The sequence below is a fragment of the Chinchilla lanigera genome, unplaced genomic scaffold, assembly GCF_000276665.1.
Source record: "Chinchilla lanigera isolate Chin_1 unplaced genomic scaffold, ChiLan1.0 scaffold00089, whole genome shotgun sequence".
NCBI classification, from domain to species: Eukaryota; Metazoa; Chordata; class Mammalia; order Rodentia; family Chinchillidae; genus Chinchilla; species Chinchilla lanigera.
This window is the reverse complement of record NW_004955490.1, coordinates 7813631-7885719: the sequence shown is the minus strand read 5'-3', so window position 1 is coordinate 7885719 and position 72089 is coordinate 7813631. Positions and strand designations below refer to the sequence as shown.

Sequence of the window (72089 nt, the reverse complement as noted above, 5' to 3'; positions counted from 1 at the left end):
CCTGGTCAGGTGTGATATTCTGCCCTTTCAAGAAAAGCTAGAATCCTGGAATTTATGTGAAATATTCACATTTTAAAATATTGGCCACTAAATTCAAAAAATAATTTTATAAGTCAAGCTGTACACATCTGTAGGCCGACTCTCCCCCGTTTGCCGTTCTGACTTACAGATTTCCCTCTCTACAGCAGTCCCCCCTTATACACGACTTCACTTTCTGTTGATTCAGTTACCTGTGGTCAGCAGTGCTCTAAAAATATTCAATGGATAATTCCACCAATAACAAATTCATTTTTGTTTTTGGTACCAGGTGTCAAACTCAGGACCTTGCACTTGCCAGGCAGGCACTTATGCCACTGAGCTATATCACCAGCCCCAATATATCAGCTATTTTTTTCTTTTTTTTTTTTGGTACCGGGAGTTGAACTCATGACCTCAGCCTTGCCAGGCAGGTGGTTATGCCTCTGAGCTACATCCCAGACCCAACAAATTCATATATTTTAGATAACTTCTAGTGTAGTATATTGTTATAATTATTCTATTTTATTGCTATTGTTTTTAAGGTCTTACTGTGGCTAATTTATAAATTAAACTTTATCATGGATGTGTATGTACAGGAAAAGCATAGTTTATGTAGGGTTTGATACTATTCATGGTTTCAGGCCTCTCCTGGGGCCTTGGAACACATCTTCCATGCATAAGTAGAGACTGCTCTGCTTAGAACATTCAGCAAGGCTCTCAAACTAGTGCCTCTGTTTGATCTCCAGACTTGTTTTTACCCGCATCGCTCTTACCCTGCTAGTCTGTGGCCCAACATAGTAGAGCTTTCGCTCAGATGCGCTTCTGTGTTCTTGAACATGTTCTCTCTGCTCGGAGTGCCCTTCTCCAACTCCTCACTTCATTTTTGCTCCTGACTGGCATCGCCTGTTTTTGACAGAACATTTCCTTTGAGAAGACTTCATTAATTCTTCTCCATGCTTCAAAAAACCCTGGATAGTACTTACTACACTCTATCGTGATTTCCTGTTTACTTATTTTTCTTTGCTAGAAGTCTGAGCAGAAAGCCTGAATCACAAGGGCATGCAAGAAATATTTGTTTGAAAAATGAATACATGAAAAATATACATATATATGTGTGTTATCAGTTATATTTAAACATACATCAAGGAAAATAATATAGAAATCCCCCTTTCTGACCAATCATACAAATATTTATTCAGGAAATATTCATTGAGCACCTAGTATGTGCCAGGGACTCCTGTAGGTGTTGAGGAGACAAAGACTGAACATACCAAATTCCCTGCCCTCAAAGAGCTCATATTTCAGTGCAGGAAAACTGTAGACACAATATATATTGTAATGTAAGGGAACAATACGTATTATGAAGAGAAAATTAAAGCAGGGCTAGGGGACAGAGGGTGACAGTTTGCAATTTCAGAGATGGTAGTTGGGGAAGGGATCTCTGAGGGGTTGACATTTAAGCAAAGACTTGAGAGAAGGGAAGGAGCACACTACACAGCAGGGGAAGAGCACACCAGGTAGAAGGAATAGCAAGTACAAAGGTCCTGATGTGGAAGCACGTCTGAAGAGCAGCAAGGAGGCTACAGTGAGTGAGCAAAGGAGAGTGGTGGGAAATGAGGACAGAGAGATAACAGAGGACCACACCATGGTGCTATCAACCTACTCAACCACCACTAAATGCATAGCCTTGTTGAATAACAGGCAAGGAATTTTAGCCTTGTTAGGGTGAATGGTGGCAGTTTCAGGGAGATAGGCATAGGTCAAAAGTGCTCTCCCTACAGATTACCTCCGTGCTTACCCTTAGCGTGTTCTCCTTACCCAGAATTCTTTCCATCAGCCTTTCAGATGCAAGTCCCACAGGATACCAGGCACTGTTTGCCTTGGGAGGATCATGAACTCATGGAGATTGGCCAAAGTTGTTTCCTGCTGGTTGGGGCTGGGACCAGGCTGTGCACCTCCACCCAGTTGGAAAGGACTCTGGAGCTGTTATTCATCAGATATGGTGCCGTTTAGAACAAGTCTCAAGTTTCCTACCTCTGCACGTCTCCCTCTCCCAAAAGTCACACCGGAAGTCAAGAGACCCATAACATACTCCTTGCTTTACCTCTACAAAAAGCTGTGAGACCTAGGGCAAGTTTGGCACTCAGGGAAACGGATGATTTGGACTCCGGGTTCTAGAGCTGTCAGGTCATGCCCGTGTCTTCATTCCTTCTGCGTGGTGGTCTGCCTGAGTTCTAAGCTCAGAAGTGGGCTTCTTGTGACCCTTTTCATGCTGCCCCACCCACAGGTAAGCACTGATGGATTATTTATTAAAAAACAGCATAGGTGGCAGGGTCTGAGCCCCAAGGTCTTTCCTGCCCAATATCTCCTTCCCGGGCTTCTCTCCGTCATCATGCCCTGCCATTCTCACCATTAGTCATTTCCTACAAACAAAGGTGGGTGGCTGTCCTGCATTCCCCGCCAGCTCAGACAGGACTCAGTCATCCTCCTGAAAAGCAGAAGGGAAGGACATCTCCCCTGGCAGAGGGGACTAACACAGTCTGTGAGACTGTCAGAAATCCGCTGGGAGATGCTCAGGTGGGGCTCACCACTGAGTATCAACAAGCAGTTTTAGAGACACAGAGCTAGGGCAAGCTAGGAAGCTCCCAGCCTAGGAATGCCTTAATGAATGGTGCCTGTAAAGACAAACTTGATCCATCTCACTCACAGTTTTGTTTGGGGTTAACTACTGTGTAAATCATTTCAGAACTGTAGGTTTTTCAAACCTTGAGGTACAGTTAAATCCACTAAATGAGCATAAGTAAGAGGACACAATTTTTGAAGGCCTGCCAACTCAGAGGAAGGCTGGAATTTCTTGCTTTGCTGATCTCAGCTCTGAGCTTCCCTCAAAGTTACTGATGCAAAGGATTGTGGGAACCCTAGTCCTTCCCATCAGAAGTGCTGAGCCGGGAGATATGGACAATGGAGGTGGCTTTGGGGATGGGTAGGTGCTTATGTAGCTCAGTGGCCTAGTACTTGGAGTCAGGAGGGATTCCATCTGGGAAAGGAGAACAGATACTTCCTAGTACACTTTAAAGATTAGAGCAAGCCAGGCAGGGTGGCACCTTCCTGTAATCCCAGACCTTGGGAGGCTGAGGCAGGAAGATTGCTGTGAGTTTGAGCCCAGCCTAGGCTATGCAGTGAGTTCAAGGCCAGCCTGAACTGCATAGCGAGATCCTGTCTCAAAAAACAAAAAACAAACAAACAAAAAAAAACAACCCACAAAACAAAACAAAAGATTAGAGCAGTCTCTAAACTCAGACAGAAGGCCTGAATTCCAGGCTCCAATTCCTTCCTTTGTGAGCTCTTTTTGTAAAGAAAGAAGCATAGTAGGAAAAGAGGTATTCTGCTCACTTTAAACCAAGAGTCATAAGATCAGAAGAAGTGGGCTGGCGAGAGGGTGGCAAGACTTATGTGAACCAGAGGGTACACAACCCACCTAAAGGCAGCTGCAGCTATCAGGCTGTTTTCAGTTCTTGGCAGGCTGCCATCTGCCTATACGGCCCAATCTATCGACTGTTTTTTCTTTCAAGAGAAAGATACTTGCAAAAAATATTAGAAATGTCCTCATATTTCAATATTACTAGCAAATTGCATTTATATTTATATAACAAGCATGTTGCTAACCCTCTACAGGTACTATCTTAAGCAATTTGTAAATAATAACTTACATTGTGCTTATGATAGTCTTATGAGCTAGGCCTTACACTTCATCTTTATGAATAAGGAACAGGAAGGACAAAGAAGTTAAGGTCCCTCCATCAGTCAGTAGCAGAGGCTGGGTTGAAGCTGATCTGCCTGATTGTAGAATTCATACTCTTTGTCACAGACTCCCCCCTTGCTGTGGGTCGCATTCTGTTTTTAGTACTTGTATTTATTTTTTGTGTGTTGCTTGATGCTGCCTCTCATTAGGATAAACACACAAGCAAACCTAGGACAGCAAAAACAAAGCATATGCAGGATAAAAGAGAGAGACACACAAAAAAGCAATAGATCTTTTGTTTGCTTCCTCTGCTTTAAACCAAATTCAACAGAATTTGTCAACTTTGCCATTTTCTCCCGCTTTTCTTGTCTGTTTTGTAAGCTCTTTCATGCTTAACTTTCATCTTAACTCTTTTTTCTTCTGTGTATATTCCCAACGCTAATTTCTTCCCAGTCCTTCCATATAAGCAACCTGGTCTCTTTGCCTTTCTGTCGTTCTTTCCCTCTGAAATGCTCCCTCTTTTCATCTTAGAGTCCGCTCTAGATCTTCATCCTCCAAAATCCTACTCTGATTCAATCGCTGCACATTACATAGAATTTTGAAATTACAAACTGTACCCCATCCATGTGTACAATTACTTTGTGACAATTAAATTTTTAAAAACTCCTGCTCAGATCCTGCCAGTATCCCTGTTCTCTTTTAGAAGTGATAGAGCAGGGAGTATGTAGAAGTTCGCAGACATCTCTTGCTGTGGGTCACATTCCCTTCTTTGTTCTTCTATTTTGTGTGTTGCTTGATGCAGCCTTTCATAATCATACATTCCTTAGCAGTAATCCCTGTTTTGTGTGTGTTCTTGTCCTCCGAGCAGGAACATGAGCCTAGAAAGCAGAAACTGTGTTGACTATGTATTTTTCTGTGCCTTGTCCACTGCTGGGAAGTCTTAACATATAGTAGGCAAAGGTATAGGCTTTGGAGCAGTCCCACTTGGACTCAGGTCCTGCTTCTTCCAATTACAAGCTGATTACCAATGGCAAGCCTTGTGTCTCAGTGAACTTCATTTTATTCATCCGTAAGATGAGTAGCATTAACTGATACTTCCTTCGTAGGATTGCTGTGAAATACAATGCATATAAAATACTTAACCAATAGCCTGTCACCCAGTAAGCTTTCAGCATCGGATAGCTCTTAGTATGTCACAGGTACCATTAACCAGTTTCAGCAGCTGTGAAATGCTTCAGTGTCCTCACTTCAATCCCAGTGTCTCTGGGTTTTAGGGCTAATTTCACTCTGGTATCACATTTTTAGGAAGTGTTTTCTAAGACTGGTTTAAAAAACATAGCCTTACAATAACATGTTAAGATGTGATTTTTCATAGTTCAAGTCAAGCTTGAATTATCCCTAATAGAAGGGATTGTAGGGTCTAGGAAGTCTTTGGGTTGTGTAGGGATAAGTGTACATATGTGTGTGTGTGTGTGTGTGTGCATATGTGCTACACAATTGCACACACATGATTTTTTTCAAAGCAGACATTTGTTTGTACAGTGCGTCAACACAAATTACCTAGGAGTAGGCCTTCCCAAACACTATAATGTACATAGCAGATTGAGTCACACTATCGGATAACATAGAGTTCCTGGTACTAACCCTTTCCAGCCTCCCCACTATCGCTAGGTAAGCAATCTCAGGCTACTCAACAAAAGCTGACTCATAGTTATTGTTAAAACACGACTTGTCAAAGGAGAATTTTCTGGATAGTTCCTCCCTGTAGGATAGGAAACAAAAATTTCTCAAATTCAGGTGGACAGGAATCTCCATGTACCTCCTTAAACATTCCCCTAAAATGCCCCTGCCTCTCAGCTTTATGGTGCCCTTTCTGACATTTTTCTAGAAGCCTTTGGAGGACTTCCAGTAAGACATCCAGAGAACACAGGGATTGCCTGTGTTCACATTCATGCCAGATTCATCACTGACCAAATTCTGGTCCTTATTCATAGGGATGGCAGGGGAAGGGGTACTCAATGTGCGTAACAGTATCACAGAATTCACTTGAGACTTTTGCTTTTAGAATTCCTCCTTTGTAACTTCTGACTTCTTGGTTTAGTGAAGTAGAATTATGCACAAGATAAAAATAAAATCCTTTTTATTGTCTTCAAGACAACTCAGTATTAACCTGAAATAAGAAAATGATGATGACAATGATATGATTTTAGACTTGGTTTTCAGCAAACATACAGATTATGTGCATTCAAATGAGTGCTATCCTTAAAAATACTCACTTTGAGATACCATGAACTTGAAAAAGTGAATTCATCGAATTCTCTTAAAATGTTACTAGATGCCAAGAGCCGGCCAACTCTTTACAACCATAGAAAGTTAACCAGAAGTTAAGAGTATGTGTTCTGGAGTCAGCTGACTTTGGCTGGGCTCCCGACTCAGGCCAGATTTATGTGATCTTCAAAACATTTCTCTCTGAGCCTCAGTTTTACCAAAATGGCAATTACTGGGACTAAAGCTTTGACCCACAGCAGCCATACTTGTGAGAGGGGTGACTGGCAGCCATTCCACAACAGGGAACTGGTAAAACAAGATGAAAATGGCTCTCCACTAAATGTGTGCATTAAAAGATGAAGAATGGGATCCAACAGGTACCACTCTCTGAGGGGAACAGATACCGTCTAACTGTGCATATGAAATAAGACAAGCCACACAATGGAAATATATGAGATGGGTTAAGACTGATGAGAATATGAATGAATCCTGAGCCTACTTGTTTCTATCTATGATTTGGGGGCAAATGAGGGTAATATAACTACTTTATTAGGTTATTAGTAAGATTAAGAGAGATAGTGTATAAAGCACTTAGCACACTGTTTGACCAAAACCAAGCATGTCAGTGTATATAAAGTCACCCCAAACAGTCTCTTTCTTTCTTAGGAGCTTGCAGCCTCAGTGGCATGAAGAAGGTAAGTGCATGCATGACCGATACACTCTAAGCACGATGTGAAACTGATGCTATAAGGCAAGAGCATGTCATGGAGGAATCGGTAGACAGTCCATCCAGGTGTTAGCGTCTGTGGTGAGGCTTGTAGGATGGGTAGACTTTTTGACAGTCAGGCTTGGTGAGGGTGAGTGATCTTGGAGGAGGGAATAGCCGGTGTTAGATGAACTGGGGTGGAAAAGTGAGTTATATGTTTTGGTAACAGAATTCAGCCTTGTTTGGAGACCACTTCTGCCAGCTTGCACATTCCTCGTGGTTACAAATAGCAGGAAAGTAGACAAGAAGGGCTTCGTATCAATTGAATGCCAGATAAAAATATTTATATCTAGGAGGAAGGACGATGGGAAGTCATGGAAGGTTTTTTGAGCACAAGAATGACGTGATTGAGCTTTAAGAACACTTATCTGGCAGAGTTACAGAGGGTGGATTTGAGAGGGGAGAAGAGGAGCGGCCAAGAGGTGGGCCAGAAGGCTGCCGCAACCATGGAGTGAGATGATGAGGGCTGAGCTAGGGAGGCCTAGGAGAGGGAAGAAGGTGGGCTGAGAAGCTGCTCAGCTCTCTCCAGCAGTGCTTGGTACTGGCGGGATGGCGGGGTAAGTAAAGGTAATACATCATTGGAAAGCATAGCGGGGAACCAGCGACGGGGCTTGGGAGGTAGCACATTTCTGGAGACAGAGGGTAACATATGCAAGGTGGAGTCTGAAACATCACTGGGGCTTAAAATAGGAGACGCTTTGCAGGCAGTTGGAAAAAGGAATGGAGTAGTCACCTAAAGGATTTTTGAAATGTCTTCTTTGGAATAATTCCAACAGCAATAAACTACTGCATTTAGACACAAGCACTGACTAGGGTGTGCCGATCCGTGTGTGATTAAAACATGTAAAAGTCATATAAAACCATAAAATATGCTCAAGGAAATTCAATAAACTTCAGTTTTTCCATGATGGCTGCTTTGGAGATCAAAATATATATATGCAAACATTTAGTTCCCGATCTTCCCTCCCTCATTCTTCTCTCTCTATGTGTCTGTCTCTCATGCTGATGCCACTGATGGCTTTTGGAGCCTCAGATTGCTTCCTGAGCAGCTCACAAGCTATATCAAGGTAAAAAGTGCTTTATGATTACAGCTTGTTTCTGGACTACAAAACATTACTGAACTTGGTCACCTGCCTTCCAAATAAGAATCAACCTCAAGTAACCTGTTTCTAAAGAGCAAACCTAAAAAAAAAAATAAAATAAAATAAAAATAAAAAAAAATAAAAAAAGAGCAAACCTCTTTCAAAGGGTAATGATTTGCCGTTCTTTAGGACATGTAGAGATCTTTCAAAAACATTTCACTGTTTCTCATATAATGCACAAAAATAAAATTCCAAATAGATTAAATATAGATTCATAAATTCAACCATTCAATAAATAGTTCTTGAGTGGTTATTGTGTATCAGACACTGCTGTAGGACCTTGAGATAAACAGTGAATAGAACACGCTGAAATTCCTCCCCTCTTGGAATTTACATGCTAGCTGGCTGAGAAATTGAACAAGTAAACTGTTTCTTATCCATGGGGGATATGCTCCAAAACCACCATTGGGTTACTGAAACCGTGGATAGTATGAAACCCTATATGTGGTGTTTTTCCTTATACTTAACAGATCTATGATAAAGTTTAACTTATAAGTTAGGCAAGTAAGAGGTTAGCAAAATAGCGATGAAGTAGAACAATTATAACAATACATTGTAATAAAAGTTATTTAAGACTTTTGAATTGTTTATTTCTGGAATTTTCCATTTAATGTTTTTGGGCCACAGTTGACCTTGGGTAACTGATACCATGGAAAGCAACATGGTGGATAAGGGGGGCACTATTGTACGCTAAACTTACATAAGTGCTATGAAAAAAAAGGAAAAGATATTGCAATCGGTTGAGAGACAGGCGAAGTTAAAAATTATGTGCACAACAAATACTTCAAGATGACGAGGCAGTTGGCCCTGCTGACATCTGGGGGTAAAGTTTCACAGGCAGAGTCAACCACGAGTACAATGCCCTAGAAAGTGGGAGTGTTCATGACTAGTCGGAGGTTCTACAAAGAGAACAGTGTGGCTGAAGCACAGTGACAGGGACAAGTATGGTAGAGCTGATGAGACACGTGTATGTCAGGATCTTGTATAAAATTAAAATAAACTTTTAAAAATTGTAATAATGAGTTATCTAATCCAGTGTATCTCAAATACTATCATTTCAACATGTAATCAGCCAAGAGATGATATTATATTTGACTTTTGTATTTTTGTCCTGCTACATCTTTGAAATCTGATGTGTATTTTACAGGCACAACATATTCCAACTCCAGCAACATTTTAAGAGCTCAAAAGCCCTGTGTGACTTGTGGTTTCCATACTGGACAGCACAGTTCTAAGAGAAATACAGATGTTACTAGCACTGACTTTAGTAAACTTAGGAGCTTATCATTGCCCTCCATCAACTGCCTTAATGTGTTGACTAAAACATTCAGCATATGGAGGATGAATTTTAAAAAGATTTTACTTTTTGCTCTGAAAGAAATTGGGAGTTAGTAGAAGATCTGATCAGCAGCAGACAGATGTGATTAAAAGGATCCTCTGGCTGCTCTGAAGAGAGCTGACTGAGAGGGGACAAGAGTGGAAGCAAGGAGCCCAGTGAGGAGGCTGCTGCAGTGATCCGGGCAGTTGGTGCTGGTGCCTCAGATTAGGGTGGGGGCAAGAAGGTGGAAGCAGCTGTAAAGAGTATGGGTAGCTTTTAAACACGGAGTCCAAAGAATTTGAGGATGAGTTCAATTTGATGTGTGAGAACAGAGGACTGAAAGATTATGAACTGGAAGGACAGAGTTGCGACAACAGAGATGGCAGAAGACAAAGATTACAGAAACATGAGAATATATTTTAGCTATTATTTAATAATAAAGTGGGCTGAGATTTCTATAGCAAGTTCAAACTCAACCTGGGCAACTCAGTGACAAAGCAAGACCCAATCTCAAAATTAAAAATAAAAAGGGGTTGGGCATGTGGCTCAATGTGAAAACCCTGGGTTCAGTCCCTAGTACTAAAATAAACCTCATAATTGGCTTTGTTGGTAAGACTGCTGAAATAGGCACTCTGGAACACTCTTAATGGAAGTATAGATTTATAAGGAATTTCTGGCTGGGCATGATGGTGCATACCTGTAATCCCAGCACTTGGGAAGCTGAGGCAGGAGGATCATCATGAGTTCAAGGCCAAACTAAGCTACATAGGGAGACTCCGTCTCAAAAAAAAATTCTGGTGGGCAATCTTATAGTCTACCAAAAGTTTAAATATTCAAGTCCTTTGACCCACTAATTCCATTTCTAAGGACTCAGTCTACAGAAAAAAATCACACACATGAGCAGAGATGTAAACAAAAGGGTGCCAATGGAGGCAAAAGGATTGTCATTGAATCACTGTTTATAATAGTGCAAAATTTGAAACAGTCTAAGAATTCACGAATAGGAGAATGGTTGAACAAGTTTTAGTATCTCTATGTCATGAACTACCATGAAACTTTAAAATAGATGAAGTAGATGTAGTTGGGTATAATGACAGAGATACTAGAAATCCTTCCATTAATAGACTAGATAATAGAAAACGCCCACCTTCTTGGCCCCATGGGACTCTGAGCCACCAGCACCAAGTACCTGGGTTACTTCAATAGCCTCCTAGCTGGTCTCCTGGCTTCTACATGTGTCCACTCTCAATCTACTCTCATCCCAAAAGCCAGGAGGACCCTTTTAGTATGGAAGTCAGATTATGCCTCCCCTTTTCCAGCTCTTCCACTGGCTCCCAATTTTTCTCAGCCTGAAAAGCTAGAGAAAGCAAAGCACATTATAGAACAATCTGTATACTGAGATCACTTTTACGTTAAGGACAAAAACCTGACAAAAGCATTAGGCTGGCTGTGTAGTGCAGTGGTAAAGCATTTGCCTAGCATGTGTGAGGCCCTGTGTTCCCTCCCCAGTGCTAGAAAACAAAAACTAAAGAACAAAACAAACAAAAAATGTGTGTATGCATGTGTGTAAATGCATATGAAAAGATCTGAGGAAAGTGCTTAACTTCCATTGTGAGCCTCAGCACAGAATTATACATGTGCGTCAATAAATGGGGACAAGCTGTTTTTTCTTTTGTGTACAGCACTTACTTGTTTTTATGAAATCTCTTTGCAATGAAAGTGTACTGCTTTTGTAATTTTTAAAGTAAAAACCAAGGCTAAACCAGATGTCATGTATTTCTGAACGTTTCCAGGGGCCAATCCTGGAGGCAGAAGTATTTCGGTTACATTGTAATCACACTGGGCCACTGTGCAGTGTGGTGGGCGCAGCTTCTAACACCTGCTATGTGGCCCTGAGAAAGACACAACGTTTCTGATCCTCAGTTGTCCTGTATGGGACATATAGCTAATACCTGCCCTATCTGTTTTTTTGGGTAGTCATAAAGACCAAATGGAAAAATAGTTCAAAGCACAGTAAAAATAAGAACATTAATATTTCCCGTGCCAGTTATCCACCACTTGTTTTGAGTAATAGTCAATTAACATCAAAATTCAGTTGCAAGCAAAAAAAATTTGAATGATCTCTTTGAATTTGTTTGAACAGAATTTCTTCTGTTCCAGTTAGGTTGTACTTAACAGCAGTGTAGGCATTTTACTTAAGTGTTCAAGAGTGTGTTTTATATTTGTATGGGATATGCTGGTGCTGGCGGGTTTTGGCAATACCCTTAAATCATACCCACCCTCCACTCCACCCATTTTACGGCCAACCAGCTTAGACACATTGAACTAGTCAGCAAGTTCTCCTTTGCTTAGCACCTGCATTTTGCCTCGTATTCCCCTGTGGGTAGGTGGTCAGACATCCAAGTTTGTCTAGGACTGCCCCAGTTTATGCTATCTGTCACAGTTAATTGCTAATAGTGCCCCTTTCACTCTAGGAAGTGTTCTAGTTTTAATGATCAACTGTATGATCACTTCTCTCTGGTCATTTATGGGGCGTGGAAAGAAACGCAGGGCCCCCTGCGTTAAAAATAGCAGTCTTATAAATCTCTTTCCCCATCTCACCCCTCACCACTGGGAATGCCTATTTCAGGAAACCCATTGTGAAAGCCTTGGGTCTTTTGGATACTTGGTTGCCATAGAGGTCAAGGCAGAACCAAGGCCGAGAAGAGCTGGTATCAACCTCCCTTTAGGGCCATCTTTATGTATATCTACATCCTATTCTGCAAAACTTCCTCCTGCATGCCATTTCTGCTTACTACATTGACTAGTCCTCCTGGTCAGAGATTTACTTGGAGAACAAAAGTATTCCACTTTCACTAGTGCAAACAGGTTGAAGAGTGCTCATGAAAACTGATTTTTCCCCTTCGAATGAACACGGAACTTATTTTTCCTTGTGCAGAGAATGGAAGCGTTTCTGGAACAGGGATAGAAAGCAGAAGGAAATTTTGGAACGTGGAATATTAGGGAGTCAGACTTTCCTTCATGGCAAGCTAGGGACATAAGGAGTCATGAGGGTGAGGTCCGAAGGGAAGGTAGATAGGAGAGACACGCAATACTTATTTGGGGGGAAATGTCTTGATCATAACTCTTGTCTTTAGAAAATAAAAGACTGTTCTTCTTTTGCCACCTGCTGTTCTTTCTCTTCTTCCCCTGCTCTATATGGCCCAGCACCCAGAATTGAAGCCAGTGCTGACCTGTGTGCTACCCAAGTCTGGGAGTGACACTTCCTTGCAACGTTGCTTTTCAGGAAGTGTGTGTTTTGGGTTACATTTCGAGACACATCTTTTCATAACATGGGAAATACCTGTATAAGACCTGATTCTTGCCTTGAAAAAGTTCACAGTCACTGCTTTTAGGGCAGATTCAATTACAAAACAGGAAACTACCAGAGAGCAATCAAGTGCCGGCTGTAGAGTATTGACTGACTCTAGGTAGCTAAATTAATCTGATTTTGTAAAATGTGAATCTATCATAGGGGGAGCCCAGAGAGAGGTGGTAGCTGGGTTTATAGAATTCTTTACCCAGAATAGCATGACTAAACGGCCCTAAGACTATGCTTGGGTAACAAGAGGAGGGAGGAGAGAAACCTATAGTGACAAAAGTCACCTGGAACCAAGGTTGTCATCAGACGTTAGTATGGACGGAAAACCTGAAGGAAGCAAAATGACTTTCTGAGATGTAAGGGGGAATTGATTTGCCTAAGTTAAAATGGAGTCAAGTATTTTCTGAAAATTAAAGTTCATAAAATATATCACTTGAAACTTATGCATATTTCATGTGACTAAATCATCTGAGGCAATAAATTTTGACAGGATTTTTCAGGTGGATGATTTAATGTGGCTAAAGTTCAGATATGGTGAGGACCAGATCTTGGAAGGCTGGGAACTCAGACGAAGGACTTTGGCCTTACTGAGAGTCTCTATAAGTTGTTATTAAAAGGACTTGATTAGGGTTAAAACACTGGCCTATTGTTGGTACATAAGAGGATGGAGGAAGTCGGGAAGACCATTTAGAAGGCTGCTGCGGTAGCCAGAGGTGAGGAGCTGATAATCTGGACCATAATGGAAGCAACAGACTGGAGAAGTGTAGAGCAGGAAACAACACAGCCTACAGATCATAGGGGAAGCGCCGCAGGAGCGCTTTAGATTTCTCAGGGTAATGTAAGCATGAAAGGAACTTTATTAGAAGTTCATGTGCACATGAAAGCTCCTCACTTGTGACTCTCCCATGCCTTCCTGGAGAACTTCCATTTCCAAAGAAACCCTATAGTATCTACTCAGTAAGTTAATTCTCCCAAAATTTATACCCATCTAATGAAAGTCTTGAGGCACTCATTCCTAATCTGATTTTGAAAAATTAGATTAGCAAATAAGTGCTATAAAGTGTTGAAGTTGGGAGACGTGGAATTCATTCTCTTGCCATTTATGGTGGGGGGTAGTGATAACTGCCAGTGCTTCAAAAAGGTGACCTGTCCAGAGTTTATCCACATAGATATGAATGATTTTTCACTTCATAACCCCTGTGCTCTTTCTATGAACCCATCTGCCCAGGAAACCTTAGAGCACCAATTTAATAACCTAATTTGTAAAAGGAGGTTAGTGAATCAATGCTATAAGACTTTCATGGAAATGTATGAATTTAATTATCCTTGTCAGCTTTTATTCACATGGGCTCTCTTCCAACCATATCTTCACCCCCTCAGTACAATTTTTTAAGATTGATTTTGAACAATGCAACTTAGAGAATCTGTGTACAAAGAGCTTGAAGAATTTAAATACATGGGTTTATTATTAACACAGTTGCAAATATATCAAGGAAACACCCCATGAAGTGTTTCAAAGAAACAGAAGCCTGCTCTGAGAAAGTTCTGTACCCAATAAATAAGCTCACAGAGGAAAGTTTGCTTGGTAATGCCCAGCAGATAAGCTTGGCAAACCTCTGGCTGATTGAGGAAGCCAGTTTGAGCCTCAGCCTAGTTCAGGCAAACTACTGGAACCTGCCTTTCTCGACCCCTCGACACAATGGTATTCGCATTTTGGAAGGTCTTTCTGATTCTCAACTGCCTTGCAGGTAAGGAAAGACTCTACAACTCACCAAAGATAATTGGAAATAGAATTTCCTGTTAGACTGAAATTGCAAATTCTGACATAGAATTTCCCTCTCTTGTACTTCAAAGGAATTGTGATTTGCATACTGAATAATTTTCATGACTTTTGCTAAGCAAATTTAGGAGGCCAGACTGTAGTAAAATTGTTATGGAGCTTCTGAATTGAATTTTTCTCAGAAAAAAAAATCACAGTACCTTTCTATATTTAGTTTGAAAAGTGAACAAATTTGTTTATTCAGAAATGGAGTTTGTGCTAAGCATAATTTTTTCTCTGCTTTACTTTGGCATTTCCTTTAAGCTGTGATTTACTTGCTTGGCTATAGCAGGTAGAGCCTGGGTTTGAGCCTGCCCTGGCTTACATGTACGAAGAGAAGAGATTTATTGAGTGCCTTACTGTCTAATATTTCTCATGGAGCAGCAGTTTTCCAATCCAAAGACTGTATTTTAGAAAACATATGAGTGGTTTATTATTGTGCACAGTATGAGTGATTTTAGGAATCTGAGCAGAATAAAATCATTTCTAGTGTCAAAAGTCTAGTGTTGGTTCAATGCAGTGGAGATCACTAATTCAGGAAACCCCTTGGCCAGTTCTTTTCAATACCAAATACATTTTGAATCTCTTCTTATGATATGTAGGTCCAAGGTAGATACAATAAATAGTGCTTATTAACTAAAGATGAAAATTTAAAGGCCATCAGTAATGTTAGGCAGTCATTAGAGTGAAGCTTATTAAACATATTTGAGGATACAAGAAAATGCTCAGGATAAAGTATTAAGTGAAAAAGCAAGGGGCCAGGGATGTAGCTCAGCAGCACAGCACCTGCCTGGCAAGCACGAGGCCCTGGTTCGATTCCTGGGACCGAAAAAGAAAATCAAAACAGGACATACAAATACCTTATGACTAATTACTAGAAGGTTATATACTGAAGCACTCATGGTGGTCATCTCTGAACGATAGAATTATAGATGATTCGAGTTTTACTTCCCACCTTCTGTACTTTCCGCTTTTTCTATAAACAATAATATACTTTATTTTTGGTGGTGGTGGAGCTGAGGTTTGAATCCAGAGCCTGGCACATGCAAAGCAGACACTGTGCCACTGAGCTAGAGCCCACCCAGTACACTATTCTTATCATTAGGAAAAAAGTGTTACTTTTCAGAACTATCTTGTGGTTGGTAATAATCCTTTAAATATTCATTACTAAATGTTTAAATAAAGATGTGCGGAGTAGAAAATCGGGAGACGGAAATACTGTGTTTATCCAAGATTTAAACAAGTCATAAATCTGGAAACATATGTTACTCTTTTTTGCCCCCTTAAGAATATTCATTAAAATGTAATTTTAGACAGTGGAAATGTTTGTCTCTTCCAAAGGACTTCCAACTGGGTCAAAACCGTAAGCCCTCTACACCAGCGCTGTGAGAGCGCACCTATAGTCAACTTCTACTTCCCTATGTGAGGCCTTACCCGGACCTATACTAGACATAGCATTTGGAACAGTTGCAAGAATATGTACGGATTATACACAAAATGGATGGTCATTGTAAAAAGGTTGGAAAATATAGAAATAAGAAAATAAAAATCACCTGCAATCTTACCCATTAAAATTTTGGTGATTTTTATCATTTTTTCATTGAAAAAGATATATATATATATTACAGTAAAGCTGAGACTTGCATCCTGTAAATAATTTTTCTTTTTAATTTTAGTTTATTAGCACACATATGTAGTACATATTTTCAGTCCTTGTGGGAAGCTGGTACATGTACATAACACATCTTAGTTCCTTTTTCATCCCCTTTCCCTTTCCTCCCTCCCTCCTCCATCCATCTCTTTATTCTTTTTGTTTTATTCCTTTTGGAGGGTGCATGTTTTCAGTACATAGTTTACAGTCCTTATGTGCAGCTGATACATGTACAAAGCGCATCCCAATTCCTTTTTCTCCATCCTTTATCCCTTCCCTCTGTCCCCCTCCCTCCGTGTCTCGCTCATGTTCTCCTTCGAGAACGATCTAGCTCCCTGCTTCCTGTAACCTATCTTTTATTTTGTTCTTCATTTTTACTCTGGGTTTCTCATATAAAGAAACCATGTGATATTTTAAGTTTGAGTGTCTGATTTATTTCGCTTAATGTTATAGTCTCAAGGTGCCTCCATAAATTTTCTATGTTTGAAAAATTATTTAGAATGCTGTTAGGATCTTATTTGTGGTTTTTAGAAATGACCAATAAATTCTTCAGGGTGTTTTGCTTGAATTATTATATAACTAGTTTTGTTGGGGTACAGTGTGTGCTGTATATCTATGCATATATGATCTAGCTGCACCAAGGCAAAATATGGTAGTCATTCCAATAGCTGGAATGAAAACGTGGTATTATAAATTGTCAATTGCTGTACCTCCATACATATGGAAGTCAGAGAAAGGAATATTAAGGCAATCAATATACTCCATTCACAGTGACTGAGATCACATCAGTGATTCGGCTCCATCCGTTCATCTCGATATGGCTGTGGGGTGACTGATAATGTTTCCATCAATGTACAGTTTGGTGCCCCACCTGTACTTTTTTCAAAGATAATGTTGCCTTTTGGTGTCAAGCATGGTTCCTGGCACAGAGTGGCCATATGGTAAATGTTTGTTGAGAGAAAGAATTACCTTCCCAAACCCCAAACACCCAGAAATAACTTTCATATACATGTCTAAAATAAATTTTCTGTGCAAGTAAACAGCAGATTTTATTTTATTGTTTTGTTGTTGTTGTTATTGTTGTTTTGGTTTTTTGAGACAGGGTCTCCCTGTGTAGTTCAGGCTAGCCTTGAGCTCACTATGTAGCCCAGGCTGGCCGCGAACTCATGTTGATCCTCCTGCCTCAGCCTTCCAAGGCTGCTGGATTACAGGTGTGGGCCACCACACCTGGCTGGCAGATTTTGTTTTAATCAAAATATTTTCAGTGACTTTTTAGGAGGTCTTGATTTAAATTCCAATTCAGAAAAAGTAATTTTTAAAGCTAATTTTATTGGTACATTTTTGATATACATAATGATAACATTCATTGTAGGGAATTTGTACTTGTACATAATATATTTTAATTCTTCTTTTCTTTCCCATTCACCTCCTCTCTCTTCAACCCTTCTTCCCCTCCTTACTTGTAAAGGCTTTATTTCCATTTTTTCTCTTCTATCCTTTTTTTTCCTTTTCTCTTCCTTCCCTCCCTCCTCTCCCCTCGCTTGTTTCCCTTCACGTTTGAATACTTTCTATATGGACCAGAATGGATGATAGATATTGGGGAAAAAGTAATTTTAATACAAATTTCTTCTGCAAAAAATCATGCATATCATTGGTGTAATGGCATATCATTTATGTAATGGAAAGATACGTTAAAGTTGTTTTAATTTTCTGGAGATATGTACTATGCCTTTGAAAGCATTAATATATTTTAACTGTGATTTCCGTCAAATCTAAAAAATGAGTGATCAATTGGTTATATTATTTTATAGCTCAAAAATGAAGCAATTATAGATGAAGCTGTTAGAAGCTAAATCAATTCAAGTGTACCCAGTTAAATATAGCTAATTGTGCAGTATTTTTGTTGTGGCATATTAGTAAGATTATCATCCTCCAAATGAGCAGAGTGCTTGTCCCATTGTAGGCATTAAATACATGAATGAACAGTCATTATAAAAGCACAAGTCATTTTCAAATCCTTTTAAAATGTTGATTAAGTGTACACTCTGTGGATTATTTTCCCTTAATGATAAGCACTGATTTTTAAAAGAAACTATACATATTTCAACCATATATGCATTTTTAATTCAGTCAGGTCAATAAGAGAAACTGCAGTCCTTGCTATTGTTTAAATTACATACTAGTCTTTAGATTGTTATTCATTCGTAGTCACGTTAATGTACACATTGTTTTGACTTTCTCAATTTTAAAATAATTTTTCATTTTAGAACGATTTAGTCCAAAGGAAGGGAACTGTTTTCTGTTTTGATTGTTTGTTTTGATTTTTAAAATGGGGTCTTGTTCTGTAGTTTAGGTTGAAGTTGAACTCACTATATAGCCCAGGCTAGCCTTAAACTCACAGTGATCCTCCTGCTTCAGCCTCCCAAGTGTGGAATTATAGGCATGTGCTACAATGCCTGTTCTGACAGGAACTGTTTTCTCCTAACTCAGAATAGCTTCCAGTTTAAGACTAAATTTGCGCTGTCTACTATCCACATTTGGCTATCAAAATTTAAGTTAATTCTAATTAACTGTAATTATAACATCACTTCCTTGGATTTGCTAGCCACATTTCAGTGGCTAAATAATTACATGCAGGTAGTGGCTACTGAACTGGACAGTGTGGAGATAGAACATTTCCACTGTTGCAAAAGTTCTGTTGGAGAGTGCTAGGTTAGAGACAACCTCAAAGACTTAAGTAATGCAGGCTAACCGAATGCTACATTTTTACAAAATCTAACTTTAAATTGCATAGCTCTTAGTTCTGGAGTGTATTGTCACTATATTAGGGTTGGGACAGTGTCTGAAAGCCATCTTTTCTTCTGAATTTAAGAATGAATTATGGTGCGGAGGACTGGGAATCCGGGCAATACGGTGGCCCAGCGGTTTGCCTTGCCCACTGTTACCTATTTACATGACAGTGTACAGTATCCTTAAAAATATAGCGTCTCATTTCAAATTTTGAAGTTACCATCCAAATTCCAGTGTGATATTGCTGAGCTTTTATAGATCTCAAATTAATTACAGAGTATTTGTCTTCTAGTTTTTAAATGTTGGAAATATTTTAATTAGATTTATAGTTCTCAAATCCTTGATGTTCGTTCACCTTCTTCCTGGTCTGTGCTATGAACGGCTTCCTGCTGCACTGACTACGTGGGATTGCGCCTGTCTTGCTCACCGCTGTTTTACTAGTGTTCGATAGGTATTCCTTGGTAGGCCTTCTGGTCTCTTCCACGGCTTACCCTGTATGAAAACTGTGTTTATTCTACCTTCACGTACTTTTGTTGTGGCCATCAAGGTTTGAGGTTTTTGTCTGTTTTGTCTTGTTCTGTTGCCTTACCTAGTCATCAGTTCTCACCACCAGTCAATCCCATAACAGATATTGGAACTCAAACCGGAGAACAAATACGATGGCCATATACTATTTCCAAAATCTCTGATTTTAGGGAAAAGATTCTGGGAACTCTAGTGGCTACCTAATCCCCAGCTGTATCCCTTTATTTTGGACACTTTAAATACATTTATGTCATCATTTAAATACAGACATGACTAACTTCCAAGAGAAAGAAAATGGGCTCTTTGTGTGCACAGAGATCTTTTCCCTCCCACGGAGGGAACCAGCTTTGTCCAGGGACGTTTATGTTGGAAAGCATAGCTACTTTCTGAAGGTCAACTTCCTTTTTAAAGGAGACATTGCGGGAACAAGGTAAGCTTGGGCAGGAAAATGTAAGGAAGAATCTGAATGAAATTAGAGGATGCTGTGCTCTTGTCTACTCTAAAGCACTTTTCTATATTCATCAATTCACTGGGTGCCACGTCAACAGCTTCCGTCAGGGTGGGTCTGACTGTGCCAGAGCATAGAGTTATTGCATCCAGGAAGCAAGGCATAATCAGTACAATGGTTTGCTTAAAAAAAAAAAAAAAACTGAAGTGTTTGTCAGCACCCCCAGTTCTTTTCTCTGACTGCTGTCATTAAGAAAGCTAAGAAGTACAGAAGTCTTTGGGTATGCAAGATTCGGAAGCTGGGCAGTAATCTACCTTGGTGTGCTATGTCTTTTGAGCCTCTCACGGTCTCTATACCCTTATCTCACACCCTCTCCATAACCCCACAGGCAGCTAAAGCTCTCAGTCCAGCCTCCTTGCAATGTAGACAGCATCTTTTGACCTTCTATTTTTTAAATTTTTAATTAATTTTATTGGTACATTTTAGATTGATCATATTCATCATAGGGAATTTGTACCTGTACATGAAATATTTTGATTTCTCTTTTTTTCCCCATCCCTCCCTCCCTTCAATCCACCTTTCCCTCCCTATTTACAAAGCTTTGTTTTCACTTTATCTTTTTTCTCTTTTCCTTTCCTGCCTTTCCCCCTTCCCTCACCCTAGTTTCTCTTTCCTTTTGAGCAATTTCTTCCCATTTCACACTATCTATTGTATATTTTGGTTCTTGCTTACTCTTTCAGGTTTTCATACCAGAGACAATGCAGTGTTCACACACATGAGTAATCCTGGAGAATTTTTAAAAATATTTTTGAGGTAGGCTTTTGCTACGTAGTTCAGGCTGGCTTTGAACTCACTATGTACCTCTGGCTGGTCTCAAACTCACAGTGATCCTCCTGTGCCAGCCTCCCAAGTGCTGGGATTACAGGTGTGCACCACCATGCTCAGCCCTAGAGAGTTTTATACTTTGATTTTGCAATGGATAATAACCAGTTAATTAGAAGAGCTAGTGCTTCATAATATTACCCAAAATATCGTCACAGGAAAATACTCATATAAAAGTTGGAATTTCAGTAGCGGCAGGCTGGATTATTTTGACAGGAGGCTTTTTGGTATTCTTCCAAATTGCATAGACAGTTCATCACTTTTGTAAAGTCAACAGGTCTCAAAATTTGTGGTCTTGCACCACTATTTACTCTTACAATTTAAAGATATTTCTGTTTCAGTACATGTGCTGTCAAAGTGAGCATGGAAAGATATTTCTGGTCTGGACAACATGGCATAGACCTGTTTCTCCTTCCTTCTCCCTGCTAATCACAAATATACACGCTAGAAATAATGCAAGACACTACCAAAAGAGAACTCTCAAAGGTGTAAAAAGAAAGCATACTACTTTGGGATGCTGGGAAGAACAGAGGATATCTCTCACTAGACAGAAGAGAAGGTCCCAATCCTGGCATTTCCTAAGCCCCAAACTGACCGCAGAGAGCAGCCCACGTAAGTTCATTCTTTCTCCAGATTGAATTGAGTCTCTAAAACATCAAGTAAGCCCAATACCGCTGGCAAGGGGGAATCATTAGAAGCCCCACCAATACCAATGGGCATAACAAGCATTCTCCTCCACGGGGCCTGAGATCCCCACTTCCATGTAGAGATGATATCCAGGTGGAAAGATGGACCAGACAAAAGGGAGAAGGCCATGGCAAGTGGCCAAGTCAGAAGGCTCTTTAGGTTTATGACTCTTCTGCCTACACGGTGACACTGGCGCAACAGGGGCACCAACAGGAACGTCCCCCACTGAGAAATATTTGGCAACCTGAGCTAGGGAAAGCTTTCTTGTTCCTTCAGGCAACACGATCAGGGACAAATGGAAGGCCCAGCCATACCAGCTCAACCAAATAGGCCACAGTAGCACTGCAGAGGCCTTGAAAACTAAAATGCCATTAGAACCACTGTTACAAAATAGTCCCAGACCTGTATGTGAGACCTAAATAAGATTACTGTAGGCTACAATAAAAGGTTGAAATAGGAGTGTTCTAAAATAGCAGACACTGTTTAAGCAAAAATTGTATGTCATGAGCTGGCCTATAATTCCAGCACTTTAGACTGAAGCAGGAGGATTGCCACAAGTTTAAGGCCAAACTGGGCTACATAATGAGTTCAAGGCCAGCCCAAACTACATAATGAACCCCTATCTGAAAAAACAAAAAAAAAAAGCAAAGAAAATCATCTGCCATATCAGGAACCAAGAATATTACAACTTGAATAAAAAAAGGCAATCAACTAATGATGACATTGATGCGAATTATATATTGGAATTATCTGACAAGGATTCCAAAGTAGCCATTGTAAAATACATCAACAATAAAAAAATTCTCTTAAAACAAGTGAAAAGCAGAAAATAGCAGAAAGGAAAAAAATTATAAAAATATAAAAAGAAGAAAATTCTGTCATATACAGCATGGATAAACCTAGAAGCCATTATGCTAAGGGAAATAAGCCTGACACAGAAGGAAAAATATTGCATGCTCTTACTCATATTTGAAATCTAAAAGAGTTAAACACAAAGAAGTAGAGAGCAGAATGGCAGCTACTAGGGCTTTGCATGAAGGGTGGGGAATGGGGAGAAGTTGATCAAAAGGTACACACTTCTAGTTAGACAGGAAGAATAAGTTAAGACCCACTGCACAGCAAGATGAACATAGTTCATAATAGGGTATTGTACACTTCAAAATTGCTAAAAGAATAAATGTTAAAAGTTCACACCACCACAAAATGGTAAATACATGAGGTGATAAATATGTTAATTAGCTGGATTTAGTTCTACTATATATCAAAACATTACATGTGACCCATAAATATACTCAAGTATTGTCATTTAAATAAAAATTTCAATAAAAACAGTAATTCAAATAGGATTCATACTTAGTAATTGTGTAGCATCTCTCTGAAGACAAATTTAATGTATAAATTCATCTTCAGTTTTCTTTTTTTGTCTTCTTTTCAGTTCTATAATTTCCGTTTAGGTTTTTAGGGGAACAGATAACATGGTTACATTCAAGAATAGAAGGGAAAGCCAGATGTGGTGGCATATCCCTGTCATCCCAGCTCTTGGAAGTCTGAGTCAGGAGGATCACTGTGAGTCTGAAGCCAGCCTGAGACCCTGTCTCAAAACACTAAAACCAAAAACACAAAACAAAACAAGAAAAGGACAAAAAAGTGTACCAGTAAATATTAGCTTTTTAAAAAAATCCTGGCATGTCTACGTCAATATCTGATAAAGTAGACTTCAGAGCAAACAAAACTACCAGAGAAGGGACAAGAAAAGAAAAAAAGAATAGAAGGAAGAAAAATGGAAACAAAGCTTTTGTAAATAACAAGGGGTAGAGGGGTTGAAGGGAGGGGAGGGGAATGGGAAAAACAGAAGTAAGATATATCATGTACAGGTACAAATTCCCTATGATGAATGCTATCATTATGTATCTCTAAAGCGTACCACATAAAATTTTAAAAATATTTTGACTTCTGGAAAAAAATAAAATAAAAATCTAATTAATGTTTAGAAAAAACCCTGGAATATGTATATCAATATCACTCCGGCAGTATAACACAGTGATTCTTAAAGTGTTCGTACTAAAACAGACTCTCAGAATAAATGAGCAAGAGCTGATAGAGCTGAAACAAGAAAGAAGCAAGTCCACAAACACAGTAGGGAACTCTGATACACCCTCTTGGAAACTGATAAATCTACTAGATAGAACATTAGCAAGGATGTGGAAGGTGCTGAATAAAATATGATCCACAAGTAGGATCTATCTTGATTTATTGATAATGTTTTAGATTGTATCTCTTGTATAGAGCATGTTACCCAACAGTAGGATAATGAACTTTTCATCCCAAATGGCTATAGGACATTCACAAAGAGAGATCGGTGTGCTTGGTTATAACACAAACCTAAACAAATTTTAAAAATTGAAATCATACAGAGCGTGTTCTCTGACCACAATGGGATCAAACTAAAAATTATTAATAGAAGGATAGAGGTGTAGCCAAGTGCTGGAGCACTTGCTTGCATGCATGAGGCCCTGGGTTTGATCTCCGGTACTACAAAGAAAGACAAAGAAAAGAGGATGGAAAAGAAAGGGATGGGTGGGCACAGAGAAGAAAAGAGAGGAGAGGAGAGGAAGGAAGGGAAGGGGAGGGAAGGGAAGGAAAGGAAAGAGAAGGGAAGGGAAGGGAAGGGAAGGGAAGAGAAGGGAAGGGAAGAGGAGAAGAGAAGAGAAAGAAGAGAAGAGAAGAGAAGAGAAGAGAAGAGAAAAATCTCTATACACATGGAAGTTACACGACATTTAAATAATCTATGGGTCAATCAAGGAGGAGCCCTGCATAATCATGACTATAGAGGAAAAAGTAAACAGGCTATTTCTGGACACTGGTGCTAGTCTCTCAGTCCTTCTTTTCATCCTGGCCTTCCTTCCAGCCATCACACCTCAGTGGAAGGAGTCACTGATGAGGAGGTTATCCACTATTTTTCACAACCCTTAGGCTGTAACTACTTGTTAGATCTTTCTTGCATATCTTTGTTTTCCTGAGAAAGCACTTTGAAGATACCACCATGTATTACAGCAGCCATTGACAATTTCCTACCAATCTGTCCATAACTCTGTAATGTTTCTATTGTTCCTATGCTATTTCATAAATGGATATATGTTTTTTACTATGTGTTTTCAACAACAACCATTGAGAATAGTCAATGATTATTTAATTGCTCACTCATATATAGCTCTATTTCTTTTCCCTAGAAACCACTTTGAAGAAACCAAAGTATAGTACAACAACCATTGATAATTTCCTACCATTTTTGTCTGTAACTCACTATTATTTGTCTATTTGTTTTCCTGAGAAACTATCTTGAAGATACCAATAGGTAAAATAACAGCCATTGATAATGTCCTACCACTTTGCCTGTAATTTGGTAAATCCCCCTATTACTATGGTATCCTTTTTTTACTCTTTTAAATAAACAAGAAAAAATAAATAATCTATGGGTCAAAAAGGAAGTCTCAAAGTGAATGTTAAAAAATACATAAAACTTTGAAAATGAAAATACAAATATTGAAATACATAACATGCAGTTAAGGCTGTACTGAGAAATTTACATTAAGTGCTTACATTAAAAATGAAGAGAGGTCTCCAGTCAATAATCTAAGTTTCTACATCAAGGAATTAGAAAAGGAAAACCAAAATAAACCCAGAGCAAACAGAAGGGGAGAGCTAATTAGGTGCTGGAATCAGTGGAATTGAAATAGGAAAACTATCAAAAGAATCAATGAAATAAAAATCCTATTTAAAAAAAAATCAATAAAATTGATTAACATATAGCAAAACTGGTAAAAATAGACCTAGCACACAGATCACCAATTCAGAGATGAAATATGGGATACCACTGCAATCTTATGATCATTAAAAATACAATACAAGGGAATACAGCCCGGCATGGTGGCACACATCTGTAATCCCAGCACTGTGGGAGGCTGAGGCAGGATGATCACAAGTTCAAGCTCAGTCTGGGCAATTTAGCAACTTAGTGAGACCCTGTCTCAAAATAAAAGATGAAAAAAGCGGTAGATATGTAGCTAAGCGCAAAGGCTCTGGTTTTAATTCCCAGTTCTATAAAATTTAAAAATAAATAAAAGGAAGGAGAAGGGAAATATTATGAACAATGTTACATTCCTTTGAAAAGTTGGGAGAAATGGACTAATTTGTCAACAAGCAACAAGCGGTAAAACTCATCCAGCAAGAAATAGATGTTTTAAATATCCCTATAGCCATAAAAGAATTTGAATGCATAATTTTAAAAGCCCCTGCAAAGGAAATCTTCAGACTTAGGTATTTTCTATGCACAATTCTACAAACATTAACATCAATTTTACACATTTTCTTCCAAAAAAATAGAAGAGAACACTTCTAACTCATTTTATGAGGCCAACATTACTGACACTAAAACCAGACAAAAATTATCCAAAATTAGAAAATTGTAGACCAATATGTCTCATGAGCTTCAGTTTAAAAAGGAAACAATTTATTAGCAAATTTTATTAAACAATGTGAAAAGAAGTAAACATCAGTGCCAAATAGGCTTTTACTTCAAATATACAAGTTATTCAATGCAGCTCACCATATAAACAGGCTAAAGAAAAAACATGACCATATTAAGTACAGAAGAAAAAAAAACATTTGACAAAGTTCCATATTCATTCATGATAAAAACTCTCAGCAAATTAGGAATAAATGCTTATGTTAACTTCTTAGCTATACTTTAACAAATTGCCAAAACTAGGTAGTTTAAAACAAGAGAAATTTATTATCCCACAGTTGTAGAGGCCAAAAGTCCTAAATCAATTTGTTATCAGCATTGGTTACTTCTCAAGGCTCTGAAGGAAAAATGCATGCTATGATTCTCTCCTACGTGGCTGCTGCCAATTTTTGCCATTCCACGGCTTGTACATGCATATTCCAATCTCTGCTTCCATCGTCACATGGCCTTTTCCTCTATCTGTCTATGCATCAAATCTTCCTCTCCCATTTCTTGTAAGGACAACAGTAAGGCCCACCCTAAATCTATGATAATCTTATTTTAGGATCCTTAATTATATCCACAAAGACGCTATGTCCAAATAAGGTCAAGCTTACAGGTACTGGGGGTTCTTAGATGTATCTTTGGAGAGACAGAGTTCAATCCACTACAGAGGAGAATTACTTCAAGTTGATAACAAATGTCTGCAAGCTTCCCACAGCTAACATGGCAGTGTGCTTTGTAATGAAATACTGAATCCCCTTTTAAGATTGGGAACATGGCAAAAGTGTTCACTTTTGTTCATATTATTCAATATAGTGGTAGAAGTTATGGCTACTGCAATTAAGCAATGAAAAGAAATTTAAAATATACATATTGGAAGGGAGGAAATCACCAGGGATATAGCTCAGCAGCACAGCACCTTGTGCTTGCCAAGCAATAAAAACCTGCTGATACAACTTGAGTGGATTTTCAAGTAATTATGCTGGGTGAACAGAGCCAATGCCAAAAGTTTACTAGGATTCTATTTACATAAAATTTGTGAAATGACAGAATTGCAGACAGAGAAAACAGATTTGTGGTGGTCAACGGTTAGGAGCAAGGATGGAGTATGGGAGAAAGGTGGGCATGATTATGAAAGGAGAACACGGATATTTGCAGTGATGGAACTGTTCAATATCTTGACTGTGGGATTAGATACACAAATCTACATGTGTGATAAAACTGAATAGAGCTAAATACACATATACATATTGTCTTAGTTACTTTTCTTGTAGCTAAGACATAACACCTGACACCCACTACTCTAAGAAAGAAAGACTTATTTTTGGCTCATAGTCACAGAGGTTTCAGTTTATAGTCAGTTGGCTCCAAGACAGCACAGTTCTGGACGGTGAGGTGGTCAGTGGCTCTTTTCAGGTTCTTGCTGTCTTGTTCAAAGAACTGGACAATGACACTAATGGACATAAAATTTCAACGCTTATTTAAGGTAAAGAAATAAGAAAAAGAAGTTAAAAAGGAGTACAGAAAGGAATACTCAAAAGGAGGAAATGCTCTGAAGAGAAAATACAAGGCAAGCCACTATAAAACCAAGAGGGCTGTGGCAATGAAGCCAATGGCCACAGGCTTTTGTATCTTCTTCTGATGTCAGATTTGGGTTGTCTCACACAGGACTCTGAAGCTGTTCTGCACAGTATCCTGAACGTGATTTGAAAGCTCAGCCATGATTGACAGGTCACGCTTGATTTTCCAGCTGGCTTGCCATGTCCTAATCTCCTGCCTCAGTATGGCAGGGGGCATGGCAAGGATAAATAGCTCATGGCATTGTGGTAGGAAGCAGAAAATAATGAAGGAAGAAGGAGGGCAATAGACCCTGTCAGGCCACACCTCCAGTAACTCACTTCCTCCAACTAGTCTTTAGCTCCCAATATCACGTTTAGCTATGACTTGGTCAAAGGACTAATCCACTGATGACTATCATGCGCCCATGACCAAATCACCTCCCAAAATCCCCATCTATGAGTGCATGAGGCTTTGGGGGGACATCTAGACACAAACAGTAACACATATTCCTACAGATACAGTAGGAGAAACATAAGTAAAATCAGCGGGCTGTATCAATGTCAGTATCTTGGTTGTGATATACTATCATTTCACAAAATGTTACTATTGAGGGGAATTGGGTATAATGCACACGAGATCTTATTGTTATTTCTTAGAACTTCGTGTGACTCTGTAATTATTTCAATAAAGGTTTTGATTAAAAATTATTGAGAGAAGGGTGGGAGTGTATGTAGCTCAGTAGCAGAGCTCTTACCTAACGTGTGTGAGGTCCTAGATTCAATTCCTAGCGTTGCAAAAAAAATTATTGATGATCTCAGAAAGGTTTCTTTATGTGAATTATTTGTCTATAATTAATGCATTAGAAATTGTAACTTAAAAAAAGAAAGAAACATGTAGAAGCACACATTCCATTAGCTGCCAAGGCAAAGATTTTAACTACCTGTCACGCTGATTTTGGAAAACTCTACTACATATTCATGAGCGGATGAACATGAAACAGAAAAAAAATCTTAGTATTATTATTTTGATTTTGATTTTACAGTTTCTCCTGCCTCCAAATGGTTTTAGAAATAGGATGACTAAGTCATCTAAATTTACCTATGTTTTACCTAGATTTTAGCCGTGAAAGCCCTAGAGAAACCAGTATGTTTTGTCCAAGGCTTACTTGGTTTTAAAACTAAATGTCTTATATTCTAAGAACCCTCTTGATCCTGGGCAAACGGGGATGATTTTCTCCAAACTCACGGACTATTGTGGATGCCTGAACAGGACTTTAACAACCTCTGTGTAAGGCAACCCTTACACAGAAGGAATCCCAACTCAGTTCTATTATCTCATCATCGCATAAAATGTGAAGGTTTGAGTATCGTCACATTTCAGCTTGTTAAATTTCCTCTCCCTAACCCCATTTCTTGTTTAGTTTTTCTGTGTTGGTTTATTCTACCTTCACCTCCACACTTTGGATTCACTAAACTAAGATATCTTTGAAAGTGTTTTGTGACCAAACCAAAAAAAAGAACAAACAAAAAACAAAACAAACAAACAAACAAAAAACCAAAAAGACTGTCAACAGAATGTAAGCGTGTACTATTGTTTTTCTGATTATTATTTTTTCAGGTCAAGTTAGTGTGGTGCAAGTGACCATCCCAGACAGTTTTGTGAATGTGACTGTTGGATCTAATGTCACTCTCATCTGTATCTACACCACCACTGTGGCCTCCTGGGACAACCTTTCCATCCAGTGGTCTGTCCTCCACAAACAGGAGGTGGAGCCAACTTCTGTAAGGATTCTCTTCTTAAACTCTTCCCCTTTGGTAGCTCTGACAGATAATTGTTGGGGTAAGTGTATGAAGGAATGGTATACCAGTGCCGACAGTGACAAAGCCTGAGATATGAAGAGTTTGAAAATAGATGTTTAGGGAAGACCATCATCTAGGTGACTGGGCCTTTGTGTTCTCTTCATATTTATTTATATTGTTATTTCAATTTTGTATAGGTGAACATTATGAGTATCATGCATTCTAGAAGAGATAGAAGTAGTACTTCTCATATATGAAATGAACAGTAGTTTTGAAAGTGCTTTCTCCCCATATATCTCCCTATTATTTCCAAAAGATTCTGGTTCAAATACAAGTTCTCATAGATCAGCAGCTCTCTGCCTAACTTAATATCTCACATCTGCCTGTCAAGTGAGCTAGCTCAGTGTACCAGACTGAGTCCTTACAGAAGGAGAATTTATCAGATGGGTAGAGAGGAGCCATGGTAGTGATGAATCCTGGGTAACCAACAGTAGCATGAGGCTAGAAGGTAGAAGGTGGGGTGGGTAGGTATAGGGTCTGAGAGAAGAGGATGCCACAGAAGGGTGGCACCTGGGGATAATGATCCATAGACAAGCTGGCCCTTCACAGATTTTCTTTATCTGGCTTTGGCCTTGAAGATAATTCCTTCTTTAAATTAGCCCAAGGATTAAAACTGCATACTTAGTTCTGTGTGTGTGTGTGTATGCAAATGTGTATGTTAGCATGTATACCCTGCATGCCTACACATATCCCTTTTGGAAAAAAGGGAAGCCTTTCATCAGATTCTCAAAAAGATGCGTGACTCAAAATGCAGTTTAAAGAAGAGTCCGCTCCATGTGGTTTGGAATAGTTGGATGCCATTGAGTTGGGCCTTAAAGGTAAGGAAGAGTTTGGTTGGTAGAAAGACAGAGGGAGGGCAAATTGTGGGCTGGGGGAGGCCTAAGGGCAGAGATGGGAATGAGGAGGGCAGTAGCTTAGCAGAATCATACCTTGGCCAGTGTTGCTTCAGCCATCACTGGCCATTTTAGGGTACTGAGTTCTCTCCTTACCAGAGATCCTGAGCATTTGCTTAGAAGGAAATATTGCTCAGGGGGGGATCCTATCAATGCAACCCACTAACTAAAGTTAAACAATTTTGGTCAGTACTCATTACCTTGGAAAAACATTTGAATCACTCAATGCCTCTCTTTAAAAATATAGTGGGACAACAGTACTCATGAGGAGTCAACTGAATAAATGTGACAATACTTGAAAAAAATAAAGTCCCATACGTTTTATCCCCTGTAAACACCATTATGATTCAGCAGCAACAGGAATGCCAACACCAATAACAACAGCAATTCTACCAGTTTCCATCACCCAAAATGTCCTGACCCAAGGCTTTGCATGTTGAAATCAACAAAGAAATTATCACTTTCCTTTTTAGGTTGCTCTTCGAATGTAAATGACAAAAATCACGTGATCTCTCATCCTTTTCTAAGTCCAAGTTCCTGATGATTTTTCCAGTAGGGGCTTGACAGGCCTTGCTAATACATTATGAAGTGGTTTATGTTTGATACTCAAATCAAAATGTTCAACTATCTTGAAGCCAGGCAAACCCAGTCCGAATTCAAGAGCACAAGTTCTCCTGTATGTCTCTCTTTTTTTTTTTTTTCCGGTACCAGGAATTGAACTCACGACTTCACACTTGCCAGGCAGGTGCTGTGCTGCTGAGCTAATCCCCAGCCCTGTATGTCTCTTCTGACACTAGAATTTACAGGGTCACCGCTTGGTTGAACTGTGTGGCTAGTAAGAAGCTGGGAGGGAGTGGCAGGGCTGAAGGATCTTCTCACCAGCTTTTTCTAGGTCTGCAAATGGAGGGAGAAGAAGGTATAGATGATTGAATCGAGTGTGGCTTCAGGTCATAACATCTCTTTAAAAACACTATAAAGAAAAATGTTAATGGCAGTCGTTTATTTACTTGCCATTTAGCTCCTTCTCCAGAATGCCAGGTGCAGGTGGGGGCAAGTAATTTCAGATATTTTCTCTTTTGGGATGGCAAGACCAAGTGAGGTCCTCTGCACTGAGCCGCTAGATTAGGGAGAACCTACTCCCTCATCTTACAGCTGCGTGAGACCTGTGCAATGCCTGGACCTTAGCCAAAGGGAAAGCAAGGTAGAGTAGAGCCATCTCTTGGTTTGAGAACAATGAACTCACCCAAAGACAAATTTTCTCCTCCTCCTATTTTCCTCTCTTGCTTCAGGTTGCCCTAGCCAGATCCTCATTACAACCTTCTTTAGGTCTCTACTTCTAGAGAACTGGAATCCTGCCTTTCTCTCCCCATATACGCCCTGCAAGCATGTGCTTCTCTTTGCTTTCCCAGAGGAGTAATTTTGGAGTTCCAGTGGAAAGCTCCTGATACAGTACAGTCCTACTCCTTGCTGTGCCATGTACTTAGTGGCTGAACGACCTTAGACAAGTAACTTGATCTGTCAAAGATTCAGTTTTCCCATCTGTGAAACTGGGGCTACTTACCTACCTCGTAGCTTTGATGAGAGAATTTGATGAGACAGCGCTTGTAAAGCACTGGGTAGCCTTCCACCGTGCAGGCACTCAGTGAATATGAACTACTATTATTAGGATCACCACTCATTAAATAGTTTGGCAAAACCTTAATCCCACACATGCTCCCTAGGATACCAGAGAAACTGACAAATGGGCACGAGGAAATCCAGCCCAACATGTTGTACCTAGTATAACGGAAGAGCTGGGACACCCTGGCCCAAGACTGGCTCCTAATTCCACTGCCTACCAGGACCCTACAGCTAGAGGGAGAGACCAGGCTCCTTCTCTGCTGCATCTAGTCCTTAAACAGAGAGTGTTCAGCCTTGGGGCTGCCAACATCCTGGGTTTTCATACTGGTAATTGGCTTCCATTGTAAGTCCTTTTTCTCTTTGAGCACTTCTATGGGTTTAGAATTCTGTACAGCACATTGTGTGTTAATGTACGTATTGCTGGCGGGACATTTTGGGGATGCTGAAAAGAAACTACTATGTTTTAGACAGTTCCATGCTAAGGAGTAAGATGTTGCCAGACTGATCAATCAGTGATTCAATTCAGCTCCTGGGTTGGTGCGCCGTCATACCATGTAGCATTCGGCTCTCAGATCCACCCATTTCTGCTCAAACACAGCACAGCCCGTGCCTCAATACTGAGGGTATGGCCGAAAAGACAGTCAGTGGGTGTCTAAAAATGACGCATGCAAGAGACGCTCGGGGAAGATGTAGCTGGACCTCTCAGGTAAGAACACCTGTTGGTGTACTCTAGACCCCTTCACTGTTAGGCGTCTCTAGGGGACTGACACCAGCTTTAGGAGTGGGATAGGAGGATATGAATTTGGTAACACTTGAGATCAGCACAAGCCCTTGACAAAAATGATAATATCCTGAGTTTACGTTCTCATATTGATGTGTGGAACTCTTTTCAGCCTCCTCCAAAAGGTTTAGGGCTCTGTTGCTGCCCTGACTAGGGCAGCTCTTGCCATATGCCCACCTTCTCCTCCCAAATCATTGTGTTAAAAGTAGCAACTGCCCTGGTGTTTCTCAGTACGTAGGAATGGGTGCTACGTCTTACTGTGTCCTACAAGAGGTTGCTTGGGTGAAATGGAGACTGTAGAAGTGTCCTACAAGTTTTCTAACCTGGAGGCAAGGACATTCATTAGCATGGTCCTCCTCTCAGAGAAGCATTCCCCCTCAAAAAACATGGACAGCTTCAGATAGTCCTTCAGCAGTTAATCTCATCTGAAAATTCTAGGGCTCGTATAGGCAGTCAACATGGAAGTTTGGGTGGTCATACAGACGACCTCTTCTTCCACTCAGTCTATTAGAGTAAAACTACAGAGACCTCACTTGCCCACGAGTAGACACACGTTGATCCCGCTTCATATGGTTTCTTAGGCAACAGTCCTCTAGAATATAGTAGAAGAAACCCTTTGCCACTCTCACATCCCCACATACATTTATAATTTGGAAAACTTCTTTCCAGGACATACAGTCCTTGTGGTCTCGGGTTTCTCAGATTTTCCAGCATGGCCTGTCCTCTACAGGTAGCATATTAAATTCTTTTCAAATGCTGATGTGTTTTTATGTGGAGAAATGTTTCATCAGTTCAGGGCATTTGAGAATGAAGAAGGTGTTGATTTGATTGCTAGGATGGGGAGTCACTACTGGCATTTAGTGGGTGCTGGCTAGAGATGCTAACTGCCCTCAACACATAGGATGAACCCATACAACAAATTGTCTGCCCCAAATGCTATTGTCACCCTTATTGAGAAACATTACAAATCTTCCCTTCATCCCCATTCAAGTTTATATATTCTGGGTTCCATTCCCCAGGTCTCCATATTTGCTAACACTGATCAGTTAATCTAGTGCTGAGGTGTCAGGAAGCGAGGACACTTTACACTGTTCTCCTCTAAAGAAATGCACTTAATCCGGGATCTTCCATAATCTTACTCCAAAGTATCACGAAGTAGTGACTCAAACGGTGGAAATCTCAGGTAAATAGCAGACTGGTAAAAAAGTGGTTCAGGGACAGGATAGCCTTTCTCTTCATATTCTATTCAGTGTGCAAGAACATTTGCAATACCAGCTCCCACAGTACAGAGCAAAGAAAATGCTGAGCTTGAAGTCTTTGCCACCTACCCCCTTGGCTGTTCCCCCTTTAAGCGGTATGGGAAAGTAAGAAGCTGGGAGGGAAAGAATGGGAGCTTTGCGGTGGACTTCCATGCCTTCCCCATCTCCTAAAGGGATCTGCAAAACCAGCTCTGGAAAGTAAGAACGTTTAGCAACTCCAAATCTGACCGGAATACAAAGCAGATGAGATTCTTGCAACACTTATTGTTTATACCAAGTGTCTAGTTTGAGAGCAGTGGCACAAAACTGAGAAAACAAACTTTGAGGACAAGTCTGGCTCCCAGCTGCATAGCCTTTTGTGTCTAGGAACTTGGCATAGTGGCAAGGGAAAGGCTGCTCTTTAAGGAACCCAGGAGCCTGCAGTGGGGCTTGCAAATGTCCAGAGCAAATGGTGAAACTTCTCAGCATCGGAAGTACCAGGCCCGTCGACAACAGCAGCAGGCAGGAAAAGGGTCAGACTGGAGTGGGGGAGGGAATGCCCCCAAAGAGGTGCCTGAGAAGGGTCTTCCTTGCCTCAGGCAGGACTCAGAGTGGTCTCTCAGTGTAGTCAGTGGGAGTCAGGAAGTGTAGATTCCAGGCCTGTAAATTCATTGTGTGGGTATGAAATTGACAAGCATAACTTAAGGGAACACTCGGGTGTGTTTTCTTCAGGCAAGACTTCCCTTACCTCCACGAAGGATGCAGCTTGTTGAATATCTGAAGCTTTTCCTGGACCTCAATTGCTTTGATCTCTAAGTTGATAATATTCTTTCTTTGAAAAGTATGTAAGTCACAAGGGATCATGGGCTGGGCCTTGGCCACTGCCCACCATTGATTTTTCAAAGAATTACTTTTTTGTGGAAAATGGAACCAAGTTGCATTCCTTCTTGTGTGGTTAAATACACAGTTTTGGGAAAATACTTCTTTTTTCTTTACAAGGACAGTGTGACAGAATGGACTTCCCCTAACAGAAAATGTTTCCATCTCTGTGTCTGACTGCTGCGCGGCCCTGGGGACTTTCCTTTCCACACAGCATCCTGAGGCCAAGGTCTTTCCCTTTTAAGTCACCAAAGTTTTCCCTCCTTACTCCCATTCCTATCCTTTAGTGTCATTCATGAGAGGGAAAAATCCATCAGACTGCAGTGTGAGGAGCTAGGGTGAAAGGGGGTGGTGAAGGCCCTTTGCATAGGGAGTTACAGGTCCAGAGCCTCACTGCTTATTTGCTAATTTCACCTTGATTCACATGAAACTAAGAAGTTCTTATAGTGGTTTCTTTTCATGTGCTAGTGCTGGCCTAAAACACACCCTTGGCCCACTGATCTAGGCAAGAACAAGGTCCTTTTCAACTCAGTACTCTGGGATTTACTGTGAGGCTCAGGTAGGCCTGACATTTTATCTCACTGTGATGTCATAAAGCACTACTCTATATAACAGGGCTCACCGGCCCCCAGTTTTCTTGGGAGCTGAGGAGATGGCCAGGTTATAAGGGGCTTTCTTGACCAACAGCAGGCTACACTAGGTAAGTAACTATAGAACTTGAAGTTTTTAATTAGAAAGTAAACAAGCTTTGTGTTGACTACTCAGATGAATGCCAAAGACCTTGAAGGAGTTGAATTTCTTCCTGTCTCACCTGAGTACTTTGAATTCATACTGGTTTTCTGATTTGTAAGTCAAACAAAATCACTTTGGGCAAAAGTGTGTGATTTCAGTGGGTATGAATGAATTATAATTATTTTTGCCACATTTAAGGCAGGAAAGAAAGTATGTTGATGTTAGAAAAGCCAGAGGAGCATTGTTTCCTCCTTAAATATGCTTGTTTCTTTGAATTTTTCCTTCAAAATCTACTTTTCTGTCTTTGTCCTAAACTATGTTGATTTTGTGACTAAAGGAGAAGGCATTTGAATTAATCTAGACAATATGTTTTTGTTTTCTGATTTCTTTCTTTTATTGATCACGGAATTAGGTGAACTGGATTCTAGTCTGGCCTAAACTGTTCATTTTGTGTCTAGATATATTTTAACCTCTCTGAGTCTCTTCTAAAAGTGAGAAGAGGGAATTAAATGAACTGTAAGACCATTTTAGCCAATTTTATGAAAATGATTAGTCTTACTGGACTAAGGCAATGCCAGTTCATTGAAAAAATAAACAACAAGCACTGAGTGACAGACATTTATATGAAACTAACAAAGTGTTTCTTTCTAACACCTTAAAATTACTAGGTTTTCATTTTGGTACCACCTAAAATCAATTTAAATGTCTGTATTGTGGGAATACACAGCATACATTGTAAAACATTACTCTGGTTCCTCATTCAGATATGGCAACTAAAGGTTAGAGAGATTACATAACTTTGTTTCTTATCACAGAGGAGGTTGCCATGGAGGCATGACTAGAGGCCACACCTCTTGACTATGTCACAGTCAGAGGCAGAGCTGTGGCCACATGCCCAGCCATCTGACTCCTAGACCAAGTCTGCTTCTCCCAGGGCAGGCTGTGCCTGCGCATAGAACCCATCATGATAGCAGTGTCCATGTTCTCTAATGGAAGGACTAGAATACAGCTCTGTCTTAAGTCTACTAAGTTATAGTAATAATAAATGAATCCCGAGGCTGCAGATGAGTCATTTAATCTCTCTAGGTCTGAGTTCACTTATTTGACATTTGGAAAAAGATGGTAGCTATGACTGAGTAAGCACTTCCTAGGCCTTTTATTAGCTCATATTTTTTCATACTTATACCGTCACCAGGAGAGAATAGATCCAGATGAATTCTCAGGGAACTTTCTGCTTTGAAATCCTACACTTTAACAAACATAATGACCCTACACTTTAGCAAATGACAAATCCAAGTTTGCTTATTCATGGGAGTATGTGTGTATGAAAAGAATGTGAATAGTTGAACTTTTAGGAAAGCTAAATAGCTTTGCCGGGTAAAGTAAACTTATATCAAGGTTATAAAGTGCTAAAATGATGGTTTTCGCCCCCCACACATTTGTGTCATATGATGGCTTTCCTTCAGGTAGACTCAGCAGGTGAGCACCTTGATCTCTTAGCCCAGGCTTAGGAGTTGCATATTACAGGCTCCAGCTGTCCCGTCCGGTGCCTTGATGACATCACAGAGCTGCCTTGAGGCACAAGTGAGATGATGGCCGTGAGTAGCTACAAAAATTAAGTGTCCCTCCGAATTGAGAACTTTTGGCTACAGGGATCTGTTCTTTGTGGAGGGAAGATGCTACTTTTTATCAAAAGTAACGTGAATAGAAGGAGCTTCCAGGTATCTTATCCTAGTCCTGAACACTCTCTAGTTCGCACTTCTGTTATTTTTCTGTCCTAGGTTTACTATTCTGAAGGTGGAGAAGCCTCAGCCATCGGGCAATTCAAAGGTCGAGTTGTAGGTTCCACTAATCCAGGTAATGCATCTATAACCATATCGTATATGCAACCAGCGGACAGTGGAATTTACATCTGTGACGTTAACAACCCCCCAGACTTCATCGGGAAAAACCAAGGCATCATCAACGTCACTGTGTTAGGTATGGACACCTCTTTCTGGCTTTTCTCTTCTTGGAGCAACTTAGTGCACTGAATGAACCAGGGCACTAAGTTTCGATGCCAGTTAAGTCTTTCCATTGTCAGGAAGGTAGAGACATTCCGCCAATTCAGTCCATACAATAGCACTGAGAAATCACTCATAAAACACTTAGAAACAATTGTCAAAGTTCAAGGGCCGCCCAAATCACCATAGTAGATGACCCAACCTCCAGCAATCCCCGTCTCTGAAGAATACAGTGATGAATACAATAGGAACAGGTGAGCCAACCTACTGTCCCACCAAATGACCACTAGCAAGTCTTTCAGACAGAACTTCCAATTATATACAGCCAGACTTACCTGGAAGAGACAGCTATCAATTCCCACTATTAAATCATTCTTTTAAATAAAGGGAGGAGGAACCCTATTTAAAAATGTGAACACTATTTGGAAAAAGGACTATTTTTAGTCCTTTAAACCACTGTCAAGATCTAATTTATTTATCTAAACATTCATTATATGACATTGAGCAAGTCGTATCTGCTCTCAAAATGAATTTGGAGTAGTTCATTTATTTAGTATTTATTGAGTGCCTCTGTTGTTCCAGGAGAGATACGGTTTGCAGTGATAGAGGCATGCATCGTGCCCTGGGGAGCTCCCAGTTTTAGCAATTTCTAAGGATCCTTCCAACTGCTATGTGAGAAGAGAGTGGGGGCTAAGCAGCCATCGGCAGGCCCTAGAGGTGGAGAGCGCTAAAGCGAGGGAGGAAAGGACTGGCAACCAACTGACTGCATAACCAGTTGACTAAGCATTTTCCCACTTGCGAGGAACCCCAAATGGAATTGATCTAGTTATTTTTCCTCTCAACCTGTGTGTGTACATCACAGGGCAGAAGGAACTAGATCAAATCAATGACTTGATAATTGAGTTACTTGGAAAAGCAGCAATTGGCAAGAAGGTATACACCTAGGAGAACTTTCAACCATTGTCGTGGCTTTCCTCCGAGGTAATGCCAGAAAGGAAGCAGTTGATACTGTGAGCTTTGCACTGTCTACCCGCCTGGAAAAGGGAGAAAGGTTTGCAAGGGCTGACGTTTAAGAGTGGGTTGGTTGAGTAAATTGTGCTTTCTTTTGCCGAGCTAGGTAGGGCAATCAGAACAGGTGCTCATATTTTGGATTTGAGAACTGCAAACACATTCCTAATTTTTACAGAAAATTAGCAATCTTAAAATTTCCAGAAAGCCTCAATTTATAGCTTAAATTCTACGCCTAAGGAGCAGACAAGGGAAATATTACTCAAGCAGTTTCCTGGGAGGGTTTATGTTCCAGTTTGAAAGACTAGTCCCATGCATGGGAACTATCAGGCTAAAAGTTGTGGTATAAATGCCAAAGTATCAAGGTGGGGGTCAGAAGACCTAGGTTCTAGACTTTGTTCTCTCAGTTTATCTTTCTTTGGCTATTTTAAGATGGGGTTGTAATTCCTGCCCTGTCTTCTTTATTGGTTTGTTATGAGGATCAAGTGAGATACTGGAGATTACAGGGTCTTTTAATGTTCAAATAATTTGAGGGATTAATTATTTAATTGTTTTTCTGCCACTCCTTGGTTCTGGGGATTTCTAAGCAGAAGCAATCTAGATGGGTTAGGCTTCTTTATAACATGGCTTGGAAACAGTCTTGACATAAAGCTAAACAATAAAGTTAATGCTCTTAAATGTAAAGGTCAGAGGATTTCAAGTGAATTTCCATAAGAAGTGGAGGGTCATTTTCTCTCTGAGTCATTCTTTCCCATGAATTTTTGGGTGAGGTAATGTTTGCCTTGTGTCATGACTTTTCCTTAAGTTGTTAGGACTCAGGGAAGCTACCAGGCTGGATAGTCTGTGGATTTCCTTGTTTAGGAACTCTCAAAACTTCTTTTTTAATAAGAGTGAAGAACAAAGGCATCCTATAAATTTAGGCTTTCTGGAAATTTTGAGACTAGTAATTTAGTTAAGAGGCTGTTTATGGTTCTCAAATTTCAAATGTGAGCAGCTATTCCGTGTGGCCTGCCCAGGGTTGGGGTGAGATGTGACAGATGGTAAAGGAAACCAGTTGTGGGGAGAAGTATTGATATTTCCTGAAAGGTGGCTCTTCATAGTGATGTGTCATTCAGAGTTAGTTAAGTACCCTGCAACAGGTATCAATCCCATGTATTTGCTTGTGTAGGCATTAATTTGTTCAACAATCTGGGTACATGTGTCAGGTACTATGCCAAGCAATGGAGATGGGAAGATGTAAAAGACAGGGCCCCAGTCCTCAAAAAGTCCAGTGCAGTGAAGGAGTCAGTTTTGCAGCATAAAAGCTTTCGGTGGAGGTATGAAGGCACACAAGCGAGGTCTGAAAACTGCATAAGGGCAATTTGAGAAGACTTGTTGGGGAAAATGTCTTTAGCGCTTACAGCTAAATGACGTATAAGAGTGTGCCAGGCAGAAAAGGGGCAGAGGTGGCAGGCACAATTTAGGTGAATAAAACAGCAGCAAGCAAAGAACCAGGTGGTCTGGACGGCCATTTATTTGAGTTTCATTAGTTATGACAACCTTGGAAAGTCAGTCTCTGAAAAACACTGAGGCCCAATGTGAGTAATTATTTTGTATGCATTTGGAATGAAGATCGTCTCCCTTTTGCAATTTGGCACATAGCAAAAAAATGTTAATTTAGAGAAGGTTGGAGGATACACTGAAGCGTGTTTACTTATTCTGAGAGGTGAGCCTGTTGCCCCCATTCCAATTCTACTGAAAACAATAAAGCCAAAGGGTGGATCTATGGCTTTGCCAGTAAAACATCCAAATTCTGCCAGGGACTTCAACTGGATAAGATGTCAGTGTGATTCTGATTCAATAGTGTTAGAAAATAGATAGGCTTTGGATTTGGTTCAAAGTAATCCACTGTTTAATAAAAGGAAGAAAGTATGTTTGGCAAAACCCCCCTAAGTCTATTTGTTTCTTGAATCTGCGTTCATAAAACAAGTGCAAATCATTTTGGGTATTTGTCCACAATTTAGCTCGAGTCATAGTGTCTGACTTTTTGTGTTTTTGCTGTGATACACCAGCATTACTTTTCTGTTTAAATTGTTCTATTCTGCCATAAAGGCTATAAAATCCCCGTCTTTCAAAATAAGGCAATATCTATGTCTAGTGATAATTGCAATGGATTCTTGGTTTAACAGCCTAGTTTAAGATAGAAAAATCAAGCTGTTCCTATCTGAGAAAATCATTGGTAAGGAAGGAAAAAAAGCTAAATAGAAAAATAGATGGGGGCAGTGAAGCATTTCAGAGTTAAAACTACTGGTGCTCATGTGCACAAGGGGTTGGACTATGAGGCGGCTGAGTGGGGCAAAACTCGAGGGAAGATTAACTTCAGTAGCAGCAATTAGTCTTGTCCATGGCCAGCAACAATTCTATGCACCCTATATGTGTTATTTTATTCACTCTTTGGATCGGCCAGAGGTTAGATAATCTCTTATTCACATTTTATAGATGAGTCAGCCATGGTTTGGTTAAGTTCAGTAACCTGCCCAAACACATGAAAGGCAAACTTGCAGAGCTAGTATTCTGTGTGGACGCAGAGCAGTGCGCTCTTAACTACTGTGTGCCAGGTTAGTAGCAGGAAACCTGCAAGGATGTAGCTTCGCAGTAGAGTGTTCCCCTAGTATGTGCAAGGCCCTGGGTTCTATCCCCAACACTATAACAACAACAACAGCTAGAGGGCTGAGTGGTCCAAACCATTTAAGATACAACTTGCTTAAGTTAGAGAATGTCTGCCTTTGGGGGGTTTTATATCCAAATTAAGATAAGGAAGATGAGTTGGAAAGTATAGAACTTTAGTAAGCTGTAAAAAGTTGAATGGGGGAGATTCAGATTCCCTGCTTCCTACAGAACTTCTCTACCAAGGTGTTTCCATAGGCAGCTAAAACTTGAAGTTTCAAACACCTTACCATCTCTTCTTTCTCTTTCTCATCATCACTTTACCCCCATTGACCTGCTCCTCTACCTGAGATTTTTTTATCTCAAGTGATGACAAGATCGTGTACCCACTTGTCCAAATGAGAACCCTGGGAGTCACCATAGATCCAACCCTCTTCCTCACGCTCCATATCCAATTGGTCAGTTGACTCTGCTTATTTTTCCTCTAATATCCTTAATGGCTTTTGAGCCTGTCTCTTCTTCCCCTTTGGTTCAGCCGCTCACAGTGTCAGAGTGATCCATCTAAAATGGTAAAATGACCATCATCAGTACTCTACTTAAATTTCTTCCATGGTCTTCCTGCTGTCAGCGTAAAATACATGAACAGCAAAGCTCTCCAAGTTATGGGCCCTGATGCTTTCTAACTTCACTGGCCATCACGTCCCTTACCCCACTTAAGAACTGTGCCTAAGTTGCTTTTGAACCTCTGGTGCCTAGCCTGGTGCTGGGCACACAGAGGGCATATAACTGAATGCTTGCTGAGTAAAGGAGGAATGCACATTGCAGTGCTATGTCACACACATCCAAAATGGGCTTCCTCTATCGGTTAGGGACACAGGCAAATTCAAGCCTTCCAACTATTGCATGTCACCCACAGATGAATAAACGATAAAAGACATAAAGGGATAGAAAAAATGTAGTATTAATAAAATTTGAAAAAATGGTAAACACCATGTTATTTAAAAATATTTAAGAGTTCTAGTTTCCTTTAAAACTACTTTAGAGGTATAAGCTATGTTCCTAGATGTTTAGTGTTTGCCTACATTTTACTTTTTAATAAAGGCATATTTAAGGCATGATGCTGAAATTCAGTTATAAATCTGGGAGGAGATGGGTCTTAATGATCTCCTTACTAGAAGGTCCCTACACCCAAAGTGGTCTACTCCCATATGGTGGTACAACCTGGAAATTGTCAAAATCAGTTTGTATAGATTTTTTAAGAAAATAAACATATTCTGCAAGCTGAGCGTGAGGAGGTGACTGCGGTTGTCATGGGCCACCATTCATCCTGCAGGGGTTTTACCGTTTTTTCATTGTCTTACAGTCAAACCTTCTAAACCTCTGTGTAGCCTCCAAGGAAGACCAGAAGCAGGCCATACCATCGCTCTTTCCTGCCTCTCAGCAATTGGAACACCATCTCCCGTGTACTACTGGTATAAACTTGAGGGAAGAAACACTGTGCCTGTGAAAGAAAGCTTCAGTAAGTACCACCTTGGCAGCCTTTGTCGAGGACTGCTGTTTGAGGTTACTGACAGCACAAGGGTGTGGCCAGCTGCTTGTCCTTAGTGTTCAGTCTTCTCTTTTTCTTTGGGAGGGAGAGGAATGTAAAAAGCATACCCATTTCTTAACATGATGGTTGTGCTATGGTCTACTCCCCAACTTCTAGCAGGCAGTTCAGAGATGGTGAGTTAGAGGAACTAGGCATAGTCCTAGCTGGCCCGAGTTGGGCATCTCAAGAAAGAGAGGCCAATGTGGGGGAAATGGGTGGGCACTGAATAGTCTGTTACAGTGACATGATCTGTACCCACGTAAGAGATTTTCAAAGTCTATTTCCTGATTTTGACAGATCCAGCCACTGGAATTTTGGTTATTGGAAACCTGACCAATTTTGAAGAAGGGTATTACCAGTGTACTGCTATCAACAAACTTGGCAATAGTTCCTGTGAAATTGATCTAACCTCCTCACGTGAGTTGACCCTACAACTTTATAACAGGTTCTCTTTGAGCCAAGTAGTCTGCACTTGTCAGCCAAGTAAATTATTTAGGATCTCTGCTTAGTCCTTCTTGAACTTCTGGAGACTGATGGCTTTATTTATAGGTTGATAGAATGAATGATCATTCTAATATCTAATGTTTACATAATATTTAATATACTCCCTAAGTCCTTTCAAAACCCAGTTTATTTAAATTTCACAAAATCTCTACAAAGTAGGTAGTAAGTAAAGCAATACTCTGATTGATAGTATTAGGCTGGATTTTTCTTTCCAATGCTGTTATTAAATACAGGTGCCACTGTAGGTATCTCTGTCAAGCATATAGCTCACAAACTTTCCAGTTCTTAACTGCTTTGTTAAGATTTGCTGATGATGATGATGATACTCACCCCCAACCACAGTACCACACTAGCTAATATTTGTTATCATCATTGCTGTTATGTGCCAGGCACTGGGCCAGGTGCTCACTCAATCTTCCCATCCACCCAATCTAGGGAGGCAGAATATATTGTTACCTATATTTTACTGAAGAAGTAACTGAAACTCAGGGAGGTAAGTGGCTTGCCCAACATCATCTGGTCCATAACTGGCAGAGCCACCATGCCTCTAAACCTCAATCTTGCTGGGGATATAGCTCGGTGGCATAAGCGCCTGCCTGGCAAGTGCAAGGTCGTGATTTCGATCCCTGGTACTGCAAAAAAAAAAAAAAAAAAACCAACCAACCAAACAAACAAACAAAAAAACCCCACCTCAATCTTTCAGTTCAAAGACGCTTGCTTACTGTCTAAGTTTAATACTTACAGGTCTTAGAATTAACAAATTGGGCTAATCTAGGGGCAAATCCTTACAGGAGATGTCTTGTTGAACCTCTTGACAATCATTAAATAACATTTAGGGTCTTGTTATCTATTAATTGTTGTAACATACTTTGAATTTGTGGTTTTATTGTATATCATATCCCAGTACAATAATTTCCATCAGATTAGTGCTCTTCTTATGAAGCTGAGCTTCTTTATTTGTTCTGAAGCTCATCCCTGTATTATCATATCACTTCCAGCTTAACCGTATGATGTTTTGTTGTTTTTAGATCTCTCCCATGCCCTTTATATCTTCCCAGAGACATAATCATGCTTCGGATATACAGACACATAGAATTTGTATTTGAGTCTTGTTTCCTTTCTAATTTTCCAGTGATATACAATGTTTTCCTGCCTTCCTATCTGCACTCCTCCCCTCTTCACTCCCTCACCCCTCCTCCCTTCCCTCCTTTCTTCCTCTCCCTCCCTCTCCTCTCTGCCTCCCTTCCTCCCTGCCTTCCTTCCTCCCTCCCTCCATTCCTTCCTTCCTTCCTTCCTTCCTCTCTTCCTTTCTCCCTCCCTCCATTCCTTCCTTCCTTCCTTCCGTTCTCCTTTCCTCCCTCCCTCCATCCCTTTGTTCCTCCCTTCCTTCCTCCCTCCCTTCCTTCCTTCCTCCCTCCCTCCCTCCCTCCCTCCCTTCCTTCCTTCCTTCCTTCCTTCCTTTCTTCCTTCCTTCCTCCCTCCCTTTTCTTTCTTTCTTTCTTTCTTTCTCTCTCTTTCTTTTTCTTTTTTCTTTCTCTCTTTTTTCTTTCTTTCCTTCCCTCATTCATTCCATCTGCAAGCATTTACTGAATGTCTTCCATGTGTAAATTATTGTCCTAAGTGATAGAGATACGGGGATATATTCTAAGCTCAAGAAGTCACAGTTAAAAAAAAAAAAGAAGTTCATAGTTCAGCTAGAGACAGACAAAAACTAAATTGTGCAAAATTCCATAATAGAGATCTGCACGGTCTATTAGGACACTAAAGAATTAACACTTATGCTTATAGATTTGCGGACAGCTTTGCCAACCAAGCACTATCCTTGCTGCCTCTTGGAGGAATTTGTGAAACCTGTTTCTTTATCTATAAAACAAGGATGTTGAAGGATAAAAGTGGAGCCGCAGACACAGAAAGACAACCAGTCCATGGTGGAGGGAGGGGAGGGAGAACTCCAGACAGGATGTTTTTGACAGAGAAAAAAAGCTTAAAAATAGCTATCTGATGGGTTTCAATCTATTGAAAAGAATTTAGTGATTTTTTTGTTGAAATTTGGGGATTAGTGATGACGCATTAAATATGTAAACAAATCCCCAACTGAGACAATTATTAACCTTGGGAATTTTTTGTTAATGTTGTACAAGGAAGAATCCCAGTATACTGTGTTCCTCAGCTGTGAATAATATTTACATAGTCATAACACTGCACTTTTGATTTAGCTAAAACTTGGGATCTAACTATATTACGAGAACGTAATGGGGCTTGAAGGGAACTTAATCTCCAACTTCCAGAGTAGGAAGTGAAAAGGGAAGGATGAAGACTGAAAAAGGCAGCACATTCCAGAACAAGCATAATAGAATCATGGGGGCAAGATTTTAAAAAACGGATCCAGAGGAGTTGCCTCTAGAGGATGGGATGCAGAAATGGGTATAAGTGGGGCTGTTTCTGTTAGTTCAGGACTATTTAACTTTCAAAATTATTCACATGTATCCCTTTAATCACAAAAGGTTAAAGGACTTATTGGGCAACTCAATTAGTCTCTTATCTCAATATAAATTGTTGGATCTTGTTTGACGTGAAGCGGACGCGGGTGGGCTAGCTTGTGAGCCAGACATGTTCTCACAGGGACTATACTTCCAGACTCGGAGGTCTGGTGCTCAGCTGGCTTGTCTCCCACTCGCTAAAAATTTCCATAGACTGATAATAAGCCTGTTTATTGAAATGACCATATTCCTTCCCAGTGACCAGAATGTACAAGGCTCCTTGGTGAGCAGTGTGTGAGTGAGAAGATTCTCAGGGGCTTGTTTCACCTATGCACTGGGAAAATCTGCTGAAGTGTTTTTGGTGCCACAGATGCATGCTTCTGGTGTCCACATTGCAGATTTTCTTCTCTAAACCCCTTGTGAAAGCAACTGTGCCGGCCCAAACTGGCACTTTTCTGATGTGTGTACATGTCAGCGGTTAGCCATATAGTCAAGAAGGTCCTCTTTTCTTCATACCCTGTTAATCCAACTAGCAGAATTCTAGGGGTTTTGATTCTCCTAACCTGTACAAGTCACTGTCCTGCTACGTGAATGTTCTAGGTTCTCCACCAGTCACAAATGCACGTGTATGAGGTGACAGTACGTTCTCATTTACTAACCAGCTGCATGTATCTTCCAGACCCAGAAGCTGGGATCATCATTGGGGCCTTGGTTGGTATCCTGGTAGCTGCTGCCATCATCGTTGCTGTGGTGTACTTTGCAAGAACCAAAGCAAAGGAAAAGAAGAGGCACTCTAAATCCACCACAGAGCTTGAGTAAGCCCTTTATTTAATTGAATAAAAACACCTCAGACATAGCTCTCTCAGTCAGCTCTACGCAGCCCTTTTAGCATAAAATATTAGAAGTATCTTTCTGCTTGCTTTCTGTGTTTTTACAAAAAGAATGATGGTGGCTTCCATCTGCTGAGTGAGACTGTTCTAAGCACTTTTGTGTTTCAACTCGTTTAAGCATTACATCAACCTTCCTAAACCAGTAAAATGTTTTATGATGCAGTGCTAACGTATTTGTCTTTATGCCAACATAGGTATGGTTTTAAATAGTTTTTATTGAACAAGAGGCTCATGAAGGCAAAAGTGAATATAGTCCACAGAAGTCGGAACGTGGCCTTCCCACAGCCCGCACTCTTAACCACTCTGCTGTTTACCGTCCAGTGTAGATCCTACGCATTCATTCGCTCGCTTTTGCTTCTCCTTGCTGCCACAACTATGTACTGGGCACTGACCAGGTGTGATGCGTTGTGCTAAATGGAGTTGGAGATTGAGACACATCAAGGCTATGGATTTAGTCCTTATTAGACCAAATCTAAGACTTTCTTTGCTTCTTTAACTCTTTCTCCTTTTAAACATAGTTTGTCTTTCTTGAACTTTCACCATTTTTGAGACCTAACCTTTCTGAACCCCAAAATGGACACAGGTAGTGAGTCAAAACATCAGAAATAACAGACAGGCTGGGATCTATGTTACTGAAACTACAGAGTATATGGCTCCCCGTGAAGCCGCAAAGTTAGCATTTCCCTTACATATTCTTTTCTGGGCATTCTTTCTTGCAGACCAATGACGAAGACAAGCCAAGCAAGAGAAAGCAAAGCGATGTCAGCTGAAGATGCCGTTGAGCTAGAAACAACACTGCCATCCTCCACTCACGAGAATGAGCCTGCTGGCATCTTGGCCCCAGGCCACGAGCCTCCCCCACAACCAGAGTCGGCCACACAACCTGCCACAGCATCGGCACCTATCAGGGTGCCTGCAATTGAGATCGAGCTGCAGCCACATCCAGTGCAAGAGCCTGAGGCGGAACCAGAGCCTGAGGTTGCAGTCGAGCCCCCATGTGATGAGGAAAAGGCTGTGGTTAATGCGTAGGCTGCGCCTCTGAGTACGGCATTCATCACGAAGGAACCCATTACTAGCGTTTGAAATTCAGTTGGCCACCTCCTCCCTCTATTCTGACCAACTCTCTCCTAACATAGTGCCCGTTCTTACCATGAATTCCAATAAATGCATTGTTAACTGCTAAGTAAATGCAAGGGTTCCTGCATTATCACTACGGAATACTGAAAGTTGTACTAATATGTAAGCATAATAAATAACAAAGCAAGTGATTATGAACTCAGTTGAAAGTTTTGCAACAGCAAACATACTGCAGAAAATCTTGGTTCTCATGCCGGGGATGTTGCTCAGCAGCACAGCATCTGTCTGGCAAGTGTGAGGTCACGAGTTTGACTCCAGGTACCAAAAAAAAAAAATCCTTGGTTCTCTAGTTTTCAGATATTTTGTTGTGTTCCACATACATACAAGACAAGGTGGCATTAATTCGATTCAATATAATTTATAGGATTAGTTTTCTGGCTTTCCTATTCATTTTTATATTTACTACTAAGAAAAGAATTCAACTGCATAGCTCATAGATTAGCAAGACACTCTCTACAAACAACAGAGAATATATAAAGAGAGGGTACATATTAATTGGTATATAGCATTTAAAGCCAAGCCTTACGACTGATGCTTCATTTATCGTGTTTGATTTCCCAAGGAATCACTCTGGTGTCCAATATCTGAGCAGAGCAAATTCTGAAAATAATCTAATTTTTAAATGCCAGATGACAAACATACAGGCAAATGCTTTCAAATACAATTCCCTTCAATAAGTACAAAGTGCTGATATCGTAAGTGCTGTAGAATTTAGCTTTGAAAAAGCTATTGTTATCACTGTAGCTGATGCTACTTACTTTGAACAGAACACTAGGAAGGTCTTCCAAATGAACACTTAAGGTCTAGTTGAGATAATCTCAACTAATTATTTAAACCTATTTTACTTCTGGTAGATTCCACATTAATAAAGCAAATTTATTCTTGTGGAAATGCTAGATATTAACTAAGATGCACTGATATCTTCTTCTCTTCAACTGTTACAAAGCTTTTTCATGGTCATATTTCACTCACATCCCACCTTAAGGAAATTTACAGGTAGACTTATTTTTTCACTTGTACAATCAATTATATCTTAAATCTTGTTTTAAGGCTCAACAAATGATCCTCAAAATCTAATTTTAATGACTCCTAAAAATACATCCTTTCATAAGTAACTTTACTGACACATAACTTATGCACAATGAACCCCACCCATTTTAAGTGTACAATTTGATGAGTTTTCACAGTCACACACCCATGAAATCACTATACTCATCTGGATAGAGAACATCCATAAGTCCAAAATGTTTCCTACGTGCTCTTTTGTCTTTTGTGCAATACCATTGTGCCCCGGACCTCAGCAAGCACTGCTCTGTTTTCCATAGAGATTATCTTTGCCTTTGCTTGACCCTCACACAGATAGGATCATCCAGTGTGTGTGACTTCTAAGGTGAAACTTTTTCAAGTGAGGTAATGAATCTCAAATTTACCACATCCACATTTTCATGTAAAATATTTTCTTAAACTGCAAACTCTTTCCTATGTAGATCAGACTCATACACCAAATTGAGGAAGGGTATGTAGGTTTTAAGAGTATGCATGGGTTGGAATGCAAATGCCAATTACATCTGTCCAGAGTCATGGAGAGGACAGTCAGCAAGCTTCTACTTCTGCATTTTCTTTAATGTGTCAGCTTGCCGCCAATCTCAGGGGTAACTGAAGCATCTGTAATTCTATTCGCACAGAATTACAAGCCATATGACATATACTGTCTGATTAGTATAGGAAGTAAAATGATCTTAAGATAACCTAATATTTAGATATTAAAAACTAAACGTCAAAAGTATAAAAAACGTCAATAACCAGAATGTCTAAGTAGCTGGAAGTCATTTTTCTCTCCCACTTTTATGAAACAGGCAAACCTAAGAGTGACGTGTAATAGTCCAATTTCTGATGGATCAATGCTGACCAGGAAGGCGGGCATTACTGATCTTACAGAGCTCTGTCCCTATTAACATTGTTCTGTTCAAAATACTGCTGAGTACTTTGATCAATGGCTTTTAGCCCTTTTTTAGTTACAGACCACTTTGAGAACCTCCTGAAAACTGTGAATCCCTTGCCATTGAAAAATCACACATAAAATATCACATACAAATGCAGATGTTACAGACTACCTGAATTCAAGGTTAAGAACAGTGACTTAGATAAAAACACAGAAGTTACACTTAATAAATTTGTGAATGACCCAAATACATAGAAATGTCTGGATTTTAAAATACAGAGTACATGTTGTCCTGCTGGGTAAGTATGTACCTTTGGAATTTTCCTCTCAGTCCCCTTCCTGACCTTTGCAGTGCCTTATTTTCCAGACACTCGGGATTCCCATGCTCTTACTAGCTCCGTGACCTACTGAGATCTGTATCCCTCAGGCAAGAATTCATTGCTCAGGACCAAGCCCTACTCGCTTAAAAAGGTGGCTGTTCTGTGACCTCTGCTTGTCCAGTGAACATGAACTTTCATCATCCAGTCAACTCATTCAAGTGGAGAAATGACTTAGGCCTCTTTAAAGTTCTACCACTTTTGGAGACAGGGGTAAGCTACGTTGTCCGGGCTGGCCACCAACCGAAGTAATCCTCCTGCTCAGTCTCCCAAGTAACTGCTTCTATAGGCGTCCATCACCATGCCCCGCTCAGTAGAACTGACCCTTTAAAGGGGACTCTTGAACATAGCCCATAATACAGAGAGTCTAAATAGGGGAATTTAAAGTACTGAAACAATCTAGTGGAAGATATTCATAGAAAAAGAATCTTGTCAGTTCCTCTCCAAGCAAACCTTGGGGTTTGCCATCTACTCAGCCTAGTTACAGTGACTCTGGTCAGTGCAACTTCATCCCAATGTCCTTATGTACGTCATGATACACCCAATATGTATGGTTGTGATGAATCTTGCATCCCTGTACAACACTGGTGTGACGCAACTCTGCTCACTAAATCTCACTTGGGCAGGAATGGGCTCATATGTTTAAAAGCTTCCCAATAAGGGAACAAAATGTTTTCTGCTTCTTTATCATTGGATCAGAAATTATTCTGACTAGTTAAGCTTTGACCAAATTATTTTAGAGTAATCCTTATTCAGAGAGGGTACTAAATTATTTATTTTGCCACAAGTAGTTGAAATTCAGCGGGTAGTCTCACAAAATCTCAAGCCAGCACTGTTTTTTTTTTTTTTTTTCCGGTACCAGGAATCGAACTCACGACCTCCTGCTTGGCGCTTGCCAGGCAGGCGCTGTGCCGCTGAGCTAAATCCCCAGCCGAGCCCGGTTTCTTGAAGATCTATTCTTGCCACACAAAATGCTTTCCAGGAACTTCTTTTTCCCATCTGCATTTAGCAACTAGGATGTGCCAAGTCAATAGAATAGCTTTGTTGGTGGTAAACCCTTATCTACTAATTTCTTTAGTCAATCACTCACTGGACATTTATTGAATAGCTACTATGAAATTGGCACTGTTGGTGGCACAATGGTGAGCAGAATCAGACATAGCTCTCGTCTTTATGGAGTATAGTTTTGCTATGATATGAGTAGTGTGTGTTTTTGACAATTCTGTAGAAGAAAGTTGCAATTTTTATGGCACTAGGGAAGGCTTCCAAATTATAGCGATCTATGATGAAGGGGGACTAAAATATAGTAATTTTTGACCAACAGGAAAGAAGGCACATGTATTGATATTTCTTGCTCCTTTTAGAGTACCAGGTGACTCATGTTATATGCTGAGAATTTAATATTTACCTTTACCACTGGCCTGTGTATAACTCAAGTATGACGAACCCTCAGTAAGAATTTCAGAGCTGGGAGAAAACTTTACCATGGATCATACTCAACCTTTTCCAACGCCAGTACATGTGAGAGTTGCAACACACATAGTGGCTCTCTCCTGACGATGCGGGTGGAAGTGGGAGATGACACAGAATTGTACATTCTTGGTGAGAGAGACAAGAAAGTCAATGTACTTTTAAAAAGCTGCTTTGTTCTTACATAATCTTACCCAGTCCCCAGAGGAGAATCCCTAAGTAAAGAGAGGGGAAATAATCCGTTTGAGATTATACAAAGTTGAAACTAGATCCAAATTCTGGTTCCCACTGTAATGCTCTTTCAAGTGCACCAAAATAGTAGTCTCAATTAAGCCCAAGTTTTAGTAATAAGAGGTTGCTTTACAATGTCTACATGCTGGAAAACAGGGCATCATAAAGGCTCAAACCACAAAGCTGAGGGTCTAACTCAGTGGTAGAGAATTTGCCTACTGCATGGAAGGATCTGGGGTCCGTCCCCAGAACCACAAATAAACAAACGTGGTTCCAACTAATCAAGAAACACTCAATAATCCCAGTTTTCTTTGAAGCTTTGGCTTAAAAACAAAGAAATCAGAAAATGATGAGGGCTCCGGGGAAACAAAAAATGCCAACACAGGAAAACAAAAGGTCCTTTATTCACAGTATTTGACCTTAAATGTGTGAGTTTTTCACACTGTATCACATTAACTCAGCCTCCAGTGTGGCCCCTGCTGTAGGATGGGAGATGGGGCTGAAAGTTCCTAGTTTATGATCATAGTTTGGCCATTGCAGTGAATAGCCCCCATCAGGAAGCTATCCCGAAGCCCAAGAGTTGCATGATTAGAACAGAAGATGCTCCTCATACCAAGAAATCTGAAGTGTTAGTAGTTCTGGACAAGACACTCTTAACAACCTCTATACCTTGAGGCCATAATGTCAAGTGAAATAAATCACACACAAGCTTACATATCACATGGTTTCTCTTATATGAGAAACCCAAAATATAAATAAAGAGCAAAATAAAAGATAGCAGGAATTAGGGATATTGAACTTTCTCAAATGGGAAGGGGAACAAGAGATGAAGGGGAGGATGGGAGGAGCCAGGGATGATTAAGTGTTATGTACAAGTACCAAATCCCCACGAGGAATGTAATCATTATCTACTGGAAACCTGTACTAAGAATAAAAGAGTTACAGGACCTCTGTCAGTAACCTGGAACTGAAACCAAATATATATTTATGTCACAACCAATTTGAAGAAAAGCACAGGGCAAGTGTTACAACTAATGGGTTATTATCAATGTCAGAGTACCTTCCATTTGGTTTAGTGATTTTAAGTACAGGCAGAAAAAAAATGTATTAGGATCCAGGAGAGCTGTATTTTGGTATTGGGTATTTTCTCATGTGTAAAATGGAGATGACTTTTCTTCTTACAGGCAATAGTAAGAATAGATGTAAAGCTTATAAAGCACTAGAACTACAATGTTCTAGAACTCATATCTCCAGACAAATGATTCAATATTCTTTTTTCTCTTATGCAGTAATTCTTAATTTTGAGGAATCACAGATTCTTTTGAGAATTTGATAAAAATTTATGAACCTTTTTCCCAGAAAAATATACCTACAACATTCTGCATTCAATTTTAGGCAGTCAATAGCACTGTGAAAGTGGAGCCATATAACCCGAAGTAAAGAACCCTCATACTATATATCAATTTTGTGGACAGACTAATATTCCACAGCAGAATATGGAAGCAGAAAACTGTAGGCAGAGCTGTATAAAAAGTTCATTGTAAATGGTGTAACTGAGACATGAAAAATCAAAACACTAGGCTCAGGGAGTTAAACACTTAAGTCAAAGATTTTAGAGCACAATACAGATTTACTTTGAATCTCATACAATGTCACCAAAATTATGAATTCTCTATAAAAGGTACACTTAAGAACATAAATTTTTCCAGTATTTACTGACCCATTTCTTCCAAGTTACATTTTCAGTTAAACTTTAAAATTGATTTATCCTTTTTGAGTTTGTTTTGGAAGTAACTAAAACATGCTGACCTTGAATCAGCTTCTCTTGTATTAGATTTCCTATAGGTAACAATTTGGTCAGGATCTGAGGGCATTAATACTGTTAGTTTATACAAACCAGTGATTCAAATATTGTTAACAGGTTACTCAAGCCTACAAATTACCCCAGTCTTGGTTCCTTCTGTATTGCTTACTGAAGAACGCATACAAAGGAATTAAAACGAGTTTCTATTATATCCATATATCCTATTACCTCAGAAAACAAACTCAATATTTAAAGGCCTTTAGTCTTAACTGATCCTATTAGACAAGACTTTACTGTTTAATCACATTTAAAATATTGAAAATAAATTATTTCCCCTACCACTTATTCTATCTCCAGCATTCAATAAATCAATAGTTTTGTTCCACAAGAAGATGTTCCCGGGCTGGAGGTGTATCTTAATGGTAGAGCAATTGCCTGGCTTCAATCTTCAGGACTGCACAAACAAATTTATGTAAAATATTTTTATTTATAAACAACAAAGTCATATTTACAAAACTCATTTTAATTACTGGTCCTTAAGTCCCTGACCTCAAATTAATACAAGTTTGTGGGCTCACTTGGATCACTTTTTTTGAACAATATTTGCAGCTTAATATTCAAATTAAAAAATAATTTCAAGAGTCACTTTGAGTATGTTAATTTTGTAACTAATAATCATTTAAGATGCTTCCTTAAATTGAGTTCAAGTGTGCATTTATTAATTTCCTTTTGCTCTGCATTTAGCTGGCAATTCAGAAGACTACAATTTCAAAGATTTTAGTTGCAGTTCAAGCTTCACTAATTTTATTGACTTTAGAGCTACCCACGACTGAGAAATGTTTTTACTCAGAATTTTAAGGCTTAGGTGAATGTCTGAGTTTAAAAACAAAAAATTGGGGTGTTCTAACATTTTTTTAAGTTCTGAAATACAAATCAAAATACCTTTTTGGTACAAATACTTTAACAATCTAGACATTCTTTTCAATACAAGGTGAGTCAATATAGGTATTTTAAAGTTGTGTTTTTAAAAACAAAACATCTTCTGGAGGAAAACAGCTCATCAGAGAGATACAAAGGTACAGAATACTGTACTCTGCTATTTTAGAGCATATCCTCTGATTTAAAATTTGGTCCACTAAATATATCTTCTATAACAAAAGAGTTATAGTTGGAAAAATGGGAATATTTATCATAGGTCTCTGAGTAGTAGGATGTGTTTCAATTATATGAAGGTACAGAATGCACCTGGAACCACCTGACAGAACAACCTGCCCACTGCTACATGGGTTATCGTGCTTCAGAGGGAGAGAGAAGGTACACAGGAAGGTGCTGAAGACTTGTAACAGCCGTACAATCACCCAAAATTAACCAAAATTCAATATTAGAAAACAACATATGACAAGAGTAGAACAATTTCAACGATTATTCATTGCCTGGAAAGCAGGTTGTATAACCAGTTTACAACACGCTAATTATCTCAGCAGGAATAATACAACATGTTAGTAAGAGTCTGAAGTTAAGAAAACTTCATCCTTTGCAGATAATGCCTTGTGCACAAGTACATTAGTTTCCAGGGCATTGAGGACAGCAAAACATATAAAGTAAGAATAAATACAAGCTGCTTTAACCTTCCACCATTCTCTTGAGTATTGAACCCAAGCCACCTTTGGCCACTTGCAGGGGTGTTTTTTCTTCTTTATTTTCAATGTAAATACTTGCTCCGTGGGATGCCAGCAGTTTTGCTTCTTCTACTCTCTCCTCATCACAGGCTAAGTGTCTGAAATCAGGGAACACAAAGACCAATTAACCACCACAAATCTACTTAATGGTTAGGATTTCCTACTCTAAAGAGCATATTATTAGGCTTTGGAAATTTATTTAATCAGGAAAGTAAAATCAATTTGTATGGGAAAAACTATTTATAAGTTAAAATTCACTGGAATACCCTTGCAGTAGCAGATCATAAATCATAATCTTCCTCCTACTACTCTATGGTAGAAGAACGGATCTAAATGACAGCTCAAGGCAAAACTTCCACATTTTATGGAGATCAGCAGTAGTTTATCGCAAACACTGCATGTAATAAATCTGGGTTAGAATTCAGAAAAGCCTCAATTCATAACCTGTTAGTAGCAACTTATATGGCTTAAACTTTGAAAAACCAGTTGAAAATATTTCATTTCATTTGATCGATGTATGTACCTGGCAAACAGCAAGGTATTATCATCAAAATTGTGACAGAGGTTAAAGCTCTTAGTTATGACGACATGGTTGAGCAGTAAACTGGGCAGGGAAGGAAAGTAACCTCTGTTAGGCACTTATAGTTTTCCATGTAGGGTAGTAGGCACTTTCCAGGGTATTTTACTCAAACTTCACAATAATACAGTGAGGAAAGAATTATCACCATAACATTGCAGACATTAACACTCAGAAAGGTTAATGTATATTTAACACAGCTAGAAAGTGGCAGAGTTTGAACTGGAGGAATAGCAACTAGGTATTCCAAAATACTGTAATTTTCCTAGGACTCTACATTGTCTGAATTCTAGACTTCCTCCAGGCAATCCTGCCTTTTGAGTTTCGGAGAAAAGAGCTAAAATATACGGGACTTTCCAAAAGAGTCACTCAGCAATAGAGGGAAGCTCTTTTAAACTAAAAGTTAATAAAGTAATACTTCTTAAAGTTGGCTTAAAGTCAATCTGTAAAAGGTTGAATAAACCTCACTCTGAACTACAAAGAAGACTCACACTTTCAAAAACAGACACCATTCAACATGGAAGAGGTCAAATAATGCAGAAAAATATCAAGGCAAATGCAGGTTGTACAAACAAAAGTTAAATGGAAAATGGTAACAACTCTCAATCAAAACCAATGAAATGTTAAAGAAAACCTATAATAAAATATAGGTGAGCAGTTAACAAATTTCATGATGAGGATGAGCTTTCTAGTCGTGAGGGAAGATTAAAAGGTTTGACTACACAGAGATGGAAAACTTGTGCTTTTTTTAAAAAAAATCATGAACAAAATAAAAGACCAACTGGGACAAATATTTTCAACTAATGCGGCAGAAAGTTGTGTTTTTACTATGTTAAGTGAAGAGCACTTCAAAGCCAGTAAAAACAAACTAATTCTCCCAAAGAGAACAGAGAAAGGGACACAAAGTTACAATTTAACACATTCCTGCAGGCTTGAAGCACTGGTGGTATATGCATGACTGTCCCATTGGGACGCTTCTACCACCCAACTGAACTGTCCTATACTGCTGAATGGGACAGCCATGCACGTACCACCGGTGGTTCAGAGCCACCTGGCAGTGAGGCATAAGACATTACAGCCTGTTGTGAATGTGTTAAAGAAATACAGCTTGCCAAAAGGCATTAAGTTTCAAAATCAATGATGATAAGAAATGTAAATTACGAGCATAAAATACCATTTTTCATATAATAAAAGGATAATTTCAGTGTTGATGCCAGGGAAAAGGCATTCTTAAAATGCTCCTGGGAGGGTACAATGATACAACTCCTCTGGAAGCAATTTGACAACACATAGCAACAGCCTTAAAATGTGTGTATTTGTTGATCCAGTAATTCAACTTCTAGGAGTCTCCAATAAGGTAATAGCAGTATGGACAAAGGCTTTTATGCAAAGTAGGTCAGTGCAGCAGTATTTAAAATAGTGGAAAACTCAGAAAAGTTTATAAAGTAAAAAAAGAATGATTAAATTGGGTCCATCCATAAAATTGACTGCATATAGTCATTTAAAATGTTTTAAATGTATTTAATGACACTGGAAAATGCTTACCATATGAAATAAAAAGCACAAGATATAAAATTACAGATATAATATGACCCCAATTTTGCTAAAATATATGTGTAAAATATACACACGTGCATATAAAAGACTGGGAAGAAAATCACACAAATGTTAGCGGTGGTTATTTCTGGATGGTGAATGATAGGCAATTTTTATGCTTTACTGTACCTTCAGATTTTTGCTACTAACATGTATAAACAGAATAACAAAAGAAATAATATACAAGAATTACTGCAAGAGGGCTAATGTTAAGTACATGCAAATAATTTTACTTGTCACTTACAGAGGAGTGTTACCCTCAGTGTCTTGGATGTTTGTGGACGCTTTGTAGTACAGAAGGATATGAATTATCTTCAAGTTGCCCTTGGCTGCTGCCCGGTGCATTGCTGTAGCCTCATAATGGTCCTTAGCATCTGGATTAGCCCCACCTTCTAGTAACATAACAGCAATCTGAAAAAGTCAGAGAGCAGACTACTGCAGAGATCAATTTAACCAATTTAACAATAACCCATGACCTGCGGACCAACTTACTGCAGAGATCTACTTGGGTTTATGTACACGTTTAGAACTCAACTGAAGTAGTCTAGAGCCAGAACTATACCTCATGCCTGTTTTTGGAAGCAGCGTAATGGAGAGGTGTACAACCATTTTGATTGACAGCATTCACTTGTGCACCTTTTTCCAGGAGGGCCTTTACGATCTCATCTCGGCCAGCAGAGGCGGCAATATGAAGAGGGGACCAACCAGCCTGCAAAAGAGGTGGGTTGTACGAAACCAGGGGAAAAAGGCACAGATATCAATGTGAATATTTACACAGGGTTTACTGTGTTATGTGCGAATAGTTTAAAAACAGACATTTTACCCCTCATCAAGCACTGGAGAATTTGGAAAACAATGTACTATAAAAAATATAATATGATAATGTAGACTTAATGATATATAAGTCTAATTCTAATGTGTTTGCTCCTTTATAATACAGTATTTTAAAATCAAAACTGGGATCAGGGGATATAAAGTTTTGTGAAGTGCATTTTTCACCATTTCCCTTGTGTTGTAAGAATTTCTCTGCTATTCCCTGTAATTATAACTTTGCTGGTTGCATATTATTTTACCATAGGGATGTATTTTACTGTTCTCAGCCATTCATCCATTAGATTATTTTTACTTCCTTCCTATTATAAATATTAATTTAGTAAGCATTCCTGAAAAAGGACTTTTTTGCCAACAAAAAAGGTTTCTAATCTTCACAATTCTAATACTATCACTATATAACCTAGGCCTTCTTTATTCATCAAAGAAAATCCAACCATCATAAAAAGAATTTACAGTCTTTTAGGGTTCACAGTAGTAAGTCCTGACCTGTATTTTTACCCCAAGGACAGAGTATGAGTGGCAAAATTAACTTTCTAAAATAATGCAACCAGTAGTCACACGCTTGATCACCAGGGAAATGCTCTAACTTCCTGGCTGTAAAAGTTACAATTTTGTTTATGAACTTAATATTGAGGCTTCAGTAAACACCAGGGTGCAGTCTAAAGATAAGTGGGAATTTATCAGTTTTGCCTAGTACTCACATCGTCTTTATCATTCACTGGCACTCCGAGTTGGAGCAAGAAGTCAACAATCTCTGTATGTCCTGCTGAACATGCCCAATGCAGTGCAGTTCGGCTGTCCTACGTGGAAAACAGAGCAACACAATGGTCAACATTCTTGAAGAGACATACAAGGCAAAAAGGCAGAAAAAATAATATTGGTACCAGCAAACCTATTGTTCGAAAACAAGAAATGGAGCACACTGGATCCTCAGGTGGGTAACCTTAAACCGTATTACTTACTACCTAGAACAAGAGGTAAAGAATTTAGTAACATAGGGTGAGTAAGGTCGACGAATGTAAGTAATTCTGGGCAGAATACGGCGATGAAATGCATAGAGCAAGAAACCGATTCCAGTCTTCTGGCTTAAAAGGAGATTTGGCTGTTTACTTTTACTTATGTACTTCTACGTCAGGCATAGTGCTAGTTTCCTATGCATCATATCACCTACCCCCACCATCCTATAGAGCGGACACTATCCCCATTTTACAGATAAAGAAACTAAGGCTCCTTGCGGTAAACAGCTTGTTCAAAGTGACACCATTCAGCCCAGATCTGCCTGGCTCTGAAATCTCAACTACCACACTGATGTCACCTTAGATGCTCTGGAAAGCACACATGAATAATGGCAGAAGAAATGTCACCAAAATAGTTGAGATGATACACCGCTAAAGAAATACCACACACGGAGTAAGAGCAACAAAGCTGCTTTTGAAAAACGACAGCCAGAGTTAGTCATGTTTCACAAAGGGAGTTCGCATTTGCATTTGTAGCTGTGTCTCCTGGCGAGTCCTGTGTCACTGAACCTGAACGTTTGCGTTTTCAGCGCGGGTGACAGTCACCGGGGCTCGCGCCACGCTAGGCAAGTTCTCTACTCACTGAGCGGTACCTCCAGCCCTGAACGTGCTACTTTAAACTTTACAAAAATTTCACACACATACACATACAGAGAATTTAATAACGTCTGCTTTTCCCGCTCGACCGATTTGAGCGCTTCTTCCCCCAGCTCCTACCAAAGCGGCGGGCACAGGGGACGCGTTCGGTCACACGCGTTTCGCTGGCGAGAGTCACTACGGCACTGGGACATCCACACGCGTGTCCTCACGTGTACCTCGAAGCGGGCACTTCTAAGTGAGCGGTACGTTCTAGAAACGTCCAATTCTACGAGTGAGGCGCTGGGCCAAAAACGTACCACCCCTCCAAAAAAACTGCGCTCCGTGGGGCTGGCTCCACCGCTCGCCCGCGAGGCCCGCGGCGACGCAGGGTCCCGCCGGGCGGCGAGGGCCGGGATCCGCCTCACCCGCGCCGCTCCGGCTGGGCCCGAGAAGCCACGCAGGGCTTGGCCGACGCCGCCGGCTGCGGACAGGCTGTAGGCGCCTTTACCTGGTCAGTTCTAGTAGCCAGGGACTTGTCGGCCAGGATGCTCTCCTTCAACTCTTCCAGCTTCCCATTGTAGGCCAGGTTGCAGACCATTAGGTTAGACACACACCCCTCCATTTCGCTTTCTCAAGAGCGCGATAAGACGCAGGCAAAGCCCGCCTCGCGGCCCCAGCGGCCAATCAAAAGAGGCTTAAGATCCACCAATCAGAGACCTTTTTCGTTCCGGTGTTTCTTTTCCCATAGCGCAGAGCTTCTGGGAGTTGCAGTTTGAGGGCCGTTCTAGGCTGGGAGGCGCCTTTCTTGTCCTCATGGACTTGGCCCCTAACAGCGCAGGACTACAAGCCCCAGGGTCACTTGCGACCTCCGTAGTCAAGTTGCCGGTGGAACTGGCCCACGATGACAGCTGGAGAATGGAGTCAGGTACGGAGAGCGGCTTCGTGTGAAACTGTGTGGAAGAGCTGGGGTGGGTGGTCTCTGTTGGTGCGCGCAGGGGAACACTTGAAACGGTGCAGGGGCGAGGCTAGAGAATTCCTGGAGCCTAAAGGTTCCGTTTCCCCGGGGCCCGGGACCTGTAGTGGCAGGCGGAAGGGACAACAGTTGGAACTGAGCTCGAACCGGTGACTGTAGCTACCCTCCCCCTTCCTGCCACCACCCAGGGAGTGGAAAAAAAGTAGGATTAAAAAAATCTCGCTGGAGTGGCATCAGGCCAGGGTTCTGCCACAGCAGTGATAGCATAGGACACCACAGTAAGGTGCTGTGCCAGGGTGATGTCAAAGGCAGGGTGTGATGCCGTGGGAGCCACTTGATACCTAAGAGATCTCAGGGAGTCCTTAGCTTGGTGACATTACCACTTCAGAAGGGTCATCCTCAGGATACGTGGTATGGGGTTGACACTTTAATATACAATAATGATGACAGCGAGGCTTTGCTAGAACTATTAAGCCGGTGGTGTTTCTTTTCATGGAAATCCCAAATAATGTCATAGCGAAAGAGATGCAAGGCTTTTCCTTCACAGGGCATATCCAGGATGGCATTTTGCCAAAACTAGGTAATGATAAAGAATACACTCAAGAAAGAAACTGGTTATGTTTATGTTTATCATATTGTGTTGTGGAACAAGGCTTGGCCAAGTTTCTGTAAAAAGCCAGGTAGTAAATATTTAAGGCTTCGCGGCCAACAGGTAAAACTGAGGCTATTTTGTAATTACTTTTATGACAAGAGAGAAAACAAATTCTCACAAACGTTTACTGATGAAATTCAAAATATAATAACAGTTTTACTATTAATAACATAAGAATGTAATTTTTGAAACACAGGAATACTGAGAATAGAAATTTTTGAAGCAATAACAATTTGCTTAGTTGGGGGCCAAAGTTAGTGTGCCCTATTACCAAAATTGACCGCAAATATTCATCTGTTATTGCTGATCTATAATGACATTTTCCATATATCATCTTTGAAAATGTCTTTTCATACAAACAGGTGTGCCAAACACTGATGTCAATCCATGAACATATATTTTTAAATTTTTATTTAAATACATTTCTTAAAGTTTCAGAGTAGTTTTAACTGTATAGGAAAGCTGCTAGTACAGTACAGTTCCCATATATTCTTCATCCAATTTCCTGTTTTTCCATTTTAATGACTTTACCGATATGCTTTACATATCACAATATTCACCTCTTTCAAAACTATATAGTTAAATGATTTTACTAAGTTCGTGGAGTGATGCAGCTATCACCAAAAGTCAGTTTCAAAATTCTTTCATCTTCCCAATAAGATCTCATGTCCAGGGCTGGGGATTTAGCTCAGCGGCAAAGCGCCTGCCTGGCAAGTGCAAGGTCGTGAGTTCGGTTCCCGCTACCGGACAAAAATCAAAAACAAACAAACAAAAAAAAAAACAAAAAAAAAAAAAAAAAAAGATCTCATGTCCACTTGCAGTTAATATCCATTCCCACTCCCAGCCTAGGCAACCACTAATATCTTTTGTCTCTATAAACCTGCCTACTTTGGACATTTTTTATAAATGAAATTATATAATATGTGATGTTTTGTGTCTGGCGTCTTTGATTTAGCGTGGTATTTTAAAGGTTCAACTATATTATCTAACAAGTATAAATGCTTTCTTACTTTTTACTGCCAAATAGTATTTTACTTTGTGGAGGTAACATATTTTTGTCTGTCTAGTTAGCAGTTGATGGACGTTTTGATTGTTTCCAATTGTTGGTTATTATGACTAATTCTGTTAAGAACATTCTCATGCAAGTCTTTGTGTGGGGGTATAGGTTTTCATTTCTCTTTGGTACATACCTAAATGTAGAATTACTGGGTCATAGGGAAGTTTTGTGTTTAACTTTTTGAGAAACTATAAAACTGTTTTCTAACATAGAAGAACCAATTTGCATTTCTACCACCAATATATGAAAGTTCTTGTTGCTCCACGTCCTCAGCAAAATTTGTGTCTGTTTCTTATTATAGTCATTCTAAGTGGATGTAAAATGATAGCTCACTGTGGTTTAAACTTTTATTTCCTTAATGACTGATGTGCTTGTGAATCATTTGTGTATCTTCTACAGTGAGTTATCTGTTTATCTTTTATCTATTTTAAATTCTGTTTTTAAGTGAGTTGTAAGAATTATTTATATATTTTAGATGCAAGTTCCTCTTAGCGGGCTGCTTGTCGTTCTCCTCTTTCTTTTTTTTTTGTTCTTTTTGAGACAGAGTCTTCCTATGCAGTTCAGGTTGGCCTTGAGCTTACTTTGTAGCCCAGGCTGATCTCGAACTCACAAGGATCCTCCTGCCTCAGCCTTCCGAGTGGTGGGATTACAGGCCTGCGCCACCACAACCACCTTGTCTTCTCTTCTTTATGGTGTCTGTTTTTTGGCATGGTATTAGGGATTGAACCTAGGACCTTTGTACTGAGATACATCCTCAATCATTTTAAAAGTTTTATTTTATTTTATTTTATTTATTTTTATTTTTGAGACAAGGTCTCATGAAGTTGCCCAGGCTAGGCTTGAAGTTGTGTTCCTCCTGCCTAAGTCTCCCAGAGTGCTGAGATTACAGGTGTGTACCACCGCAGTCACTTTTAATGTTGTCTTTTGAAGTGAAAAAGTTTTGAATTTTGGTGATGTCTCGTTCATCATTTTTTCTTTTATGGAGCATGCATTTAGTGTTATACCTAGGATGTCTACCTAATCTCTCAACAGTTATTTTTATTTCTTCTAGAAGTTTTATTGTTCTACCTCTTACATTTAAGTCTATCACTCTTTTTTATTTTAAAAAAATAGAAGAAGGAAAACATATTAAGAAACAGACATCCATTTACAAAATAGCATAAGAACAATACAAACAAAACAGAGTTACGGACAAAGTTGTAGGAAATTAACCATGGTTGTTGTATTACTTATTGATATCTTCAAAGTGGTTTCTCAGGAAAACAAATAGAGACATACAAGATTGATCAAACAACTAATAATTAACTATTCCTTTCTGTAGAGCAATAGAAGACAGTAGTACAACTATGTTAGCTATCCTGTATATACATATTTACATAATTTCCCCTTCTTTCCCTTTTCTTTTCGCACACCCCAGTTGCCCTTTACTTTTGAGCATTTTCCTTTCGTTTCACAATGTCTATCATGCCTCCTAGTTTTTATTCACTCTTTCAGGTCTTACACTAGTGAGACAATACGATGCTTACACATGCAGGTCTAATTTATTTCATTTTTGAGTATGGTCTCTAGTTGTGACCATTTACTTATGAAAGCCTTGAGTTTATCTTTCTTTATAGCTGAGTAATATTCCATTATCTAAAAGTACCACAATTTGTTTATCCAGTCCTTGGTGGATGGACATTTGGGTTGCTTCCACAGTTTAGAAATTACAAATTGCACTGCTATGAACATGGGTGCACATATATTGCTATGATATGATGTTTTCAGATCATCTGGGAAAATACCCAGAAGGGGAATAGCTGAGTTGAATGGGACCTCTAGACCTAGTTTACTGAGGAATCTCCAAACTGATTTCCACAGTGGTTTCACCAGTCTGCATTCCCACCAGCAGTGGAGAAGGGTTCCTATTTCTCCACAGCCTTGCCAGCATTTGTTATTGGTTGATTTCTTAATGGTAGCCATTCTTACTGGGATGAGATGAAATCTCAATGTTGTTTTAATTTGCATTTCTCACATGACTAATGATGTTGACCATTTTCTCATGTATTTATTTGCCATTTGTATTTCTTTATCTGAGAAATGTGTATTCATCTCAGCTGCCCATTTTTGGATTGGGTCTTTGAATTTGGGGGGTGCTGATGTTTTTTAATTGTTTATATGTTCTAGACAGAAGCCCTTTGTCTGAGGGACAGTCAGCTAAAATTTTTTCCCAATTTGTGGATTTCCTTTTTACTGTGCTGGTGATTTCTTTAGATGATCAGAAACTTTTCAGTATGATGAGATCCCTGTTGTTGAATCTTTGAAATATTTCACGTGCTGTTTGGTTTTTGTTCATGAACTCTCTGCCTACCCCTATGTCTTCAAGGTTTTTACCTACTTTTTCTTCCAATAGATTTAGTGTTTCTGGTTTAATATTGAGATCTGTGATTCATTTTGGCTTGAGTTTGGTGCATGCGGATAGGCTTGGGTCTATTTTCAGGCTTTGGCAGGTGGCAAGCCAATTTTTCCAGCAGCATTTATTAAAGAAGCTTTCGTTCTTTCAGTGAGTTTGTTTGGCCCCTTTATCAAAGATTAGGTTGCTAAGTGTGTTTGTGTTTGTGGCTGTGTCCGCCATTCTGTTCCACTGATCTTCCGGTCTGTTTTTTAGCCAGTACCATGTTGATTTTATTACAGTGGCTTTGTAGTATAATTTCAGGTCAAGGATTGTAATTCCACCTGACTTGTCCTTGTTGCCCTGGATTGCTTTTGCTATTCTGGGTCTCTTCTGGTTCAAGATGAATTTAAGGAGTGTTTTATCACTCACTTTGAGTTAATTTTTCTATATGGTGTGAGGTGAGGGTCTAAGTGCATCTTTTTTCATGTGGATATTCATATTGTCCCAGTACCATTTGCTGAATCTCCTATCAGTACCATCTTACATTGCTCTCCTATATTTGTCACAGCAGAAAATCCCACATCAGCATGCCACTATTGACTATATTTCATATATTTTCTAGTTTCACTGGTTTAGCTGTCCCATCCATGGTAGCATGTTACATTCAGTCATTCTGTCTCCTTATCGTCCTCTGGTTTGTGATAATTTTTCACACTTTGTTTGTTCTGAAAACCTTCATAATTTTGAGGTAATTGGTCAAATGCTTTATCCTTCAATTTGGTTTTCTCTGATGTGTTCCTTGTGACTAGACTGGGATTATATTTTGGGGAGGAAAGCTCCGATATGAAATATCATTCTCATCATGTACTATTGAAAGTACATTAGCATATCATGTTCATTGCTTGGAATAGAATTCTGTTAGATTACTTCCTTAATGTTTGTGTTTGGACTCCCATTTCATTGTGGATTAATCACTTTAAACTCTAGGGTGGAAGAAAGCCTCTCACTTGCATAGTTAAATGAATTTTGAAATATAGAAATGTCCTTTGCACTTGCTTTAAGGTCCAGACGCTGCTGCTGGAATTGTAGTTTGAGCTTGGAAAATATATATGCTGAAACTTGTGTGGAAATGGAGATATTGCTTCTTGTTTTAATTTTTTTTTAAAAAAGTCAGCTTTCTGGTTGTATGATCTGCCTACAGTAAATGTCACCCTTTTACATGTACAGTTCAATCTACTGGGATATGAATATATATATTGTGTAACCAGCACTACAACAGAGATACAGAATATTTTTATCATTCCCCAAAGATTTTTCATGTTTCTCTATGGTCCCTTTGTGGTTCCACTTATAGTTCTTGATAGCTGTTGATTCTATGACCTTGTAGTTTTTTAAGTATTCAACTTAATGATTATAAGTATTTATAGAGTTATGTTATCATCACTACAATTTTATTTTAAATCATTTCCATCATCCCAGGAAGAAACCTTATATTTATTTTTAATGACTAGCCATTTCTATCCTCAGTCCTATGCAATCACTAGTCTATTTTGTATCGTGCCATTTAATATAGATAGGATAATACAAAGTGTGGTTTTATATTTGGCTTTTTTCACCTACTATAGCATTTTTGAAGTTTATCCAAATTGTATCATGTATCAGTACTTCATTCCTTTATATGACTAAATAATATTCCATTTTATGGATCTAACATATTTTGTTTATTCATTCACATGTTTATTGGCATTTGACTTGCTATTACCTTTGGTTACTATGAACATCTGCCATAATTAGTAACATTTCTGTGTAAATTTCTATACAGGCGTATTTTTTCATTTCTCTTAGACATTTATCTAGGGGTGACATTGCTGGGTCATATATTAACACTGTGTTTAACTTTTTGAGGGACTGACAAGCTGCAAAAGTGGCTACAACCATTTTACCTTCTCAACAGTATTAAGGGTAAAATTTCTCTATATCTTTACCAGTACTTATTAATATATTTCTTTTTATTATAGCCATACTAGTGGTTGTGAAGTATTATCTCATATAGTTTTATTGTTTTGATTTGTCATAGCATAGGAAGTATATAAAGCATCTTAACATTACTTAGTACTCAAACAATATTAGTTGTTAAACGACTTTACTACAGTCTAGGTTTCTTTTTTTTTTATTTTAAAGATAAAAGGAGGGAAACATTAACAGACATACAACATTTTACAACATATCACAAGCACAATACAGACAATACAGAGTTACAAACAAAGTGGTAGGGAATTAACAATGGTGGTTGTATTACATATTGATATCTTCAAAGTGGCTCACATAAAGCATTATTATGTCTTGTAATTTTAGGTTGAATTAATTAGGAAACATTATCAAGTTTTCAGCAGAAGCTAATTCCCAAAGCCATCCAATGTTCAGTAATAGTGGTTGAAGGCAGTTCTTCCATGCACTGAAAAATGTAAAAATCATTTTTGCCTTGCTTTCTGTACAACAATATGGGAAAGGGCTGAATGTAACATGCCAGCCATAGTTTGCTAATGACCAGTATAGAGTAAATATGCCTTATATGGAGGAGATGTTCCGTAAGTATCAAGTTCATTATGGTGGTACAGTAGGCCTATTGTGTAGTAATCACAAAGAATTGGGTACAGTGACATTTCACCATATTTATACATCAAGGAATTTGATCTGGTTGCTAGAAACAGCTGGATAAACAACTGCAAATGCCTCTACTACTGAGTGACTTATTTAAATAGTCTTTTTTTAATGGACAATATATTGTGCTTTTATTTTATTTGGTAGACCTAGTGGTTAACTTTCAAAGTTTCTTAAGGCCAAGAGTAAGGTACTCCTTGACTTTTGAAAGTTGCAAAATAAATAGATGAGAAGAGAATGTCTCTTCTATGTTGCTGGCCCTAAGTTATTATGGAGGAACAATGTGGTTGCTATTTATGTCCATCAAAAGACAAAGGGGCCTTGTTAGGGTCTGACTCCCTTGCTACTCATGCGGTTGAATGTTCTCTGTTGCCTTTTCTACTGACCACCTAGATTGTAGATCCTACGACGCAACAAGTTAACCTTCTAGACTTAAAGAATAACACTAGTACCATTTATAGATCACATAGATTGTGTAATCCTTACAACAACTCTTATGAGATAGGTACTATTATCCCCCTACCCTTACCTATTTACAATAAGACAGGCACAGAGAAGTGAAGTAACATACCTAGTCAAAGTTAGAGCCTAACTTGAATATCAGGCCTAGTCACTCCACAACCTTAACATGTAACCGTTGTCACATTCTACTAAACACTGCTGAAGGTAGAATTATGTGTGTATGCACACCCCAGATAATGCATTACCAATTCCTGTCAGAGTACTTTGGGTTGTAGTTCTGCTTGATTGTGGGGAAATGACCTGTTTTTCATACTCTAGAGCAGCATTGCCCAGTAGAACGTTTTGGTAAAGTTCTATGTCCATTTTATTCTAGTATGCTACCCACTAGGCATATTTGGCTATTGAGCACTTTGAAATGTGATTAGGAATTAAATTTTAAATTATATTTCCTTTAAATTTAAGTAGCTTCCTATGGCTACTGGTACCATTTTGGACCGTACAGAGCGGTACGGTCCCCCACTTGTTCCTTTGTAATTATCACTACATATTTCAACCAGTACAAATATTTTTTTCCATAGCACAGCTAGGAATTAATATTTTCTGTAGGGAGAAACAACTTGGAGGCACCATGTACAGAATGTGTGCAAATAAATTAACTGCATGACCATTACAGGGGTAGTTCTGGCTTATGTAGCATGAAACTTCTCCATTTTAAAAATTGTTTTTAATTGTTATTTTTTGGGGTACCGGAAATTGAACTGAGGACCTAGCACTTACCAGGCAGGTACTGCACTGCTGAGCTATATCCCTGGATGAAACTTCACCATTCTTACCATTCACTAGATAAGGTTTGAACGACTGACCCCAAAACACATTATAACTAATTTTTGTATTGTTTGCAAATGTAATTTATGTGCCAGAGTTTCATAATTTCTAGTTGCCTGATATAAAATGAGACATTTTAATCTGTGGCTATTTTTCAAAATCATGTGTTTCTTTATACCATTAAATAGATCTTAGAGGAGAATGTCTCTTTTATGCTTCTGGCCCCAAGAAACATATGTGTTGTATGTAACTGACCTACAAATTATTCCCATTTAAAATCTATTCTTTCATAAAAGTAGCATACTGTTACAGGCTATTAAAATAAATTAATCTCTAAATAACCTATTGGTCGAATCCATTTGTTATTTATTTAGTCCCTGAGTTTTAGTTTCCACACTGCTGTTTCTGAGTTATTTGCTTTATAAGTGGTTTCTTTTTAAATTTTTTTCTATTATGAATAATAAAAGAGCCACAAGAAGTTGCAAAAATAGCACAGAAATGTTCTATGCCATCTTCATCCAGTTTACCTCAATCATTACATTATACCTAACTATAATACAGTACCAAAACCAGGAAATTGATCTTGGAACAATGTGTGTGTATAGTTCTTTGTTACTTTTTGTCATGTTATCGATTGGTTTAACCATCAGTGTAATCAGGAAACATTCCAGTACTGGCCCAATATCCTGTGCTACCTCTTTATTGTCATAAGCATCATGTATACCCACCAATCATAACTCCTGACAAATACTAATTTGTCCTCCTTCTAGTCCGCCAGCTTGTTTATTTGGCACGTTTTTTGATACACTGTATTTTCACTTTCATTCAGTAAAATGTACTTTTACTTCCTCTGAAACTTCCTCTTTGACCAATGGATTATTTAGAGGTTTGTTGCTTAATTTCCAGTTAATTGGCAGCTTGTTCATTTTCATTCTGTTCTTAATTTCTAGATTGATTCCATTATATTCAGGAAACAGTACGCATAATTTCAGTTATTTCAAATTTGCTCATGTTTGCTTTATGACTCAGGATATGATCTGCCTCAGTGAATGTCTCATATGGGCTTGAAAAAATGTATATTCTGGTGTTATTGGGCAGAGTGTTCCATATATGTCAGATCTTAATAGCTGGTTGTATTTTTCACATATTCTGTACCCTAGATTATTTTCTGTCTGGTAGATGTATATCTACCAGAATAAGGAACATGTTGAGGTCTCAGACTATACTTGTTGACTTATCCGTTTCTCTTTTCAGCTGTATCAATTTTTACTTAATTTATTTTAAGACTATTGCTCAGTGCATACATCTTTAAGATAGCTGTTTTCTTGATGGATTTATGTTTTTATCCTTATAGAGTTTCCCTTTGTCCCTGGCAATTTTATTTGCTCCAAAGTCTAATATAGCCATTGCTGCTTTTAAAAAAAAGTTTGCCTACTGTATCTCTTTCCATCTTTATATGTTCATTCTACCTATATTGTTATATTTGAAGTGAATTTCATGTAGACAGCTAATAGTTGATATGGTTTAGATCTAAAATGGTCCTCAAAGCGTTGTGTGTTTGTGAGGTGATTGGATTATGGGGGTCTTACAGCTGACTTGCTGTTGAGTGGGCCACTGTGGGTATGAGCTGGAAGGATATATCTCTCTTCCCTGCTTCTCTCTGCGTTCCCACTACCATGAGCTGAGCAGCTTCTCATATGCCTTGCACCTCTGCTCTATTGTTTCTTCTTGGAAGCTGGCTAAACATGAACTGAAACATGAGCCAAAATTAACCTCACCTCCTTTGAGTTGCAGGTGTCAGGTATTGTCTCAGTGATGAGGAAATGACCAAGACAGTCATGGTTTTATCTACTCTGCCAGTGAAAGTATTTTTTGATACCTTTAGACCATTTACTTTTAATGTGATGATTGATACACTAGTATCTAAGTGCCATTTTGGTAATTTAATTTTCTGTGTGTTCTCCCTGTTCTTCCTTTCTCAGCTTTCTTTTACCTGGCTTCCTGTGGGTTGCTAATACCTTTTTCACATTTCATATTTATAGTGTTTTTTAGCACTTTTTTCTCTTTTTCTCTGTTATGCTTAGAGTGACCGCTGTACAGATAAATATGCAAACTTGTATACATACATCTATATGTATGGCCATATTTATGTGTATATATGTTCTGTACTAATATATGTATGTCTCTGTGTATACATATACAAAGATATGTTATATATGTATATGCATAGTGGCTACTCTAGGCAATATATTATAGGTAGATAAATTCTAATAATTTCCTCTGTGAGATTTTACCGATTTGAATAGTGTGTAGAAACCATACCTCCTTTAAATCACATTCCCTTCTTCCATTTGTAATACAATTTTCTTAAATGTTTCTACTACACATTTAGAATCACATAAATATTATGATTTTTGCTTTAGATGTCAAGCATAATTTACAGTACTATGCAAATGAAGAGAAGTCTGTTATATTTACATTTTCAGCTCTTTGTATCATTCTTTCTTCTTTCCCATCCAGTTTCCCTCTTTTATCTTTTTCTTTCTATTTCACAAACTCCCTTTATTATTTCTTTAGGTATATTTGCTTGCAACAAATTCTTCGGCTTTCTTCATCTGAGAATGCTTCGATTTTCCCCTTAAAGAATATTTTTTGTTGGCTGTAAGATTCTGCATTGACACTTCTTTTTTTTCAGCACTTGAAAAAAAAAGAGTCATTTACCTATGGACTTCCAGTTAAGAAACCTGTCTTATTGAAATGTTGTTTTTTTTCTCTGTGAGGCATCATTTTTTTTCTCAATGCTTTCAAGATTTTTTCTTTTTTTCACTACTAAGGAATGTCTTTACGTGGAATTCTTTGGATTTATCCTATTAGGGTTTACTCAGGTTCTTGAACCTATAGGTTTATATCTTTTACCAAATTTTGGATATTGTTCATATTAATTAGCTTGATTTAGCCATTTCATAATGTATACCTATATCAAAATATTTTATTATACATAATAAATATATATCAATTTTTGACAAACATATTAATTTTTAAAAATTAACATTAATTTTTAAAAATTTGACAGATTTTCACAAATAACTTTTTGAATACTTTGTTAGCCCCACACGTTTTTCTTTTCCTTCTGAAACTTGGATGACATGAATGTATAGTATACTGTTATAGTTCCATGTGTCCCTGACACTCTGTTTACTCTTTTCCAATTTATTTTCTCTCTGCTGTTCAGATTGAA

General features: G+C 39.2%; 3 protein-coding genes across 3 annotated transcripts in view; 2 read left to right on the top strand and 1 right to left on the bottom strand.

Moving 5' to 3' along the window:
• The first annotated feature begins 14179 nt into the window (after positions 1-14179).
• On the top strand, positions 14180-47874 carry Vsig1 (V-set and immunoglobulin domain containing 1). The gene is made up of 7 exons (XM_005404682.2): positions 14180-14363; positions 29102-29265; positions 37268-37466; positions 42507-42662; positions 43029-43148; positions 46395-46530; positions 47325-47874. The coding sequence occupies exons 1-7, from the start codon at positions 14315-14317 to the stop codon at positions 47632-47634; spliced, it is 1134 nt and encodes a 377-aa protein (XP_005404739.1). The 5' UTR covers positions 14180-14314; the 3' UTR covers positions 47635-47874.
• A 5498-nt stretch (positions 47875-53372) lies between these two features.
• Positions 53373-60518, bottom strand: Psmd10 (proteasome 26S subunit, non-ATPase 10). Its single transcript, XM_005404680.2, has 5 exons — positions 60356-60518; positions 58954-59052; positions 57981-58127; positions 57663-57829; positions 53373-55343 (listed from the first exon to the last, which is right to left on the bottom strand). Exons 1-5 carry the CDS (start codon positions 60467-60469, stop codon positions 55190-55192), a joined length of 681 nt encoding a protein of 226 aa, XP_005404737.1. The 5' UTR covers positions 60470-60518; the 3' UTR covers positions 53373-55189.
• Positions 60519-60593: 75 nt separating this feature from the next.
• Positions 60594-72089, top strand: part of Atg4a (autophagy related 4A, cysteine peptidase) — a 59982-nt gene continuing 48486 nt past the window's right edge. Inside the window, exon 1 of the mRNA XM_005404678.2 lies at positions 60594-60772. Coding sequence (XP_005404735.1) covers positions 60661-60772 — 112 coding nt within the window. The 5' untranslated portion in view covers positions 60594-60660. The remainder of the gene's footprint in view (positions 60773-72089) is intronic.

What these genes read in the sequence shown, in the direction of transcription:
- Vsig1 (XM_005404682.2), top strand. Translation starts at nt 14,315, where the DNA reads ATGGTATTCGCATTTTGGAAGGTCTTTCTGATTCTCAACTGCCTTGCA. An exon ending in GATTCTCAACTGCCTTGCAG is followed by an intron (nt 14,364 to 29,101) that starts GTAAGGAAAGAC and finishes TTATTTTTTCAG; the next exon opens with GTCAAGTTAGTGTGGTGCAA. An exon ending in GCCTGTGAAAGAAAGCTTCA is followed by an intron (nt 42,663 to 43,028) that starts GTAAGTACCACC and finishes TGATTTTGACAG; the next exon opens with ATCCAGCCACTGGAATTTTG.
- Psmd10 (XM_005404680.2), bottom strand. Translation starts at nt 60,469, where the DNA reads ATGGAGGGGTGTGTGTCTAACCTAATGGTCTGCAACCTGGCCTACAAT. An exon ending in TGGCTACTAGAACTGACCAG is followed by an intron (nt 59,053 to 60,355) that starts GTAAAGGCGCCT and finishes TTTTCCACGTAG; the next exon opens with GACAGCCGAACTGCACTGCA. An exon ending in ACTGAGGGTAACACTCCTCT is followed by an intron (nt 55,344 to 57,662) that starts GTAAGTGACAAG and finishes CCCTGATTTCAG; the next exon opens with ACACTTAGCCTGTGATGAGG.